Below are 72,089 nucleotides of genomic sequence, written 5' to 3'. Positions count from 1 at the left end.
ATGATTCCCGAGAAATGTTCTATACCCGACACGTCAGCAAAATGGCCATACAACCCGAAATCGGAAAACCTTAAAAAATTGAGGTTTTTCTTAATTCTGGGGTTAACGAATTTTTTTACCAAAAATACTCTCCGATAAAAAAAACATGAAAATAAAAAAGAAAAACGTAAAGAAAAAACATAAAAAAAAAAACTTTAAAAAAAAAGATGTAAAAAATAAAAAAAAACATATAAAATTAAAAAAACATATAAAAAAGAAAAAAGATGTAAAAATAAAAAAACACACATAAACGTAAAAAAACATAAAAAAAGAAAAGTAAAAAATTTAAAAAAAAAATTAAAACGAAAAAAAATGAAAAGAACTAAAAAAACGCCTAAAAATTTTTTTAAAAAAAAAAGAAAATGTGAAAAAAAAAAATTTTAAAAAATATAAATATGGTTGGTTTTGTGAGGGTAATACCGTAAAATACTAAACTAGGTTATTCATTAAAATCTTCAAACAAACAAGTTTTTGTTACATTATCTAGGTTGAACCAAACAACATTTGGTTATATTTTATTCCCCATAACCTTAGTTATGTGATTACCTGGTAATTACATAACTAAGGTTATATATATATATGATAACTTGACCAAATACACCCTAAATACCTAAAAAAATAAAAATTACTAAAAATAGTAAACATACCCTGAAAAGGGTCGAAACGGTAAAATTTGGGCTAAAAATTTAACGATTGTGGTTTCACCAATAACAAACGTAGGTTTGAATTCTGCATGCATGATGACAGACAAAGCCTAATTCTGAGTTTCGAGTTAAAAGTTATGTTCATTTAAAGTTTGAAGGCTCATATTGGGATTCAACACAGGTTGGGTCTACATCAGTCTCCCCGACATGGAAAGAACTCACCCTCGAGTTCAGATTAACTTCATTAGCAATCATTGAATAAGGAGTTAGGTGCTTCACATTGAAGACATCAGAAGTCTTTAGATGACTAGCTAGGAAGGCACAACCTATAGACATTGTCATTAATCTTCTATAGTATCTCGCATGGTCTGATTTTTCGATCCTTTAACTTATTATATTCTCCAACAGGTAAATGATCACGAGTCAATATAGCCTAGATAAAATCTTCAATCTCAAAAAGTATCTATCGACGATGACGATCGAACTAAGCCTTATACTTAGTATTACTTTCCATAATTGCCAGTTTCATCTACTCATGTACCTCGAACATACTCTGTCATCTCATCTTCTCTAGGAGTAATTCTCACTACATGTGGAACGGGAGCAAAGTCTATAACTCCTGATGGATTCTAGCCATAGATAATCTCAAAGGACTCAATTATGTGGTTCTATTTTTCGATTGTTGTAAGCAAACTCTGCTTGAGGTAACGCCAAGTCCCACTACTTTGGTTAATTAGTTCCTGTAAGGCATTTCAGAAGATTGTCCAGACTCCGATTTGCCATCTCATTTTGTATATCTATCTGAGGGTGGTAAGCACTGCTAAAGTTTAACTATGTTCCTAATTTCCCCCATAAGCTCTTCTAGAAGTGACTGATGAATTTGGTATCTCAATATGAAGTCATGGATCAAGGAACACCATGTAAACGCATAATCTCCTTAAAGTAAAGATGGGCAATCTGCACAGCATCCATAGTCTTTCTGCAAGCTACAAAATGTGTCATCTTTGAGAACCTGTCAACGACAACAAGAACTGAGTCTAAGGCTCATTGGATGCAAGGTAATCCTAATACAAAATCCATGCTGACATCGAGTAAAGGAGTTTTAGGAACAGGTAGGGGAGTGTACAAGCCTACATTGGTTAAAACCCCCTTAGACCTTTGGTATATAAAACATCGATTAACAAAGTGAGCCACATCGTTGGTCAACTTGGGCTAATAGAAATTGACAGAGATGAGGGTCAACGTGTTATCACGTCCAAAGTGCCCCTCATTATGAAGCTCGCTCATAATCTGTTGCCTTAGAGAGCAGTCTGGAATACATAACTACAACCCATGAAACATATAACCATTATGTTCGATAACCATCATGTACCTCCTGGAATATCCTTCCAAATGATGGGTTAGTTGCATACAGATCTGGAATAACCTTAAAGCCTGCAACTGTAGTACTTATGGTGGTGAGTAATGAAGAACGTCGACTCAGGGAATCTGCGGCACGATTCAGACTTCCAACTTGGTGTCTTAGTGTAAATGTGAACTCTTGCAAGTAAGCCACCCACTTGGCACACTGCCTACTCAGCTTATGTTGACCATTGATATACTTTAATGCTTCATGATCAGTAAAAAGGATGAATTCCTTTTGTACTAGGTAGTGTCACTAATGCTTCAAGACTGCACAATGACCTAGAACTTCAAGTCGTAGGTAGAATAATTTTTCTTGGACCCGTAGAGCTACTCGTTGAAAAAAGCAACTGGTCACCCAGATTGACTCAGAACACCTCTGATACCTATGCTAGATGCATCAAGTTGACCTCGAATAATCTGTTAAAATCAGAAAGGGCCAGAAATGGTGCTTTGGTCATCCTTTGTTTGATCAGTTGAAAGCTAGCCTCTACTTCTTCAAACCACTTGAACTCTCTTCCCTTGAGACACTCAATGATAGGAGCAATCAGAGTGCTAAAATTTGTAATGAACCGGTGGTAGAAAGAAGCTAAGCCATGGAAGCTTCTGACATCGTACAAGGTCCTTGGTTGAGGCCACTCCTGGACTGCATCTATCTTTGTTTGATTTGCATGTACACCATCAGTAGGCACAATAAAGTATAGGAATGTTACCTATATAGTAAAGAAATAGCACTTCTTCTTGTTTACAAATAAGCACTCCATTTTTAGTTTTTTGAAGACAGCACGGAGATGGTCGAATTGTGATGCCCATGTCAGACTGTAAACGAGGATATCATCAAAGTATACCACCACAAACTTTCCCATAAAGGGCCGCAAGATATAATGCATAAACCTCATGAAGGTAATGGGTGCATTGGACTGTCCAAAAGGCATGACCGTCCACTCATATAGCCCATGCTACATCTTGAATATTATCTTCCATTCATCACCAGACCTTATTCTAATCTGGTGGTATCTACTTTTAAGGTCAATTTTTAGAAGACTTTAGAACCGCATAGCTGATCTAACAAGTCATCCAAGCAAGGAATTGAAAATCTGTACTTCACTATAATCTTATTGATGACTCTGCTATCAATACACATACGCCACAAGCCATCCTTCTTCGGTACTAGTAGGACAAGAACTACACAGGGGCTCATGCTCTCTCAGATGTGTCCTTGTCTAGCAACTCCATCACCTGATGTTGTATTTCTTCTGTTTCCTTAGGGTTAAGGCAATAAACTGGCCGATTAGGCAAACTCAAACCCGGAACAAGGTCAATCTAATATTAAATATCTCGTATAGGTGATAGCCTAGAAGGAAGATCCTCTGACATCATCTCATCAAAATCCGCTAGCAGCTGTTGTAATACAATTAGTAACTCAACGTCCATGGTCGGAGCAATGCTTTCACATGGTAGCAAAACATATACAACTCCATGCTCCACTTCATCTAAAAACCTGGATATAGAAGGCAGATTAGTATTTTTAGCTACCGAAATTAGAACAGTTCCTTCCAGTCGTGGCGCCAATATAATTTTTTTCCCTTGACATTAAGGGTAATATTTGTCAATTGAAAGAAAATGAGGCATTGTCAGTCTATTGTTACCTTACTTTCTTTATTCAGCCAAGATAACTTATAGGGTTTAGGATGATGGTTTATCTTCAATTGTAATTTTTGGGCAGCCTCTATGAACATTACATTCTCACAACTACCACTGTCGATAATCATCCTGTAGACTTTATTTGTAATGATGCAGATAGTATGAAAAATATTAGTTCTCAACCAATCGTCCCCCAAATCATCCTTGGGAGTCAGCAGACTCTTACAAATGACCAAAGTTTCATGACTATCACCATAAATCACTTCATCAGATGCTTCATATATCGGATCACCAATTGCTATTGTATCTTCTGTCACTTCTTCCTCGATCAATAAGCTTTTACCCTTCGGATAAGTAGAAGAGGGTTTCCTATATTGGTGCGCCATATGTCCTTGTTCACTAAATCGATAACATCTGATAGGGGCCTTAGAGTAAATATGTGGTGACCGCTACAGTGGTCAATGCGATGGCTACTTTGATGGTTGTTTCTATGAAGGACGAGAATTTTAAGGGCGAACTAGACGATTATTCTGGCCACCTCTCCCCACTAGTTTCCTATTTTGTTGCCTTTCAGCCACCAGTGCACGCTGAAAGGACTTTGATACCATCGAGAGTAAATGAAGACTGAGGGCATCTTGCAAGGTCAAGCGTAGACCCCCTAAGTAACATGTCACCTGTTATTCCTCCATCTCAGATAGGTCATTTCAGACCACCAGCTAGAAAAACTCTTCTATATATTCGTCAACCAATCTTGTACCCCATCTTAATGAGTGAAGTTATTGGAACATAGTTTAGGTGTAGGTGAAGGGAAGGAAGTGTTCCTTCATGTTTTCCTTCATATCTTCTCAAACAGTTATTTGGGATTTACCTTATTTGTCCCAAGAGCTCTGCATCTATTCCCACCATGCTAACTCTCGCCCTTTGAGTCTAATGGCAATAAACTTCACTCTCATCTGATCTAGAACTCGCTTGTAGTCGAAGATATGCTCTACTTCGTTGATCCAGTCGATGAAGTCCTCTACTCACAATGAACTGGAAAATTTTGACATATCCCTCAATCTGAAGTCTCCAACAAGCTCCTCTCGTCGATAGCGTTCCTAAGGTGAGTCTTGTCGATGATATGAGTTCTCGAAGGAAGAATCAGATCCATGATATGAAATCTCATAATCTTCGAGATCTTGCACAGCCATACGCCGGATTAAATCTACAACTTGCCTCCATAAATCCTCAATCATCATTATGTCCTAGACGCTATGACCACGATGCTCAGCTTCCTCCATTGAAGCCTACATGTTGTTGTGACTGCGACTATGACCACGACGACCCGCCATTAGATCTATTGATGACCTTCTTGTGCTATAATATCAACTGAAGCCGGGCAAGATAGAGATTATCCTACGGGCTGACGAGAAAAGGAAAGATTGAGGAGAAGACAAGAAGAGGAACCTTCAAAAAGAAAACTTTTTATTAAAATTTAAGAGTGAATCTCTCAACATCTAAATATATCTCTTATATAGACCACAACTTAAAACTCAGATAAGGGAAAAAATTACAATTAACAGATCTTATTTTTAATTTTGTAAAGAAAGGAAATAGATCTTTACCCAAAAAGAAAAGTAATTAACTTAACAATTTTAACTCAAATCAAGATGTGAATTAAGATAAATCCTTTCTAAAAAATATGAAAAATATCCTAAATACTCAAAAAATAAAAATTAACAAAATAGTAAAAAGACCCTGAAAAGGGTTTAAATGGCAAAATTTGAGGCTGAAAATTTGATAGTTATAGTTTACTAGTAATAAGCGTAGGTTTTTGAATTCTACATGTGTGACAATAGATAGAGCCTGATTCCGAGTCCCAAGTTAAAAGTTATGTTTGTTTAAAGTTTGAAGGCTCATATTGGGCTTCAACACGGGTTGGGCTTGCATCACTTTGTTGGCTCTCGCTTGGGGAGGTTGGGCCCCTTAGAAGGCGTCAGCACTTTGCTAGCTCCTGCTCAAGGAGGTTGAGCCCTTAAGAGGACGTAGCTTTGTTAGCTCCTGCTCGGGGAGGTTGAGCCTCTTAGGGCTTTAGAGCTTTGTTAACTCCCCCTCGGGGAGGTTGAACCCTTAAGAGGGCATAGCTTTGTTAGCTCCCGCTCGGAGAGGTTAAGCCCTTAGGGCATTGCTTTGTTAGCTCCCACTTAGGGAGGTTGAGTCCCTTAGAGGGACTTGGCGCTTTGTTAGCTCCTCCTCAGGGAGGTTGAGCCCCCTAGGGTATTGCTTTATTAGTTCCTGCTCAGAGAGGTTGAGCCCTTAGAACATTGCTTTGTTAGCTCCCACACAGGGAGGTTGAGTCCCTTAGAGGGATGTCAGCGCTCTGTTAGTTCCCGCTCAGGGAGGTTAGTCCTTTAAAAGGGTGTAGCTTTGTTAGCTCCCGCTCGATGAGGTTGAGCTCATTAGGGTGTTGCTTTGTTAGCTCCCGTACAAGGAGGTTGAGTCCCTTAGAGGGACAGCGAAGCTTTTTTCCAAGCTTTCTAACTAGTATTTTATTTGAAAATGCTATCGTAAGATTTAACAAAAAAAATAGCTGAAACTAAGGATACTCATTAGGTCCCGTAGGGCTGCAGATAAGCAACATTCCATGGTCGATCCAACTTCTTCCCATTCCAATTTTCAAGATAATACCTTCCCATTTTTAGCTTGCTATAGATCTGGTAGGGATCTCTCCATTGTGGCTCGAGCTTGTTAACATCTTCGACTGATTTGATCTTTCATCATACGAGATCACCAACTTAGAACAACCAAGGAATCATTTTTCTACTATACACTTGATTCATCTGCTGCCTATACACTACTAGTGAGTGGCAACTTTGTCTCTAACTTCATTCATAAGGTTCAGTTCCAAGAACCATTTTTAAGCGTTATTTTCTTCCTAATAAGTATGCTACCACACGGATTCTTCTCCCACCTATATCGGGACTACAACCCATCCCCCGTATACTAAGTGAAACAAATTTGGCATTCTCGTTTGGGGTTGTCCAATATGCCCATAGGATGGACAAAAGCTCCTCCACCGAGCTACCTAGTACATGATCCAACTTGATTTTGAGGCCACGAATGATCTCACGGTTGACAACTTCAACATATCCATTATTTTGAGGGTAGGCTATTAACAAGAAAGCTTGCTGAATACCTAGTCTTTCACACCATTCTTTGAGTTTGCAACCTTGAAACTGTCTCCCATTATTCAACACCAACTTGTGAGGTATTCCAAACTGAAAAATGATATTTTTCATAAAACTTTCATCACTGCTTCCTCAGTTATCCGAGCTAGAACCTCGGCCTTGACCCACTTGGAGAAGTAATTAACGATCACTAGGAGAAATTTCTTCTGTTGTGGCCCTATTGGGAAGGGACCCACTATATCCATTCTTTATTGATCGAAGGGACAAGAGACAGTGGATGTCTTCAGGAGCTCAGTCGGCTAGTGGGAGAGCTGTTGATGCTTCTAGCAATGCTTACATACGGTTACAAACTTCACCGCATTAGTTTATAGGGTAGACCAAAAATAACCAACCAGCAATACTTTATGAGCAAGTGCTCATCCTCCAATTTGATTAACACAAATGCCCTCATGAATTTCTCTTAGAACATAATTAGTGTCCTCAAGCTGGAGACATTTCAAGAGGGGGTGAGAGAACACCCTATGATACAGGCGATCATTAATAAGGGTAAACCAAGGAGCCCTTCTTTTTAATAGTTGAGCTTGGTCTAGATCAGTAGGTAAAATACTGCTATGGAGAAATGAGATAATGGGAGTCCTCCGTGTTGGAATTCAATCAAAGTCCCATATTAGAAAGATATGAGAAAGATCATGGATTTAAAAGGATGTAGGATATCTCTATTGATATTAAACATTTTGGGGAGAGTCCAAGAGCAAAGTCATGAGGGCCTAAGCCCAAAGTGGATATTATCATGGCATTATGGAGATATGTGGATATCCTTTGGGCACAATAATTGGTATCAGAGCCATAGTCCAGACCTGATACAATGTGGGGTGGCTTGAACGAAGTTGAGGGTAGGCCCGGAGTAGGTCAAGGTGACCGGATACTTACAAGGTGGGCGAGTAGGTCAAGGTGACCTGATACTTACAGGGAAGGCTCGGAGTAGGTCAAGAGTGACCAGAAACGAATGCTCACGGGGATGACCCGGAGTGAGTCAAGATTACTGGATGCTTGCGGGGAGGTCCAGAGCGGGTCAGGGTAACTGGATGCTCACGAGGAGGCCCGAAGCAGGTCAAAAGTGATTGGATTGTCATAGGGAGGCCTAGACTATGAGAGTAATGGTGGTCCTTCATTTGAAGGGATGATTGTTGAGATTCAATCAAACTCGTACATTGAAAAGATATGGGAAAGATCATGAGTTTAAAAGGATATAGGATATCTCCATTGGCATGAGGCCTTTTGGGGAGAGCCTGAGAGCAAAGTCGTGAGGACCTAGGCACAAAGTGGACAATATCATGTCATTGTGGAGATATGTGGACATCCTTTGGGTACAACACTCCGGTCATTTAATTCTCCCCAATTGAGCTCCTGGTCAATACAAACTGTAGACATTACCTAGGACATCGAATCATCTGGAGTCCAAGTGGCTAAAGCACTTCCACTTTGGCAAGCTCATCCACTTTCATGTTGTCTGATTGGGTATCTTCTTGAGCGTTACTTCATGAAAATTAGCTCTTAGTCAGGTGAAGGCTTTTGCATAATGTTGCAGCCACTCATTTTTAATTCAAAGCCCCCTTCTATCTGTGAAAAAGCTAACTGAGAATTTGAGTGGATGATGACCTTGGAAGCACCCACTCGTTTGGCCGCATGTAGACCAGCTAGTAAGACTTCATATTCTGATTCATTATTTGAGACACAGAAATTAAGTTGAATAGATAACTGTATAACATCTTCTCTAGGTGAGATCAATAATTCTCCGACATTGCTAGCATGTTTGGTGAAAGAACTATCCACATATATTTTCCATAGGTCTTTGGAGTCAAGTTTGATGGCTTTTGTCACAAAATCTTCCAGGCTTGAGCTTTTTAGTCATTCAGAGATGATATTGAATATCATACTCACTAAGCTCTATTGTTCACTTAACCAGCCTCCCTAAAGCTTTTGGATTGGTTAGTACTCACCCCAAAGACTATTGGTGAAAACTATAATCAGATGAGATAAAAAAAGAAGGTCTCAATTGCCAGACGGTTAAAACTAGTTCGAGGGCTAGCTTTTCCAAAGTGGAGTATCGACTTTCTATATCTTTTAGTAAATGACTAGAAAAATAGATTGGGTGTTGGGTGTTACCATCTTCTAGTAATAGGGCAGAGCCAACTGCTTGTTCAGCGGTCGATAAATATAATAATAACTTTTTTGCATCACTGGCTTGAAGAGGATGGTAGTCCAGATAGATACTTTTTAAGTTCCACAAAGGCTTGATTGTAGTTTTCATCCCATTCAAATTTAGAAGCCTTTCGGAATACTTTAAAGAATGGAAGATTTTGATCAACCAACTTGGAGATGAACCTGGATAGTGTTGTGATACGGTCGACCAGTCCTTGTGCTTCCTGGAGACACGAGGACGGGACATCTATTGAATCATTTGGACCTTGTCCGAGTTGGCTTCTATTTCCCATTCAATTACCAAATACCTAAGAAAATGTCTGATTTTCACACTGAATAAACATTTGTTCGAGTTTAGTTTGAGCTCATGCTTTCTCAGGGTGTCAAAAGTTTCTTCAATATCAGTTATTAGGTCTTTTGCTTCTCCGGTCTTGATGAGAATGTCACCAACATAGACTTTGACATTTCCCCCGATCTGGTATCTGAATATTTGATCCACTATTCACTAATAAATAGCTCTTGTATTTTTTAGACCAAAGGGTATAACATTATAACAAAAAGTCCCGTCATAGGTGACGAAACTAACCTTTTCTTAATCTTCTGAAGCCAAAAGGACTTGGTGATAACCTTGGTAAGTATCTAGTATGCAGATGAATTTACACCCCGAGGTAGAATCGACCATTTGGTCAATCCTAGGGAGGGGTAACAATCTTTTATGCAAGCTTGGTTAAGATTCCTGTAATCGACACAGACCCGTTATACCCCCCCCCCCCCCAAATTCTTTGGCTTAAAAACCAAGACAATGTTGGCGAGCTAGGTTGGGAATTACACCTCTCGAATGTTGTCAGCCTCCATAAACTTAGTGACTTCTGTTTGGATTATCTGATTTTGCTCCGCCTCAAAGTGTCTCTATCTTTGTTTGATCGACCAGGGATCTAGATTGACATTGAGTCGATATATCATCTAGGCTGGAGAGACCCCATTGATCTCTTTAGTCAACCAAGTAAAGACGTCATGGTTAGTGGAAAGAAAAGCCACCAGCCTTTGTTTCAAGTCTGACTAAAGATCTGTAGCTATCCATGTGGTTCCATTTTCTCAACCGAGATGGATATAGACTTCCCCCTGCTTTTCTTCCTCTCAGTAAAATGTCTCCTATTTCCCTGTTCGAGAGAGGGTAGCCTCAGAGCAAAACTTTTCAATTTTTATGAGAGTCTAGTCGGACAAAATCCACGTAGCACTTGTGGGACATCAGCTAATCTCCTTGACTTCCTTGATCTGATTATCCACTGGAAACTTGATCTTTTGATAAAATGTGGAAACCACTACTTGGAAGGCATTCAACATTGGTCTTCCCAATATATCATTGTAGGAGGAAGAAACATCCACTACCATAAAAGGCATCATTTTAGTTCTTTCACGAGGTTCTTCTCCAAGTGAGAGAGAGAGAGAGAGAGAGAGAGAGAGAGAGAGATCTGCCAGAGCGACTGTAATTGATGACATGTGAAGCCGAATAATGGAGTGACCATGGGGCATAGGTCTTCTTCTCCTATTTGTATCCGATCGAGGGTTGCCTTGAATATAATGTTGACCGAGCTGCTTGTATCTATGAAAACTTTTTTTACATTATAATTAATGATTAAGGCTTGAATTACCAGGGTCTCCTCATGGGGGCTTCAATTTCTTCCAAGTCTTCTAGACCGAAGATTATAGAAGGGCCTGCTTTCCACTCTCGACCAGTTCCCATGGAGTAGTTTTCCAGTCGGTGACCGTGGGTTTTCCGGACTCGATTCGAATCTCCATCGATGGGGCCTCCCGAAATCATATGTATGGTTCCTTTTGATGTGCTCCTCACTTTCTCCTTGTCCTTGTCTCAGTCGATCCCTCTGGGAGTGTCAACTCTTGGCCCCTGGTCTCACCGGTCAAGTCGATGAGCCTCCTTGTCACGATGGTCTGATCGGGAAGTGGAAGTATAATAAGGTTAGGGATAATGCTATAGGATCGAAAAGAATATAGATATCTCCACAATGGTATGATATTGTCCACTTTGGGCATAAGCTCTCATGGCTTTGCTCTTAGGCTCTCTCCAAAAGGCCTCATACCAATGGAAATATCTTTCTCTTTATAAACCCATGATCTTTCCCATGTGTTTTCAATGTGGGATTATGTTTGTAACTTTGTAACACCAACAATCCCCCCCTCAAACAAAGGACCACAGGCTTCCCATGTCCAATCCTCGACCCACCAAGTCTTCTTGCCCCTCGGTCCACCCGACCTACTAGGACTTCCTTACCTAGTCGCAACTAGGACTTCCTGTCTAGTGTATGGTCCTCTTGATCCAAACATAGGAGCCTCCACTTTCTTTGTTCGAGGTTAATATTGTACTCACATGGCTCAATCAGATCATAACACTTGTGCATAGTTGGTGGTTAAACCTTCTAGCAGTCCGGGCTCTGATACCAATTGTAGGATCGAAAAGAATGTAGATGTCTCCACAATGGTATGATATTATCCACTTTGAGCCTAGGCCCTCATGGCTTTGCTCTTGGGCTCTCCTCAAAATGTCTCATACCAATAGAGATATCTTTCTCTTTATAAACGCATGATCTTTCCTATGTATTTTCAATGTGGGATTATGTTTAGAACTTTGTAACACCAACAATCCCCCCCCCCTCTAAAACAAAGGACCACAGGCTTCCCATGTCCGATTCTCGACCCACCAGGTCTTCTTGCCCCTCGGTCCACCTGACCTACTAGGACTTCCTTGCCTAGTCGCAACTAGGACTTCCTGCCTGGTGTCTGGTCCTCTTGATCCAAACATAGGAGCCTCCACTTTCTTTGTTCGAGGTTAATATTGTACCCACATGGCTCAATCAGACCGTAGCTCTTGTGCATAGTCGGCAGTTAAATCTTCTGGTAGTCCGGGCTCTGATACCAATTATAGGATCGAAAAGCATGTAGATATCTCCACAATGGTATGATATTGTCCACTTTGGGCCTAGGCCCTCATGGCTTTGCTCTAGGGCTCTCCCCAAAAGGTCTCATACCAATGGAGATATCTTTCTCTTTATAAACCCATGATCTTTCCCATGTGTTTTCAATGTGGGACTATGTTTGCAACCTTGCAACACCAACAAATGCTTTCCCCTAAATGCACCCTGCTTTGTCATCCTTCGCAAATAGTTGGGATAACCATAGCATTCTTTAGTCGCATGGCTCCATAATTGATGATAGATGCATAATTGTCCTCCCTTCTTAGGGAGCTATTGGTAAGAGCCCTGGTTTGTCTGAGCAACTTCTTCTACCTGCTGGATCATCTTTTCTCCTCAATAATCCCTGGGTAGGTGATAAATTGAATGTGTATCTTTGCTTCTCAAGGGGAAGGGAGGCGCCTTCCGCTCCGAGTAGGAAGGGGAGCACTGGGCATTCCGAGATCCTTTTTTTTTGAGTAAATTGGACCTCTTCTACATTCACATATTTGATCAAACATCCCAATAGATTGTCAAAACTAGTAAGAGGCATTCTTACTAGGGATTAAAGAAGTCTCCCTCTGCCAATCCTTGCGAGAATGCACTCGTCAGTATTTCTGAAGTCGTTGAAGGGATGTCTTGAGTCATCCGATTAAAACATTGAATATTATCTTTCAAAGTTTCCTTAAACTTCTGCTTAAGAGCTAATAAATTCAAAGGTGTTTTGTGATGCCTATGACTACTAGTGAAATGATGCAAACATACTATTCTGAAGTTGCCAAATGATTGAATGGACACCATAGGATGTCGGCTGACCATCTCTGAGTCAAGCCTGAAAGTGTTGTAAAGAACACTCGGCACTTCACGCCATCAAAATATTGGTGTAACAGAGCGGTATTTTCAAATTTGCACATGTGGTATTTCGGATTAGTTGTGCCACTATACTCGCCAATCATAAGTGATCGATAATGACGAGGTAACGGATCTTCCAGAATACTGGTGTAGAATAAAGATTTATCCTAACTCTTTGGCTGATCGGCGGACGATGCTATACCCCGGGCGATGGCGCGGGGCGGCATATTCCCTGCGGAAGATTCAAAATACGCCTCCTAAGCATAGGCTCCAGCAAGATTTCCAGCCGGGGTTTGACATAGGTTGGTTGGCTATGCTAGCGTTGTGGAGGAATAGGAGGGATTCTAGCCGAGGCTGAGGGTCCACGAGAAGCTACCTGTTGTACTTGCTATTGCTCCAGTACACCTTTTACCGTAGCAGCTAATATTCGATCCAAGTCTTCTTGTAACAAGGTGACAATTGTGGTCATTCCGAGGTCATCCATCTAAGTGTCTCGATTCAAGTATTTAGTTCACACGGATAGAGCCAATTTGATCCTGCACCAAGACTCTTAGAGGGAAATTCACCCATGATGTGATAAATATATTGACGCTTAGAACCACCAAAGAAGGAAGAACAAAGGGAGGAACCACTGTCCCTGGAGAACTTGGAGAATGATAGAAACTCAAGACTGTAGGACCGATGCGGCCGGCTAGAAGGGGGGTTGAATAGTCCTGAAAAATCAAATACAACCCTTTCTCGTACGATTAAGCTAACACATAAAAAATAGATTAAACAGAAAATAAAGCATAAAAACGAGGCACCGAATTTGACTTGGTTACAACCGGGGAGGTTGTTAATCCAAGGATGAAGATTGCACTAAGAGCTCCTTCAGGCGGAGAAGCCTCGTTTACAGCAGTGTAAGCACAGAAAGACAAAATCTAATCTAAACAGTGGAAGCACACAAGTGTTGTTTACAATTTCTGAACTTATATTGAGCTTCTGGGCCAATGCTATACTTATAGCCTTGGTCGGGACGCCTGGAAGGGTTCTGGGCGCCCTGGGGGGGATAAAGTTTTATCCCCCAACATTCAGATCGCGTGAATCGCGATCTTGGTCAAAGTCAGGGTCCGAGCGCCCGGATTGGTTCCGGGCGCCCCGGAGCAAAAAGTCAACTGCGATTGACTTTTTGTCCGGGACCACTTCTCCGTTAAGTGCCCGTCTCGGTCCAGGTCTTCTGCTCCGGATCCGCTTGATTGGGTGATCTCTGACATCCGGAATAGGGCTCACCCGAACCCAACTTCCGGTCTTCTCGAGCGTGCTTCCCTCCGGCTTCTCGTCCCTCGGAATTGCTGCGTGTCCCTTCTCGTCTACCAGCGTACTCATCCGCAGACTTCGTCCCTCGATCGCACCCCGTGCCGACCTTCGCGCTAGCTGCGTCTCTTGCTCCCCGAGCAATCTTCCGCTCTAGCTTTCGTACCTCGGAACCATCGCGCGCACTTCCTTCTCGTCCGCCGGTGTACTCTTCCGCAGCGCCTCGTCCCTCAGACGCACCGCTTGCCGTCCTTCTCGCTAGCTGCGTCTTCCGCTCGAGTACCTGTGCTCCTAAACTTCTGCACACTTAGACACAAGGTTAGAAAACAACAGAACCTAACTTAACTTGTTGATCACACCAAAACCAACCTTGGGGTTCCAACAATCTCCCCCTTTTTGGTGTGATCAACCCAAGTTAAGCTAGGGTTAACTAGACAAAAAATAAACTAACTAAATTTACAATTTAGTGCACAAAGATAAAAAATAGTGTTAGGCTACCTCCCCCTAGACTTATACTTATCCTTCTCCCCCTTTGATCACAAGAAAAATGGGGTTCCAAAAAAAATCTAAGGGTTAAAGACTTAGATTCTAAGTTACCAAGCTACCTTGAAAAAATTTCTAAGTCAAAAGATTCTAAGTTAGAAAAAGAATTTTGCAATCAATAAACCTTAATTAAATATTTTGAAAAATATTTTTGAATCAATAAAAGCAGAAAAAATTCTAAGTAAAAATTATTTTTGAAAATAGAATTTAAAAAAAAATTATTAAAAAAAATTAAGTCAAAATTTTGAAACATGTTTGAATAACTTTTTAAAGCATTAAATAATTCTAGTATTAATGCTTTATTAATTAAACATTTATTTCAATATTTGGCTTCCAGGCAGTGGCGAGGCACTAGGCCTTCTTGGTTATTGGAGCAACAACCACTTTCTAGTCAAAGCCCATAAAGAAATTTTTGTTTAATTTTCTCACTTAAAGCGCTAACTTTGATTTTAAAATTTACATTAAGCAAGATTTAGGAACCCAATAAAGGTTCCAACCTACTGGATTAACTAAAAATTTCTTAGGGACACATTTTCTAGAGATATTCTTAATTTGTCCCTGGTGATATCTATAATACCAATTCAGATTATTGAACCTTCTAAAATTGGTTTTAGATGAGCAAGCAGAGTTTTTCAAGTTTTCTACTTGAATTTTTAAATTTTGAATTTCTAATTTTAACTTTTCATTTTCTAAATTTGATTTATCTAGCATTTCTAACGGACAAGATGTAGCTAATATTGCTTTTAAATCTTTATTTTCATTTTCTAATTTGCAGCAATCTTTTGTTAAAATTTTAATGAATTTAAACATTTTATCAGGAGGAAGAGATCGTACCTCACTTACCTTGTCGATCTCGTTGTCGGTTTCTCCCCCTGAACTGCTGCTCTCTTCGGACGTGGCTCCCCCTTCATCGACGCTTTCGATGCTCATTTCGGAAGAGCTTGACTCGCAGTCGTCGTCTTGATGACTCGCCATTAATGCGAGCCCGGAGAACTCCTCGACTTCCGATTCCGACGACGTATCGTCCCATGTCGCTTTTAGGGCCTTGCGCTTTTGGATAGGCTTCTTACCCTTGTCCTTCGCTTTGTTCTACAGTTTAGGGCAATTGTCCTTGACGTGCCCTTCTTCATCGCAATGGTAGCAGCGGATGGTTCTTTTCTTTCTTCCCTGCGGATGGTTAGATTTCCTAGATTTACAAATATTTTTAAATCGTCTTACCATCATTACCATTTCCTTGTCGTCGAGAGAGGATTCTGACTCAGGTTCGTCTCTCGAAGCTTTAAGGGCGACATTATTCTTGGGCTCCTTCGGACCTGCACATCTTGACTCATGCACTTCAAAAGTTGAAAAGAATTCGTCTAATGAAATTTTTTCTAGATCTTTTGAAATGTAAAAGGCATCTACTAGTGATGCCCATTTTGAGTTTCTAGGAAAGGAATTTAGGACATACCTTAGCAAATCTCGGTTACTTACCTCTTCTCCGAGATTCGTAAGTCTAGTGATGAGTTCCTGAATCCTCAAGTGTAGATGTGCAATTGTTTCACCTTCTTCAAATCGGAGGTTTGTAAGCTGGTTACGAAGTAAATCCCGTCTTGCAAGTTTGGCTTCGGATGTTCCTTCGTGTAACTCAAGGAATTTCTCCCAAAGCTCCTTTGCCGAGTTGTAGGTACCGACTCGATTGACTTCTTGTGTTGGAAGTACACTTAGCAGATGGAATTCTGCTTTCTTGTTTGCCACGTGGTCAGCCTGCTCCTTCTTTGATCATTGATTTCTTGCTTTGCCCTCTGGTGCTTCATAGTCAAATTCCATTGTTAGTAATAAATCATAATCTGTTTCAAGAAATACCTCCATTCGCTTTTCCATAGCGACCCTTGAATTTTGTGCGTGGATGTTGGATCCGCCATCTTGTTGCTTCGTTCGGTTAGTCCTCTGCGCCTCACCGATACCACTTGTAGGACGATGCGGTAGGCTAGAAGGGGGTTGAATAGCCCTGAAAATCAAACACAACCCTTTCTCGATTAAGCTAACATATAAAAAATAGATTAAATAGAAAATAAAGCATAAAAGCGAGGCACCGAATTTGACTTGGTTACAACCGGGAGGTTGTTAATCCAAGGATGAAGATCGCACTAAGAGCTCCTTGAAGGGAGAAGCCTCGTTCTGATGTAAGCACGAAAGGCTAATCTAAGCGGTGGAAGCACAAAAGTGTTGTTTACAATTTCTGAACTTATATTGAGTTCGGGCCAAGGCTATATTTATAGCCTTGGTCGGAAGCGCCTGGAAGGTTCCGGCGCCTGGGTGAGATAAAGTTTTATCCCCAACGTTCAGATCGCGTGAATCGCGATCTTGGTCAAAGTCGGTCCGGCGCGGAAGCATTGCGGGCGCCGGACGCGGCGCCGGATTGGTTCGGGCCGAGCAAAAAGTCAACTGCGGTTGACTTTTGTCCGGACCACTTCTCGTTAAGTGCCCGTCTCGGTCCGGGTCTGCTCCGGATCCGCTTGATTGGGTGATCTCGACATCCGGAATAGGGCTCACCGAACCCATCTTCCGGTCTTCTCGGGCGTGCTTCCTCGGCTTCTCGTCCCTCGGAATTGCCGCGTGCTTCCTTCCACCGTACTCATCCGCAGACTTCGTCCCTCGATCGCACCCCGTGCTGACCTTCGCGCTAGCTGCGTCTCTTGCTCCCCGAGCAATCTTCCGCTCTGGCTTTCGTACCTCGGAACCATCGCGCGCACTTCCTTCTCGTCCGCCGGTGTACTCTTCCGCAGCGCCTCGTCCCTCAGACGCACCGCGTGCCATCCTTCTCGCTAGCTGCATCTTCCGCTCGAGTACCTGTGCTCCTAAGCTTCTGCACACTTAGACACAAGGTTAGAAAACAACAGAACCTAACTTAACTTGTTGATCACACCAAAACCAACCTTGGGGTTCCAACAATAAAAGAATTTAGATATCTCCATAATTGCATGATATTGTCCACTTTGGGCCTAAGCCCTCATGGTTTTGCTCTTGGGCTCTCCCCAAAAGGTCTCATACCAATGGAGATATCTTTTCTCTTATAAACCCATGATCTTTCCCATGTGTTTCCAATATGGGACTATGTTTGCAACCTTGCAACCCCAACAATCCCCCCTCAAACAAAGGACCATAGGCTTCCCACGTCCGATCCTCGACCCACCAGGTCTTCCTGCCCCTCGGTCCACCCGACCTACTAGGACTTCCTTGCCTAGTCGCAACTAGGACTTCCTGCCTGGTGTCTGGTCCTCTTGATCCGAACATAGGAGCCCCCACTTTCTTTGTTCGAGGTCAATATTGTACTCACATGGCTCAATCAGACCATAGCTCTTGTGCACAGTCGGCGGTTAAACCTTCTGACAATCCGGGCTCTGATACCAATTGTAGGATCGAAAAGAATTTAGATATCTCCACAATTGCATGATATTGTCCACTTTGGGTCTAAGCCCTCATGGTTTTGCTCTTGGACTCTCCCCAAAAGGCCTCATACCAATGGAGATATCTTTTCTCTTATAAACCCATGATCTTTCCCATGTATTTCCAATATGGGACTATGTTTGCAACCTTGCAACCCCAACAAAGACAAGGGTTAGAATGGCGTCGGAATGTCCTAGCATTGCCACTCTGATGCCCAAGTAAGAATCAGTCTAGAGATGGGGAGCAAAGTGAGCTAATGAATAGTTTAGAATGACTTAATCTGTAAAAGAGAAGAACCTGGTTGTTTCCCGCTTGCTCCCTTTTTTATGCTATCTTTCATGACTGATGGTCCCGTGTAGGTTTGCTAGAGGGATGAATAGTCTGTAATATAAATTTAAAACTAATTTTTTGCTACTTACTTAGCAAGGTCAAACACATATTAATTAGACAGATATAACATGCAAAAAAAAAAAAAGTAAGAGATAACAAAATTTACTTGGTTATAATTAGGAATGTTGTTAATCTAAGGCAAATAATAGTTCACTAAGATTCTCTTTCGTTGTGTGCGGAGGAGTCTCTTATACGGATTAAAGCATGAATAAAATAAAAAGGAATTTTGAATATAGTGTGTGCTGCATTGAACTATGAGGGGCAGGGTATTATTTATAGCCCACTGATTGAAATAACCATTGCTGATGTGATAGCTCCCGGGCCCCTAGACCCGATCTGGGCGCCTGGACGTGGCCACCTTGATTTACTCTACAACGGATTCCTATAACCATTTATCGGTTCCCAGGTGCCTAGATGTGGTTAGGGCACTTGGATTTTGTTGACGTAGGCTCCGCGCTAATTCTCTTCACCGCAATAGCTATTTGATGTGGCCTGAAGGGATCTAGGTGCTTGAACCTGGTCTAGGGGTATGGACATGGTCAACTCAGTAATTGACTTTTATCCGATCGCTTGGGTGATATTCCGACCGTCCAAAATTGAGCTCACTTTAACCCAACTCCGGCCTTCTTCTTGAGCAGTGCTTCTCCCCGGCTTCTCGTCTCTCGAAACGCTGCGCGCGTGCTTCTCGTCCGTTGGTTTACTTTTCCGCAGCACATCATCTCTCAAATGCACTGAGCCTGTCGATTTGTTTCCTATGTTAATATTCTCGCTAACTGCGTCTTCTGCTCGACTTCTTATGTTCCTAAGTCCCTGTACACTTAGACAGACACAATACATCAAAAATATAAAAGCTAACTTAACTCAATTAATCATATAAAAATCAACTCAGAGTACTTACAATAACTTATCATCTTCCGTGCATTAGTGAATATTTATTTCTCTTATCAATTTTTATACCTTCTGAGTGCTTTAATGGTTATTAATGATTTATTATTAATGCCTAATGATGATTATCATTAACGCCTAAAAATCATTAATGCCTTCAACCTTTCATCTTCACCCTATTGAATACTATCGCATACTGATAAATTATTAGCCTGATGGGACCATTCACATGAAAGGCCTATCCACTCGAGAGAACTTGGACATCGTCGGTCGGGGACCCGAGTTATAGCCACTCAGAAGTAGTCACGAATGTGTATTCAAGACACGATCCTCGCCATCATTCATCCCGGTTGACTGAGCTATTCTTGTCCCTATCAACTGAGTTATCATCGTCCTAGTCGGCTGAGCTGTTCTCCTCCCGGTTGGCTGAGCTATCCTCTCAATCAGTCGAGCTATCCTCATCCCAATCGGCTCAGCGATCCTCGTCCCGATCAATAGGTTTTGAGCTGATTTATATCTAACTTCTCCATTATATAGAGAGATATCTTGACTTGTGAAAAATATATGAAAGCTTTACCATTCCCCATATGAGAGGGATTAAGGTGGTTTCCGTATTATACGCTTCTTACATCGTTCATTGGTCTACACAATTATTAAAAATATATATAATATAAAAATAAAGATTAGTGGATTTATTCACAGTTCATTAATTTAATTATTCATTGATGGATCAAACTAGCTTATGGTAAGATCAAATTAAATTTATAAAATTACGGATTAGATTATGCCGTGTTAAATTCTGTCATCTCTAATTGGAACTGCTTCAATTTATAGATAAAAGAATGAAACTCAAAATTTAGAGCATTTTCGACAAAGTAATTAACGGGAGTAAACTGAACTTTGTGCTAAGCTTACCCTTCACCGAAAGAGAAACGCGGGGAACTTCAATGTCAAGTATCTTCGAACGGTTCAAATGAAGAGGTAACGTGTCCGTCTCAGAAATCGATCGACGACACAGCAGCTCATCTACCACGGGAACCATAGCGAAAGGCTCACTCTTAATTACTATCTACTAAAGCGCGACGATAAAGGGCGGCCTACATCCAGCTCCTCAGATCGGGCGGATCCGGTTCGATGGCAGCGGACAAACTGGTGTTCGCCATCAACGGGGAGCGCTTCGAGGTCGCCAAGGTGGATCCTTCCGCCACCTTACTGGAGTTCTTGAGGACCCGCTCCCGATTTACTGGTCCTAAGCTTGGGTGCGGAGAGGGTATGCCTTCTATTTCTATATATTCTCAGGTTCTCCTTGCATGCACGCGTGTAAAATATGTTGATTTGTCTCCGGGACTATGTGTCATAGTAAGATATTCAGATTGTCATATAGATATTTATAGTTTGATTTCTATTTACAATATATTTCTAAAATAAAATTTTTCAAATGAAGCGTATAATTAAAGGATATTGGACTTCTAAGTTGATCACTCTATCCATTTTTTTATTTATCCTGATGATTAATAAAAAAATTTCATGAAATCGAATTGATCATCCTAAGAAAAATCAATAAAACTAATTGGCTGTTTTTTTCGTAATGCATGCTGCTTGGTTCGTAAAGCTCTCTTTCTCTTGGATAAAGCTATGTGGTTGCCTCTAAAGGCTTACAGAGTTAATATTTACATATGATATTACTATAATAAACTATGAGATTAATTTTGAATGAGTGTGAAATATATCGTGAATTATCTGATCATAAAGGGTTACTATACTAATGAATCTCCCGTGCATGATTTACCTCTTCGATAGGTCATCATTTTTTACTATGATAAAATCAAATGGTTTGCAAAACTTTCTCATTTGGTATTTCTAGAAAGAGACCTTTTTTTCCCACTTACTTAAGGTGTTTTTTTTGTTTTGTTTTTTTTTTTACATGTTTATCTTCCCGTATACAGATACTAGATATGAATTATGCTATATATATATATATATATATATATATATATATATATATATATATATATAATATCAAATAACTCATTCGTTAACCACCAACTCCTTAATATTAATTTTACGCTATTAATTCCTCATCCATTATTTATTAATTTTTTATTTAAAAAATATTAATCCACCAAAATATATATATATATATATATCAAATAACACATTCATTAACCCACCAATTCCTTAATATTAATTTTACGCTATTAATTCCTCATCCATTATTTATTAATTTTTTATTTAAAAAATATTAATCCACCAAATATATATATATATATATATATATATATATATATATATATATATATCGAATAACTCATTCATTAACCCACCAACTCCTTAATATTAATTTTACGCTATTAATTCCTCATCCATTAATTATATTAATTTTTTATTTAAAAAATATTAATCCACCAACTCCAAATATCAATTCCTACTAATTTCATAACAAAGTCAACATCAATCATTAATATGAATCTTGTTATTTTATTACAAATATGGACTTTTACTAAGTAATTAATTTTGATGAACCTGAAAATAAAATTATGCTAATATTTTTTCCCACTAAAAATAATTTTAATTTTTATTATTATTTTTTATATAAAAAATATGTATTGTTATTCATCATGAACGGAGAAACTTCTATAAATATTTTGGATTGACTATATTAGAAACCATATCTTTGTTGAATCGTAAGTGTTCGCGGAATAAGAAATTCGAAAAAGAAATGACACAAGTAATTTTTTTTACTTGGTTCGGAGCCTGTATCGATTCCTACTCCAAGGCCAGAGAGCGAATCGTGAGTTGTGTTTTGAGCTTCAGCCTAGACCCTCCTTATATAGGAGGTTCAGGGTGCCTGGAACCTCCAAGGCGCCATGAATATGACGTAGTCGAGCCAACCAGGGCGCTCCGAGTGTCGAGATGACGTTGTGGATAAAAGTTCACCTCTGGGCGCCCGGGTCCCTCCCGGGCGCCCGGACCTTTGGGCGTCCAGATCCATCCCGAGCGCCCGGATCCATCTCGGGCGCCCGGACCCCAGTTTTCCAGCAGCTTCCTTCCTACAAGAAAACGTTAGTCCGGAGGCAAACATATGATATATATATCCTACAAAACAAAGTGTTAGCACAGTTTAAGTTTAAACAGAATATTAATTAGATTCCGTCTCCTCGAGACCGGAATCTAGTCACGATCTCGACTTAGATATCGGAAATGGGTCTAAGTCGGATTGACGCCTAATGTTCTCTTCCCAGGAACGCGTCCTCACAGTCACTCCCCTCCAGTGACTTACCTCTACCTACCTGTCAGACGTTCGGTCAGCCCTTCGACTCGTCTGGGCTTTATGCCAGCTATCCGGTCAGTACGTCAACTTAGCTGGACTTCGTGCCAAACGTCCGGTCAGCCTGTCGACCCGTTTGGACTTCGTGCCAGATATCCTATCAGCCCGTCGACCTGTCTGGGCTTCTCTTGTACACTCGATCAGAGTGTTAGATAACAACGAAACTAACTTAACCTATTTTGTTATTAATCAAAACTTGAGTTAGACCGTTAGTGCTAACCGCACCAACAATCTCCCCTTTTTTTATGCAATGACAACCTGGTTAAGTTAGTAATAAATATACAAGTAAAAACAAACATAAGGTTGTTAAGTTAGCTTTTAAATTTTATTCTATTTGTTTAACTAACTTAAACCACCTAACCCTCCCCCTTTGGCATTCATCAAAAGGATTATTATAGAACAACTTGTAATTGAAAAATACAAAGTAAAAACAATCTAAAAATGTAAGTCAAATTATCTTGGGGGAGTATGACATAGAAAAATAGCTTAAGTTTTTTACTTTTATCTTTTTCAAAACGTAGCTACATTTAACTTTTAGAAAGATAATTGTCAACTTAATCTTTTGAAAAGAGTTTTGCAATTTAGAAATATAATTTGCAAAGATAAAGAATATTAGGGTTAAGTTCACTTTACAAGTCAAGTAAATTTAAGTTTGAGTTTGTAAAACTTAACTAAGTAAAATTCATTTTTAAATCTGACTTTGTAACATTTTAGATAAATTTTCAAAAATATGTTTTGAAACCCATATATAATTTTCAAAAATGAAGAATCCAATTTTTAAAGCCTTTGTAAACTAATTTTGGAAGGTTTAAATCGAAAACTAAGTTTAGAAGGTGTCATTTTCAAAATTAAATTTGAAAAGTTTAAAATTTGAAAATAAAGTTAACTTTCAAAACTAATTTTAACTTTCAAAACTAATTTTAAAAAATCCAAAAAAAAATTAAAATACTTAGTTTTGACTTGATTTAAAAAGAGGTATTTTGCAAAAATTAATTTTAAACTAAGTATAAAAATAATTAACCTCCCCCTGAATCTGACATTACAAAATCTGTCTAACCAATTAGCTACTTACTGACTATTAGAGGATAGCAACTTTCACTTGGTTAGTCAGGCTAAGTCTAAGCATCAGATAGTGTTTGACTAACTGAATGACTTAACTTGATTAATATCTGTTTGGTATTTAACGTTCAGACTTATATCGATGCACTAACATAAGCATCTTAAGTCCAGGCAATTTATCTATGCATCTCACCCCTTTCTATGTTTGACAATCACAAACAAAGGAATCCTAGGGTGTTGGTGAGATGCTCAAGTACTAGCTCTAGGGGAATATCCTTTCTAAGGGATTATTCTAGTCTAAGGCCAAAACTGATTTTGAAATTCTAAAAATAGGAAATTTTGAAAATATAAAAGCATTTTACCTTAGAATTTGAAAAATACCCTTTTTTGAAAATAATTTTAAAATTCCTAATCTATTATAAACATCCCTAATTTTCTACGTAGATTGCTAAACTCACTTTCAGGGAGGGGTTTAGTAAATATGTTAGCTAAATTAGATTTTGACTCAATGTACTTGAGTTCAATGTTTCCTTTAGTGACATGATCCCTGATAAAGTGATACCTAATTTCAATATGTTTGATTCTAGAATGATGCACTGGATTTTTTGTTAAATTAATTGAACTAATATTGTCAATTAATACTTTTACTTTTGTAAGGTTTAAGTTAAAATCTTTTAAAGTGTGCATCATCCATAATAGTTATGCAACGCATTCTCCTTTAGCTATATATTCTGACTCAGTTGTAGATAGAGTAACACAATGTTGCTTTCTACTAAACCAGCTAACAAGTGATGGGCCTAGTAGTTGACATCCACTACTTGTGCTTTTGCGGTCTAATTTGCACCCAGCATAATCTGAGTCAGAATATCCTATTAATTCAAAATTATTAGTTCTAGAATATCAAATACCTACATTTGTTGTTCCTTTAAGGTATCTAAAGATTCTTTTGACTTGAGTAAATGTGATTCTTTAGCACATGTTTGGTATCTAGCACATATACTCACTGTAAATAAAATATCGAGTCGACTTGCAGTTAAGTACAGTAGGCTACCTATGACACTCCTATAGTATTTTAAGTCAACTGGTTTTCCATTGTCATCGTCATCTAGGATTGTGTTTACTGCCATAAGTGTTTTTATTTCTTTATTATTTTCCATTCCAAATTTTTTAAATAATTCTTTAGTGTATTTTTGTTGATGAATATAATTACCTTCATTTGTTTGTTTGATTTGTAATCATAAAAAGTAAGTTAACTTGCCTACTAGACTCATTTCAAATTCTTGCTCCAATAGATTTGTAAATTCATCTAAAAATTCTGTGTTAGTTGAACCAAAAATTATATCATCTACATAGATTTGGGCTATAAAAATATCCTCTTTTATTAACTTAACGAATAGGGTTGGGTAAATTTGACCTTGGTTGAACCCTTTAGATATTAGGTAAGAAGTTAGCCTTTCATATCATGCCCTAGGTGCTTGCTTAAGTCCATATAAAGCTTTCTTTAATTTAAATACATAGTCAGGATATTCTAGACTTTCAAACCCAGGTGGTTGTCCTATATAGACTTCTTCTTTTATTAATCCATTTAGAAAGACAGATTTAACGTCCATTTGATACAATTTGAACCCTTTATGGGTTGCATAACTGAGTAACATTCTAATAGACTCTAATCTAGCTACTAGGGCATAAGTTTCATCATAGCCAAGTCCTTCAACTTAACTAAACCCCTTAGCAACTAGCCTAGCCTTATTTCTAGTAATTTCCTCAGTTTCACTTAGTTTATTTCTAAATACACATTTTGTTTCTATTACTTTTTTATTTTTGGGTGGTGGTACTAAGTCCCAAACTTCATTTCGCTCAAATTGGGCTAGTTCCTCCTGCATAGCTATAACCCAGTCTAGGTCACGTAAGGATTCAACTATGGTTTTATGTTTGATTTTTGAAATTAAAGAAATTTGACTTAGGTTTCTAAAGGATGACCTAGTCTGAACCCTTAGGTCTGGATTACCAATTATCTGGTCAGTTGGATGATTTGGGTTGACTCTTATGGTTCTGAAAGGTTGATTTTCTTGAGTTCTTTCTTCCTCTTTATGATTTAAGTCTTGATTGGTTCCTTCTTGATTACTACTGCTTTGAATAAACTCAATTGGTTGAAGTTGGGTTTGATCTAAGTTTGGTTTGGATTCCTCAAATTTTACATTAGTAGCTTCTTCAATTTATAATGTAACCTTATTATATATTCTATATCCCCTATTGTTGAGTGAATATCCCACAAAAATTCTATTTTCTACTTTAGAAGTAAATTTTCCCAAATGTTCCCTTGTGTTTAAGATGAAGGCTGGGCACCCAAATACTTTAAAATATTTTATATTGGGTTGTTTTTTATAATAAACTTTGAAAAAGATTTTATTATGTATTTTATTTAGGGTTGTTCTATTTTGCATGTAGCAAGTTGTACTAACAGCTTCTGTCCAAAAATATTTGGGAAGATTATATTCATTTAATATAGTTCTAGAGGCTTCAAGTAAAGTTCTATTTTTTCTTTCTACAATCCCATTTTGTTGAGGAGTTTTAGGGCACGAAAATTCGTGATGATAGCCATTTTCAAAATAAAATTTATTAAAGTTATGATTTTTAAATTCTCCCCCATTATCATTTCTAATTCTTTTTCGTTTTCAACTTGTTTACAGAAATTTATAAAAATTTCAAAGATTTCATCCTTATTTTTTAAGAATTTTACCCAAGTGAACCTATAGTAGTCATTTATTATTACTAGACAATATAAACTACCATTTATTGATTTGACCCCATGGGAGTCAAACAGGTCTAGATGTAAAAGTTCTAGTATTGAATTAGTTTGAGATTGATTAATTGGTTTGTGGGTAGATTTTGTTTGTTTGCCTTGTTGACAAGCATTACATATGGTTGAGTCTAAGTTAGGTAATTTTGGTAAGTCTCTAACTAATCCATTTAATTTGCTTATATTTTTGAAATTTGTGTGTGACATTCGTCTCTGTCATAACCAAATGTCTTCTTTTTGTGTTAAATAACACTTAATTGAAGAAGTGATTAAGTTAATTGCATAGATGTTATCTTTTCTAAACCCTTTTAGACTTATAGTAGGATTATCTAGGTGTTTGATTAAGCATTTCGTAGATAAGAACCTAACCTTATACCTACTGTCACACAATTGACTAATACTTAGGAGATTATACTTGAAATTTTCAACAAGTAAAACATTTGTAATAATAAAGTCAAATTTTAGCTCAATGTTACCTATATCAATTACCTTGAGTTTGTCATTGTTTCCAAAGGTACAACTGTTCCTAAGCTTTTGTAAGTAAGTTGGGTGAATTTGGTGTGATCTCCAGTCATATATTTGGAGCAACCACTGCCCAAAATCTACTTGGTTTTCTACAATAGGTATAAACTAGAATTAGTCTAAGTTCAGGCTGATAAAATTTTAGGTTAGTTTTAAAATAAATCATAACATAATTTTAAAAAAAATTAAGTTAATTGTAAAATAAATATTAAATTAATTTAAAAGCTTTTAAAAGTATTTTTAAAATACCTTTAAAAGAATTTTTAAAAGTTTTTTAAAGACATTTTAAAATAATTTTTAAAGAGTTTTTAAAAGTTTTAAAGAATTTTTAAAATAATTTTTAAAGAATTTTTAAAATAATTTTTAAAGAATTTTTAAAAGTTTTTAAAGAATTTATAAAATAATTTTTAAAGAGTTTCAAAAAGTTTTTAAAGAATTTTAAAAATAATTTTTAAATAATTTTTAAAAGTTTTTAAAGAATTTCTAAAATAATTTTTTTTAATAAATTTTAAAAGTTTTTAAAGGATTTTTAAAATAATTTTTAAAGAGTTTTTAAAAAATTTTAAAGAATTTTTAAAAATATTTTTAAAAGTTTTTAAAGAATTTTTAAAATAAATTTTAAAGAATTTTTTAAAAGTTTTTAAAGAATTTTTAAAATAATTTTTAAAAGTTTTTAAAGAATTTTTAAAATAATTTTTAAAGAATTTCTTAAAAGTTTTTAAAGAATTTTTAAAATAAGTTTTAAAGAGTTTTTAAAAGTTTTTACAGAATTTTTAAAATAATTTATAAAGAATTTTTTAAAAGTTTTTAAAGAATTTTTAAAATAATTTTTAAAAAGTTTTTAAAGAATTTTTTAAAGAATTTTTAAAATAATTTTGAAAAGTTTTTTTAAAGAAATTTTAAAAGAATTTTTAAAGTAATTTTAAAATAATTTTTAAACAGTTTTTAAAGAATTTTTAAAATAATTTTTAAAGAATTTTTAAAATAATTTTTAAAGAATTTTTAAAATATTTTTTAAATAATTTTTAAAAGTTTTTTTAAAGAAATTTTAAAAGAATTTTTAATGAGTTTTAAAAAGTTTTTAAAGAAATTTTAAAGAGTTTTTAAAAGTTTTTAACGAATTTATAAAATAATTTTTTAAAGAGTTTTTAAAAGTTTTTAAAGAATTTTAAAAGAATTTTTAAAGAATTTTTTAAATAATTTTTTAAAGAATTTTTAAAAGTTTTTAAAGAAATTTTAAAATAATTTTTAACGAGTTTTTAAAAGTTTTTAAAAATTAATTTTAATTTAATTTGATTTAATTTATTTTTATTTTTATTTTTATTTTAATTTTAATTTTAATTTTAATTTGATTTGATTTGATTTGATTTGATGTAGTCCTTAGTCATCTCACCCGATCTACGTTTTCAATCAGGGAATCCTATAATTTTGTGAGATGAATTAGGTTTAGTTTTAGGGTTTGGTTTAACTTTGTGTTAAATTTAAGTTTAGTTTTGGGCTCAACAAATAGTCATTCTTTGAATAAATTTCTAGGTCATGGTGAGTCACTTGGACATCATTAGAGTAATCATGCCTTCGAAGTTTTCCAAATGGTTTTATCCACTGAACTTAATACAAAATCTTGGTTTAACTGGTTAGAATCCATAAAAGGTAGCTTCGGTCAGTTCCACTCAGCCAAATACACCAGGTCGAAGCTATATCTTTCTAGACATGCATAAACTAAGCTTTCCTAACGTACTATCATTCAAAACTTCACCAGTACCATAGGTCAAGTTAAACTTAGTCTCTTTCTAATTAGTCCTAATTATCCTGGCGGGTAAGCTAGTTTGGGTTACCCTGTCGAGTAGGTTAGTTTTGGAGGTGACAGCTATTCTGGAGCCTCCCCTGAATTATTTGCCTTTATTTTTAATTTTTAGTTTTTGGTTTATGTTTGTTCTTTTTATAGTTATAATTGACTTGGTGATATTCTAAGTCTTGGTGGGGTTTAAAATATTTAGATTTTGAATTTGTTAGTCTGGATTTGTATTTTGGTTTTTGAGTTGATTCATTTGATTTTACATAATATATTTTTTGTTTGGGTATGTAGTATTGGTTAAGTCCTACTTGCGTGGTTAAACATGCTTTCGGAACCCAAGCTTTACTTGATTGTTTGTGTTGAGTTATTAATGATTTAAATGTTTTATTCGAACTTGACTTGTAGCCAAGTCCGGTTTTGTTGTAAATTATTTTTTAATTATTTAATATTAGATCTAAATTCTTAAATCTAGTTGTAAATTTTTCTAACATTTCTTTTAATTTGTTAATTTCTATTTTTAGTGATAAATTCTCCTCCTCAAGTGTTAGATCTTGAGTTGGATTTGAATTTTTGATTTGTTCCTTGAGGTTTTGATTTTTCTCAAAGAGCAATTTATTTTCTTTTTCTAGTTTAACTAATTTACTATTCAAGCACGAAATAATTTTTAAAAAATTTCTATTTAAATTAAAATCTACCTCGTTGGGACCTTCGGAAACGAGTACGGACTCGTGGCTCGACTTAGGTTCGGACCCGTCTTCTGATTCTTCTTCGAGGGCCATCAGTGCGAGGTGGCTCTGGTGCTTCTGATCTTCAGCCTCCGATTCATCCGAAAAGGAGTCGTCCCAAGTCGCTTTGAGAGCCTTCTTCTTGGATGCTTTTGTCTTGTCACTCTTCAGTTTCGGGCACTCGTTCTTGTAGTGACCCTTTTTGTTGCATCCGAAGCAGGTCACGTTCCTCGGTCCGTTTGGAGAGTTGATCTTTTGCAGGTCCTTCTTGCTAAAGCTCTTCTTTCTCCTGGTGAACATTTTCCTTACTAGGTTCACCAGGTACTCTTCATCTTCGGTCTCCTGATCAGACTCCTCTTCGGGTGCAGGCTTATTTTTAGACCTCTCCTTGGAGGAACCTGCAAATAAGGCAACACCTTTCTCGGATCCAGCATTAGTCTGCTCATGTAACTCTAACTCATAAAATAATTCATCTAATTTTAGTTTGGATAAATTTTTTGAAATTTTGTAGGCATCCACGATAGATGCCCATAAAGTGTTGCGAGGAAAAGCATTTAACGCGTACCTTATTAAATCTCGGTTTTCCATCTGGTGTCCTATCGCGTGGAGTCCGTTGAGGATATCTTTAATTCTCACGTGAAGCTAACTCTCCGTTTCTCCTTCCTGTATTTTAATACTAAATAATCTATTTAATAATAGATCGCGCTTCGTTACCTTGGCGTCGTTTGTCCCTTCGTGTAGTTCGATCAGTTTGTCTCACAATTCCTTTGCGTTCTGGTGCAGACCTACCCGGTTCAATTCTTCCTTCGTCAGTCCGCACTAGAGCGTGTTGAGTGCTTTGAATTCCGTTGAAGCTTTCTTTTTCATATTCGGGGTCCACTATTCTGGGTCCAGTGGGATTCTGGAGTTGTCGACCGGCATCTTGTAGCCTCTTGTGATGCTGAACCATTGGTCGAAGTCCGTCTTCAGGTAAACTTCCATCCGCTTCTTCAGTACGGGAAATCATCCCCGTTGAATAGGGGAGGACGTACTATGCTGAAACCTTCAATTTGGGACATCTTGCACACAAATAAAGAAAAAGACAAAGAAAAAGTCCCAAGACTAGGTCTTGGATTAGTAGTGCAGGATAAAATAGAAATAATTTAAAAACTAAATTAGTGTTGCACCAATTCAGTTCGTTGACGAAAAAAGTTTCCAAAAAGGTAATTGTACCAGTTTGGAAAATTATGAAAATTTGAAAACCGAAGAAAGAAATAAAAAGGGAAAAAAATTTTCACCCCCTATATAATTGGTGGTTGCACCAAATCAGAGCGGTACATGCTCTGATACCACTTGTTGGATCGTAAGCGTTCATAGAGGGGGTGAATATCGATTAAAAAAAACAAGATACGTAGCGGAATAAGAAATTCGAAAAAGAAATGACACAAGTAATTTTTTACTTGGTTCGGAGCCTGTGTCGACTCCTACTCCAAGGTCCGCACATAAGGGTGTTTTCGATGGACAATTCACTAGCAATTCGGAATTGTTTACAACTTAAAGTACACGAAAGCTAATGAAAAAAAATACTGACAAGAAAAAGAAGAATGGAAAAAGAATAGTGTTGTTAGACTGTCTTCGCAGTGTTGCAGGAGCACCAGAGAACGAATCGTGAGTTGTGTTTTGAGGTTCAGCCTTGACCCTCCTTATATAGGAGGTTCGGGGCGCTTGGAACCTCCAGGGCGCCCTGAATATGATGTAGCGGAGCCAACCAGGGCGCTCTGCGTGGCGAGATGACGTTGTGGATAAAAGTTCGCCTCCGGACGCTCGGACCTCCGGGCGCCCGGATCCATCCCGAGCGCCCGGACCCCAGTTTTCCAACAGCTTCATTCCTATAAGAAAACGTTAGTCCGGAGGCAAACATATGATATATATATCCTGCAAAACAAAGTGTTAGCATAGTTTAGGTTTAAACAGAATATTAATTAGATTCCATCTCCTCGAGACCGAAATCTAGTCACGATCGCGACTTAGATATCCGAAATGGGTCTAAGTCGAATCGACGCCTAATGTTCTCTTCCCGGGAATGCGTCCTCACAGTCATTCCCCTCCAGTGACTTACCTTCACCTACCTGTCAAACGTTCGGTCAGCCCTTCAACCCGTCTTGGCTTCGTGTCAGCTATCCGGTCAGCCCATCGACCTAGTTGGACTTCGTGTCAAACGTCCGGTCAGCCTGTCGACCCGTTTGGACTTCGTGCCAAACATCCGGTCAGCCCGTCGACCTGTCTGGGCTTCTTCTGTACACTTAATAAGAGTGTTAGATAACAACGAAACTAACTTAACATATTTTGTCATTCATCAAAACTTGAGTTAGACCGTTAGTGCTAACCGCACCAACAATCTTTACTTAGCATTTTAGTTAAGATCAAGCATAATATTTGGTTTTATCAATTTAATATCTGATATAAAAAGTTAAATGTGATGCCCTTGCATTGCATGGGTGCATCCTTACTAAGTACAATTTATAAATTTAAGGTACTAATTTACACAGATTCATATATTATATTATACATACAATGTGTGTCCGCGATGACTAATGTTTATTAAATTTTATTAACAAAGTTTATTTTCTTTTAAACCATGCATATTACCTCGACCTAGTGACAGTAAATGAGCTAAGTCCAATTCGAGTTAGCTTAGGCTCGAGCTCAACTCAACTTAATTTATGCTGGCTCAAGTTCAAGTTCGAGCTCACTCGAGCCTATAAAATTGAGCTTGAGTTGGAGCTCGATATTTAATTATGGACTCTGACTCAAATTTGAATTTGAATTTTCTTTTTTACTTTTTAATAAATAAATTTATATATTATATACTATAAAAATATATATTATTATTGAATTGTTTAGCTGAATAAATCATCGAGCTAGTAATAAATAAGTTCAACCTTGGCTCGATTTCTAATCATGCCGGTTCAAACTTGATTAGAGCTCGATTAACTTTAAGCTCGAGTTAAATTTTGATGGAGTTGTTCCCGAGCGGCTCATGAACTATTTGACTCGTTTGTACCCTTCCTTAGCCTCATACGGTCACAAATAAAATAATGACTAGTTCCATCTTCGGTCTTATCACTTGTTTAGTTTTGTTTTAGGGTTTAGGGTTAAAAAAAAGTGAGATTCCGTCCGCTAATTAAAATAAGAAAAAAGGGTTCGGAAATCGGAATTCGTTTTTCTTTGTTTTGTTCGTCAACGTTTCTATTTGGAAAAGGTGCAATTTTTTCTGCTCCTGGTTTCAAGTTCTCATCATTTGAATGTTTCAAGTATTAATTTTGATATATAATCATTTCTTTTTATATGTTTTGATGTTGAACGATAGTTGTTGGAAGTAATTCTGTTTCGATGTGAATAATTAGTTCTCTATTAAAGCCCTGTTTAATTTCTTTTATGACACACCCGCAGCCTCTCGCAAAACTTGAGGATCCTGAGCTCTAATTCACCTTCATCACACAGGTGGGGTATATCTGTTCATCCTAAAATGCTTTTGTTTGAACTACTATACTTCGTTTATGAAAACATTTTAGCAAACATGATGTTGTGTCTCTGTTGTGGGGTTAGGTGTGACGTTTCGCTTAGTTGTCAGCATAGTTACACAATGCATTATGTTTGGGATTGTCATCTATATTTTGATTTGAATAATTATTGAATTATTTATAAAAAATATTTAAGTTTTAAAGATCATATGCTATTATTAATATACTTATGTGAAATAATAGAATAGCAATATAGAATTAAAATATGCACAAGTGTCATTATTAGCGTTCTTCTAGACATGCAAATGAGAAATGCATCAACCCCTAGTCTATGTCGGCTTCTATGTGTGATATGTTTATTGTGATCCATTGATTACATGTTTGTCAGATAATATCTTTATGTTTCTCTATGAAACTTAGGTTTAACAAATCCCTTGTTTAATATAAATTTCGTCTTCATGGATCAGGTGGATGCGGTGCTTGTGTTGTTTTTCTTTCTAAATATGATCCAGTTAGTGGCCAAGTGAATGGATCCAGTGTTAGTTCATGCCTTACCTTACTTTGCAACATAAATTTATGCTCTGTTACCACCACTGAGGGGCTTGGGAATAGCAAGGATGGTTTCCATTCGATTCATCAAAGATTCGCAGGATTCCATGCATCCCAATGTGGCTTTTGCACTCCTGGAATGTGTATGTCACTCTTTTCTGCCCTCAACAATGCAGACAACACCAATAGGCCTGAGCCTCCCAGAGGGTTCTCAAAGATCAAAAAATATGAGGCTGAGAAGGCTATTTCTGGCAATCTTTGTCGATGTACTGGATTTAGGCCAATTGCAGATGTCTGCAAGAGCTTTGCAGCCGATGTTGATTTGGAGGATTTGGGTTTTAATATATTCTGGGAAAAGCCAGAAGATGCAAATGTGGAAAGATTGCCTCCTTACAATCAACACAACGTCTGCACTTTTCCTGAATTCTTGAAGTGTGAGATCAATTCTTCCATGAATACCTTGAAGAGTTTCAAGGATAATGGTGCACTAGAGTGCCAGTGGTATCGACCTGCTAGCTTTGAGGAGCTTTATGAACTTCTTAATTCCAGTGAATTCATTGAAAGTCATGTTAAAATGGTTGTGGGTAACACAATGTCTGGCGTTTACAAGGAAATTAACCTATATGATAAGTATATTAGTCTAACAGGAATACCAGAACTCTCGATCATTGAAAGGGATAGCAAAGGGTTTACACTTGGAGCTGCTGTGACAATATCTAAAGCAATTGAAGTGCTGAAAGAAAGAGATGGAAATGTATTGAAGACAGATGGAGAATTGGTCTTTGGTAGAATTGCTGAACATATGGATAAAGTGGCTACACCATTTGTTAGAAATATGGCTAGCTTGGGTGGGAATCTGATTATGGCTCAAAGATACCAGTTTCCTTCAGATATTGCTACAATACTGCTTGCTGCTGGATCAACTGTTTGTCTTCAGATGGCTTCAGAAAGGCTAATTCTTTCACTTGAGGAATTTTTGGAGGGGCCTCCATATGATGATAGAACCATACTTGTAAGCATACATATTCCTTATTGGAGTTCAGCAAGTATCTCATCATCTGGAACTAGTAAATACAATATTATATTTAAAACATACAGAGCAGCTCCACGACCTCTTGGGAATGCTGTGTCTTATCTAAATTCTGCTTTTTTGGCTCATGTTGCTTCTGATAGGTCCTCTGGGGATATTGTTTTACTGAAACTGCACTTGGCTTTTGGTGCTTATGGCACTGAACATGCCATCAGAGCTAGGAATGTTGAAAATTTTTTGGTTGGTAAAATGCTCACGGTCTCTGTGCTAATTGAAGCCATTAAATTATTGAAGGAGATCATCATACCTAAAGAAGGCACTTCTCATCCAAGATACAGAATAAGTTTGGCTGTTGCTTTTTTGTTCAAATTTTTTCAACCACTATCTAAAGACTTGGCTCAGGTTGAGAAGAATAATCTTCACATTCCAGATGTCATATTGTCTTCAAAGCAATTAGTTGAGTTTAGCACAGAATACTTTCCTGTTGGCAAACCAATCAAAAAAGTTGCAGCTGAAATTCAAGCCTCTGGTATGTGCTTTTTGGTTATTTCTTTTAATCATTACATTGATCTTATTTTATCGAAAATTAATATATATCATATAGAGGGAGGATGACCTACAATTCACTTGATAAAAGATACATTAAGTGGATGACTTGCAATCCGCCCCATACAAAATATATCAATATGTCATATCTATATTAAAGGGTAAATGGCCTGTAATCATGTCAGTAAAGAATGCATCTCATATAGGAGGTGAATGACCTACAATTCATTTAATACGAAATGCATCATAATTGAAGGCTTTGATTAAAGGTTGTCAATAAAGTTCAACATCTAATAATGGCATTTTCAGTCTGATTAGAGTGGCTTCTTGTTGGTTAAAATAATAGTTATAGTGTGTGGCTACATGCAGTTTATTAGGCCATTGAACACATGCAATAAATCAAGCCATTGAACTCTATGAACGGGTTTGGCTACATGAAAATTTATTTGTTTGTTGAACTCTACAAAAGGTTAATATCACTTAGTGTTGTTAGTTATGTGGAAAGAATAAAACCAAGTATTCGACACACACAAGCACCTTTGATTAAGTGATGTTTGAAGTTATAATATTTTTTTAAAATTTGTTTTCCCATGTAATGTAATATCGACTTGCTTTTGCTTCCCTTTTTTTTTGGAAAAGTGTGTGCTAGTTCAATTATCACTTAGCCAACCCACTTTGGCAGAAGTTATGTAAATATATTTTATTTTTAATGATTTACAAGAATTTGCAACCATTTTTTGCATTATTACCAATGAAATGTGAATGCTTACGACGGTATCATTCTTCAGGTGCAAGATTTTTCTTCTTAAGACCAAAGGTTATTTATTTATTTATTTTTTTTTTTTTGAGACCATTTTGTGCTATTAATAATCTTATGATCAAACTAGGTGAAGCACTATATGTTGATGACATTCCTTCTTCTAAAGATTGTCTCTATGGAGCATTTATTTATAGCACCAGACCTTTTGCTCGTATAAAGGGAATTACATTCAACCCTACTTTGGTGTCTAGTAAGATTGTTGCTTATATTAGTATCAATGATATCCCAGAAGGAGGCAAAAATGTCGGATCTAGCTTTAGATTTGCTGATGAACCATTATTTGCGGATTCTTTGACTGAATATTCTGGTCAATGTCTTGGAATTGTGGTATACTCCCTTTGTTCCTCTCTCACATTTGCCTGCTATCTATTTTGGTAATGAATATTTAACATCCTGGAGGAGCTAGTTATGATTATTAAAATCAAATCATTCTATATGGTCTTCTAGATTTGGATTGATCTGAATTCCCTCTTGATTACTTTAGGTTGCAAAAACACAGAGATATGCCAACATGGCTGCAAAACAAGCAATTGTACAATATTCCACTAAAGGCTTGGAACCTCCGATTCTCTCTGTTGAAGATGCTGTCAGAAGGTCAAGTTTCTTTGATATCCCTCCATCTCTGTATCCTATAGAAGTTGGAGATCTAGCCAGAGGAATGGATGAAGCCGATCACAAAATTCTCTCAGCTGAGGTGTGAGCTCTCTTTATTGATTTCATCAAGATAAATGATAATCACTTTGTTAGCTTAGCTTGGTACTATTTTTTGGCTAATTGATTATATTGTTCTTGGAGATAATAGTTTAGTCCCACATTATTATGTTAAGCTATTATATATTTTTATAGTTCTAAATCTTTTTCCATGTTACACTATATGGCCAAGACATGCTCTTTTGATAATCTATCGAGATGATACAAGGGTGTCAAAAATGATGATTGAGCAATTTCCATCTACTAATACAAGATAACAATGCTAAGGAGTTCAATATGAGTGATAAATAGCTTGATAGGATAATATGAAGCTTGATACAACACAGCTTTAATAGAAAAATAATAGGAACCAACAATATAATCATAGAATTGTTCCCAAAATGTATGCACAATAAAAGTAGAAAAATAATTATAAGAAAGCTAACACAGAAAGAAATTCTTTTTTTATTCCAAAGTTGATTACTATAACCTATTATTAATTTAGAAAAATTATGGTTCTCAACTTCATGGAGATGATTTGTTCATTCTCAAATTATTTGCTTACATTTAAAACTTACATGAAGCTAAGTAATAGCAAATGAGCATCATGAGATTGTATAAATCCATTTACAGACTTATGAAACACTGCATTGAATCAAAATGTAGTGTGCATCATGAGATTTTAGAAATGCATCTACAGACTTTTAAAACGTCACCTTCTTATCACATTAAAGAAAATTGACATGTTAATCTTTGATGGGTTTTTCGGGTATCACAGATGAGCATGGGCACTAAATATGAAAGAGGGGATACATTTCTTGATCTCCTTTACCTTACCAGATTTTTTTTTTCTGATTTGGGTCCAAGAGCTGAATGCTAGGACCATGACAAAAATTAGATAATATATAAATACTAAATGGCCTTTGCTACATAGGATGGGTTGAAAATCTTCTTGCTTCATGTATGCATGATTTTTTTTCCCCCTTTAATGTTTGCAATCAAGTGAAGGCCCTTCGATTTACCATATGATTAATATTTACTTGTGTTATGAACTTGTTATCTAATGTCCAAGTAACATTCTTTAGTGAATTGGTAATTTGTTATGTCATTGATATATGCAGGTTAAACTTGAATCTGAGCATTACTTCTATATGGAAACACAAACAGCCTTTGCCATACCTGATGAAGATAATTGTATAGTGGTTTACAGTTCTAATCAATACCCTGAGGGTACCCAGGGTGTTATTGCAAAATGTCTTGGAATACCACAACATAATGTTCGTGTGATTACAAGAAGAGCTGGAGGAGGTTTTGGTGGGAAAGCCACTCGATCAAATCCTGTGAGAATGAGAACTTTAAATTTCTTTTTCAAACTTTATGTCATGAGGATATCATTTGGTGATAGATGATCAAACAAAACAATCATCAATATTATTACTTTTTTTAAAAAAAAATAAAGAAGTGCATAATAAGCGTAGAATACAGATTACAACTCTTTGCATAGCACATAAACTAGCATCATTATAGGAGATCCCTTAGAAAAATATTAATGGTAGGAACTTGTTTCATGATGTTCTTAATATTTATTTTTGCTACCAATGTTTGGATTTCTTAACCAGTTCCTTAGTTAACTTTCTCTATTATTTAAACAAAGTTGAGTTATGGAATTCTTTCATGAAATAAAAAATATCGAACTTGGCAGTATGTAATGAAGTTATGCTCAATAAAAGAATTAGTTTATATTGGCTTGGTAAATCATGTTAAAATTTTTAAAGAAGTTTTCCCTTATTGCAGTTACTTGTGATTTTTCTTGTTGATAGATGTAATTTATATTTTTAGCCCATTGTGCATCCAGTCAAAATGTCTCAAAATCTCAAAATTGTTCAATCATATCATTTTGCTACATTTTAGGTAAAATAATAATGTGTGATGTCATTCTCTATCTCTCCCTCTCTGGCTTTGGAATGTTTATGATTTAGCTAATAACCCGTTAGACTATGGTTTTCCCCTGATGCTCACAGATTGCAACAGCATGTGCTCTCACAGCCTTTAAGTTGCGTCGTCCAATAAAGATGTACCTTGATCGTAGCACGGATATGGTAATGGTAGGAGGGAGGCATCCAATGAAAATAACCTATTCTGTGGGTTTTAAATCCGATGGAAAGATTACGGCCTTGTACTTGAATTTGTTGGTAAATGCAGGCATATCAGAGGATTATAGTCCACTTATTCCATATGCCATTATAAGTTGTCTAAAAAAATACAACTGGGGTGCCCTCGCCTTTGATATTAAACTATGCAAGACGAATCTTACAAGTAAATCATCGATGCGAGCACCAGGGCAGGCACAGGGATCTTACATTGCTGAAGCTATTATTGAGCGTGTAGCATCTTTCCTGTCCTTGGATGTCGATGTTGTGAGAAAAAGAAATTTGCATACATATGAAAGCCTGAAGTTTTTTTATGGAAGTAGCAGTGGAGAAGCTCCGGAATATACTTTACCTGCTATAGTTGATGAGTTGTTTACATCTGCAAGCTACTTCAATCGTCTTGAAATGGTATTGCATTTCAATAGTTGCAACAAATGGAAAAAACGAGGGATTTCTTGGGTACCAATTGTATATGAAGTGGAACCAATGCCAACACCAGGGAAAGTATCCATTCTAAATGATGGTTCAATTGTTGTTGAAGTCGGAGGAATTGAAATAGGCCAGGGACTGTGGACAAAGGTGAAGCAAATGGCTGCATTCGGTCTCGAACAGCTATGGGATGAAGAGAAAAAATATCTTTTGGATAGGGTTAGAATCATTCAAGCAGATACTCTGAGTTTGGTTCAGGGAGGTTTAACTATTCGAAGCACCAAATCTGAATCAAGCTGCGAAGCAGTTCGTCTAGCATGCTCTATTCTAGTCAGCAGATTAAAGCCTCTTAAGCAAAGTTTGGAAGAACAAATGGGATCAATTTCATGGGACACCCTTATTACCCAGGTGTGTAATTACGTCATTAATCAAATGTACTAGTGTTTATTTATTCACAAGAACCTAAGCTTATTTCTGTAGTCTGTATGTGTTAGCTAGCTTATGCAAGTGAAGGACAGGATAGCTTATGCATTCACTTTTAGGGATTTCCTGGGCTTTTTTATATTTTGGAAATCAAAGCAGTTACTTCCTTTCATCCATTATGAACTAGTTACCTTACAATATACAGGCAAATTTGCAATATGTGAATTTGTCAGCGAGTACATTTTGGGTTGCTGACGATACTTCATCATATCTAAATTATGGGGCTGCTATAAGCGAGGTAACCTCCTTTGTAGATCATTCATATGATTGACTTGTAATCACATTGCTAGTCTGTTTTCTTGATTTTGAAAATTGTGTGCATTCTAGGTAGAAATTGATGTTCTCACTGGAGCTATTACGATATTGAGAGCAGACCTTACATATGACTGTGGACAGAGCTTGAGTCCTGCCGTGGATCTAGGACAGGTTTTTTTTTTTCACCTGTCCTATTGATTTTATGATCCTAAATCACAATCAGGCATATGTTCATACTTATATCTGAGTGTTTCTGCAGGTTGAAGGGTCTTTTGTTCAAGGAATTGGATTTTTTGTGTATGAGAAGCTCGAGGAAAACTCAGATGGATTGGTGATTTCTGATGGTACTTGGTCATACAAGATCCCTTCTATCGACACCATCCCGAAGCATTTTAATATTAGAGTAATGAACAGTGGGCATCACAAGGACCGAGTCCTCTCCTCGAAGGGTATGCATATGCTTCAGCTATTTTAGAAATTGTCCAGAAGTAATTGGCCTTGATGCTAAAACAAAACAATTACTGAAGCAAGTAGATAAAACAAGATGTCTAACTCCAAGATGCTTAGAATGCAATTGCTCCTTGTTAACAGACCTTATCAAGTTAAATCCTAATGCACCTTTTCTCTTTGCTGCTATTAGCTTTCTAATTTTAAAGCTTCAAGTAGCTGATAAGTTTAATTTCTTGCACGAAGCTTCTGGGGAACCACCTTTGCTTCTAGCTGCTTCAGTTCACTCCGCCATACGGAAAGCAATACGAGCTGCCCGAGCTGATTTCTCCTCAACTGACCCTAACGATAGCTCTGTTTCATCATTCCAGTTTGATCCTCCTGCAACCATGCCACTGGTAAAAGAGCTCTGTGGTCTAAACACTGTGGAGAAATACTTGGAAGCTCATGGAGAAGTATAAGATAGCGTTTGTGCCCATAAATGAATGAATGAATGGATATTTAAATAAGAAATGGTATGCCAGAGGAGATGATTTTCCCGGTACAGTTTATTTGGCATGTGATATTTAAGTAAGAAATGATGTGTTAGTAACTCGTTGCTCGTCTTGTGCACTGAAATAGATGGATGAACATTATGGATGTTCAAATCCTTTTTAGCAGGGTCATTACCATTTTTTTCTCATAATTTAGTAGAAATCATTCCCTTTGAGAAAAAACATTACTAGACCGGAAAAATTGAGAATTAACTTCAATTCTTATATAAAATTTCGTGTAAAGAAAATAAAGCTTATATCATTGAATGAGCTGATAGCGAACGAATGCATCGTACATTATATACAATGACGCTTTTTTTTTTTAACAAAAAGCTAGATTTAATAATTATAATAGTTATTCAAATATTCCGCAACGAATAAAAAAAATATTAAAGATATTTTTAAAAATTAGAAAGCATTTATAGTGTTATTATAGGGGCGCTAATTTAGGTGGATGGAATTTAGATTGGATTGAAAAAATTATAAAAAATCTTAATCAGAATCTGAATATAATCCTAAATCTTAAATCTAAATCCTACCAAAGCTTGACCTGAATAATCCTAATAACCCGATTAAAAATATCTTTTTTTATTATTTTTCTTATAATTTTTTATTTTTATCTTTTATCTTGATACTTCACTATTATAATACTAAGAAGATCCACATTTACTTTTAATTTTTTTAAAAAAAATAACTAATATTCATTTCTTAAATTTTATATTTATGAATGATATTTCTCTAAATTTAGATATTAAATAGGATAAAAAAATAGAGAATATGATATATTATGTAGTGAAAAGTGAATATTTAAATTTAATAAAATAATTTTTTTTATCTTAAATTATATATTTTAGATAAAGAAATTAATATGAATGCTTTAATATGGATGTTGATATTAATATTTAAATTAATGTATATATAAATATTTTAATTTTTAAAAATAAAATTTAGTTTAATTAAAAAAATTAATAAAATCTAAATTCTGATGCAGTCGATCAACACAAATCCAACCCAAAAATATCTAATCCTAAAAAAAAATCTCCAGCCCAAAGGTCGACTCGGATTGGGTCCCAGATAACTGATACTCGTTTTCGGCGTCGTCACCACCGGAATTCATTATCTTTCGTTTACTAACGTGCGGTAGCTGGAGCAGGTGGAGATGGAGGCGAAGCTGGTGTTCGCCATCAACGGAGAGCGATTCGAGCTCGCCAAGGTCCATCCCTCGACCACGTTGCTGGAGTTCTTGCGGACGCAGACTCCGTTCACAGGGGCCAAGCTTGGGTGCGGCGAGGGTGAGATTCTCCCATCCTCTCTCAGTTGAACTGAAGAGTTAATTAGCGCCATAAAAGTTCGCACTTCGTTATGATTTTGTAATCTCGTGGAATAGGTGGGTGTGGAGCTTGCGTTGTTCTTCTCTCTACATATGATCCAGTTAGCGATCAAGTCAAAGAATTCAGTGTCAGCTCGTGCTTGACGCTTCTCTGCAGCATCAATTTCTGCTCGGTTACCACCTCCGAGGGACTTGGGAACAGCAAGGATGGCTTTCATTCGATTCATCAGAGGTTTGCAGGCTTCCATGCGTCCCAGTGCGGCTTCTGCACTCCTGGCATGTGCATGTCGCTCTTTGCGGCCCTCACCAACGCCGACAAGAGCAGCAGGCCTGAACCTCCCAACGGGTTTTCAAAGATTAGAAAATCCGAAGCCGAGAAGGCTGTCGCAGGCAATCTTTGCCGATGCACGGGCTATCGACCCATTGCAGACGCTTGCAAGAGCTTTGCGGTCGATGTGGATTTAGAGGATTTGGGTCTGAACACATTCTGGAAGAAAGGGGTAGAAGACGCCGACATCAATAGACTGCCTCGTTACAGCAGAAGTGCAATCTCTACATTTCCTGATTTTTTGAAATCTGAGATCAAATCTTTACTGGGTAGTTTAGAGAATTCAAAGGATTTTGGCTTTCCAGAGTGCCATTGGTATCGACCTTCTGGAATTGAAGAACTCTATGCGCTTTTGGATTCCAATGAATTCGATGAAAGCCGTGTGAAATTGGTCGTTGGTAACACAGGGTCTGGTGTTTACAAGGAAAAAGACCTGTGTGATAAGTATATTGATCTCAAAGGGATACCAGAACTCTCCGTGATCAAGAGGGATGACAGCGGGATTGTGTTTGGAGCTGCTGTACCAATTTCCAGAGCCATTGAAGAGCTGAATAAGGGAAAAGAAAGAATGTTCCAATCCAAAGAAAGTTTAGTCTTCGCTAAGATTGCTGAACATATGGATAAGGTGGCTACGCCATTTGTTAGAAATATGGCAAGCTTGGGTGGCAACCTTATTATGGCACAAAGAAATCAATTCGCGTCAGATGTTGCTACCATTCTTCTTGCTACTGGATCTACTGTGTGTCTTCAGATGCCTTCGAAAAGGCTTACTCTTTCCCTGGAGGAATTTTTACAAGGACCTCCATGTGATGACAGAACCATACTTTTAAGCATACATATTCCTTGTTGGAGTTCCACAATGGGGTCATGTTCTGAAACAAATCAACACACTATTTCTGCATCTACAAGTGAGCCCAGCATCCTGTTTGAGACTTACCGAGCAGCTCCACGCCCTCTCGGGAATGCTGTTTCTTATCTGAACTCAGCTTTCTTGGCTAATGTTAGCATGGATAAGAACTCTGGGGATTCTGTTATGCTTGATCTAAACTTGGCTTATGGTGCTTATGGCGGTGAACATGCTATCAGGGCAAGGGAAGTTGAGAACTTTCTGATTGGTAAAGTTCTCACGACCTCAGTTTTACTTGAAGCTACAAAAATACTTCGGAAAACTATTATTCCAAAAGAAGACATTCCTCATTCAAACTATAGATCAAGTCTGGCAGTTGGTTTCCTATTCAAGTTTCTAGGACCATTGGCTAAAGAGTTGTGTGTGTCTGAGAAACACTCGCATGCTGATACTTCTGGTGTTTTCGAACTTACTGGACATCCTGATGGCAAAATCAATGGAACTGCTGATACATTAGTTCAGAGGGAATCAAACTGTACACTAACCAGTAGCCTTGATGACATCTTATCTTCAAGGCAGTCAATCCAATTTAGCAAGGACTACTATCCTGTTGGTGAGCCTATCAAGAAAGCTGGAGCTGAAATTCAAGCCTCTGGTATATTCATGTAACTATTTTCTTTTTCGATTGCTGTATATTTATTTACAGTTAAGAAGCATGTACAATCTAAGTATAGATCATCATATCTTGGTTCTAAAGATCACCAATTAAATGTTATCATTCCATTGTCTCATTCACTTGGGCTATATAATCAGGTGAAGCAAGATATGTGGATGATATTCCTTCTCCAAAAGATTGTCTGTATGGAGCATTTGTATACAGCACAAGGGCTTTGGCTTACATAAAAGGAGTCCAATTTAACTCTACGCCGTCATCACAGAAAGTCATTGCATATATCAGTGCCGGGGATATTCCAAAAGGAGGCCAAAACATTGGACTCGATTGTCTGGATTTAACAGAAGTTTTACTTGCCAACTCTCTGACAGAGTATGCTGGTCAGGCACTTGGCATTGTGGTACATTTCTACTCTTCTTGTGTGCAGATTTTTTTATCATATATGGTTTTTCGTTTTCTAGATTGCACAAAATCTCTTTTCTTTTTAGGAAATAATATTGTTTTGACTTTAATATTGGGAGGTGTGTTTCTGCACCTGCCGATGAACTACTGCTAATAGTTAGCTGTTTATTAGATTGCAGAAACACAGAAACTTGCTAATATGGCAGCTAAACAAGCAACAGTGAAGTATAGCACTGAGAACCTGGAACCTCCCATTTTATCAGTTGAAGATGCTGTTAAAAGATCTAGTTTTTTTGAAATTCCTCCCTTTTTTCGTCCTCAGAAGGTTGGCGATTCCTCCAATGGCATGGCAGAAGCTGATCAGAAGATTCATGCAGCTGAGGTAACTTTCATTTATTTTTATCTTGCTGGTCTGAATCTGATCTCAATAATGCAATGTCAATCAGAGGTCTTCCAGGATACTTAGGCATTCATTAGAATCATTTGACTACCTACTGATAAATGTCTTACTGTCAAATATGGCAATCTCTCGAATCATGAAAGAGTTTGTGGAAATTTCGTTGCATTAGGCATTCTTTTGGTAACAATATATGGCAGTAGGAAGCTAATGCAGAAGTGATGGAATGTAGTACACAATATGTTCGACACAACGAAGCTCTCTTTCTACTTCTCACTCAAATGTGACAATGGTTTGCAGGTGAAACTTAGTTCTCAGTATTACTTTTACATGGAAACACAATCAGTTCTTGCCATACCAGAGGAAGATAACTGTATTCTGGTCTACAGTTCAAGCCAGTGTCCTGAGGTTGCACAAAAGACGATTGCCAAATGTCTTGGCATACCATTTCACAATGTCCGTGTGATTACAAAAAGAGTTGGGGGAGGTTTTGGTGGGAAAGCTGTACGGTCAGTGCCGGTGAGCATCTGAATTCGCATACACTTTTTGTGTGTTTTATTATACTCCAATCCTTCTCATGGCTAAAGATTACTCTCCCCCTGATCTTCAGGTTGCAACTGCATGTGCTCTTGCAGCATTCAAATTGCGGCGCCCTGTTAAGATGTATCTTGACCGCCAGACGGACATGGTGATGACGGGCGGCCGACATCCTATGAAGATAAACTACGATGTTGGTTTCAAGTCTGATGGAAAAATTACAGCCTTGCATGTAGATATACTAATCAATGCAGGCATAACAAATGATATTAGTCCAATCATTCCACTTAACACTGTAACAGCACTAAAGAAGTACAACTGGGGTGCTCTTTCTTTTGATATCAAGCTTTGCAAGACTAATGTCTCAACAAAATCAGCCATGCGAGGACCAGGAGAAGTACAGGGATCATATATCGCCGAAGCCATTATCCAAGATGTAGCATCCTTCCTCTCCAAGGATAGTCATTCTGTTAGAAAGAAAAATCTCCACACGTACGACAGTCTCAAGCTATTTTATCCAGTCAGTGCCGGTGATGTGCTGGAATATACTCTACCTTCCATAGTTGATGATTTGACTTCATCTGCAAGATATTTTGAACGACTTGAAAAGGTACAGCTTTTCAATGACTTCAATAAATGGAGAAAACGAGGAATTTCTTGGGTGCCAGTTATATACCAAGTTACGCAAATGCCAACACCAGGGAAAGTATCTATTCTCAATGATGGATCAATTGTCATTGAAGTTGGAGGGATTGAATTAGGTCAGGGGCTGTGGACAAAGGTTAAGCAAATGGCAGCATTTGCCCTTGGACAATTATGGGATGATGGAAGCCAAAATCTTCTGGATAAAGTGAGGGTCGTTCAGGCAGATACACTGAGTTTAATTCAAGGAGGCATAACTTCTGGGAGTACCACATCAGAATCAAGCTGCGCAGCAATTAGTGAGTCCTGCAAAATTCTAGCTGATAGACTGAAGCCTGTTAAGGAAAATTTAGAAGCACAAATGGGCTCAGTTTCATGGGATAATCTGATTGTCCAGGTGAGTCATTTCAAACTAATGACTCAAAGAAAAATCAATTTTGTTGGACTGAACATTTTAAAGTATGGCCATCACTAGAGATACAACCTTGCATTAAGTACAATGGTGGGATAAGACTCATGTACTCAACACTAATCCTTTAAACTTAGCCACAAGGAGAATAAGTTTGTTTGGAAATCCAATTGACCAAAGATTTAAAAGGTTGATTTGAAAGTTTCCAAACTAAATATGTAGATACAAAATTCCATCTTATACTTTTAGTTCGATAGGTTTTTATTTACTTTCATCTTGTGGAGGAACCTACACTTTAAAGAAAAGCAACTCTATCCTAAAACATAGATGGATGGTCTCCAACCTTCAATCTTCTCTCAGTACTACTGTTTTGTTTTATCATTTTTCTTGTGGTTGAAACTCGAATATTTTCTTTGTTATTCGAATAGAATTCCTTAAACTGAACTTGGAAAAAGTTCATATGTTTCTTTTGTGGATTTTATGTTTCAATATCTCATTATTCTTAGAATAAATTGCATCATGCTCATTCTTTCATCTTCATATCTTGTGATTTATCTACCTCCTCTCCTTTATCTGCAGGTTGCTAGGCAATCTGTTAACTTGTCAGCGCATGCTTACTGGGTTCCTGAAAGAACTTCTAGTATTTATCTTAACTATGGAGCTGCCATGAGTGAGGTAACTTAATAATATACGCTGCCATAATCCACTCTTTTATCATTCTATAACACCATTGTGTTCCTCTTGAATGCTTCTTTTATCGTCTTTACACTGAGGTTTGCTCACGGATTTAAAATGCTTTGCACTTTAGGTGGAGATCGATGTTCTTACTGGAGCTACTACAATTATGAGGACAGACCTCATTTATGATTGTGGGCAGAGTTTAAACCCTGCAGTGGATTTGGGACAGGTCCGGTTCACTTCATCTCCTTGTTTTTAGAGTTTTCATTAGTTTCAGCAATCAGCATTCATTTGATGCTGCTCTGAGAACATCCTGTGCAGATTGAAGGTGCTTTTGTTCAAGGAATCGGTTTCTTTATGTGTGAGGAGTATGTTGTAAATGGCGATGGACTAGCAGTTTCAGACGGAACTTGGACATACAAGATCCCGAGTCTTGACATCGTTCCGAAGCAGTTCAATATCAAAGTGTTGAAAAGTGGATTTCATGAGAGGCGTATTCTATCCTCAAAAGGTACTACTCTTGCAGTTTTCACCAATTGCAGTAGACTATCATATGTTTGTTTATGCAAAATTTGGAAAGGGTGATCTATTTCTATGTAGAGGATACTGAAATGGTCACGTAAAATCCATGCTAGATCTATTCATCCTACCTCGATCTTTTTGTCTCAACTTGCAATGCCTCCTCTTATGATTCTGAATTTGATTGATACTCAGATCTGTAGTTTCTTTCATGCAGCTTCTGGGGAGCCACCTTTACTTCTTGCTGCTTCAGTTCATTCTGCAATCAGCGAAGCTATAAAGGCTGCTCGACTCGAGTTCCTTGCTATCAACAAACTTGATGGATCCCCCTCATTCTTTAAGTTGGAGGTACCCGCAATCATGCCGGTGGTGAAGGAGCTTTGTGGACTTGACAACGTGGAGAAGTACTTGGAAAACATAGTGTCTGCTCAACGAGTGGAAGCTTAATTAACAAGGGCAATTCTTGTGTCGATGTAGTATCGAAGATTAAACGAGGTAAAGGAGTTGCTGTGATCTCACAACATGGACTGTATTTCGATAATGCATGGATGCCAAAAACTAAGATGGGTAAAACTAAAACATGCCCCCAAAATAATGTAAACATGTTGATGAGGCCGAAATGCAGCCCCACGTGTCTCATATGGTTAAAAGTTATGTTGAGCTGTAAGTCAAAGTTAAGATAGGATAAACATAACTCACAGGATATAAAACTCAAAACTCAACCTAAAAAAGATTTGAATCTAATCGAACCCGCTCAATACACTCATCCCAACGATTTGAGTTTAACGAAGGACGAGTTAGCTATTATGCCTCGGCTTCATCCGCCGACATTACCCCGAACTCGGTCTCAACCACTAATTTCACCCATGCCTCAGCCTCAGTCGTCATTATCCATGTGTCGACCCCATATCCATGTTAGAGTGTATATTAAAAGTTTAGCTTTTTGTATAAACATATAAGAATCACATTGGTCAAATGCCTACATTTATGCTAAGTGTAGTTATCCATTTAATTTATATTGTAGATAACATGGTGTGAGGAGACACACAGAATATCATGGTGTGAGGAGATACACAGAATATCATGTTATCAGATCCTTATAAATTATAAACAGTTGCTCACAACCAAGATAGAATGGGGCAAGCCATTGGAGTGGTTGTAGTGTAATTAGGTATTATTTTATCTTAACTAATAAATTACACTAGTACACTATGAGTGTATTGAGTAGGACCAATTGAGGTAATATCTTTTTATACTGAATATATAAAAGAATAATACCTCTGTTATTATGTAAATGTGTACTCTTAATCATGATATAATAACAAGCACATATACTTAGTATTTATTTCTTTGATTTATCAAAAGGTGTGATTTAGCTCGTTAAATCAATAGGCCCGATAAGTTGGGAAATGATATTATTTATATGGTGTGTTGTTGATTATAGAATGAAACTATATCCTAGTAATTTAGGTTGATGATGCCCCCTTGAGGAGCTCATAAGGATTGTCATGTAAACCCTGCAGGTTGACTTAGTCTGACATGACGATAAGGTTGAGTGGTACTACTCTTGGAGCTAGATATTAATTAAGTGAGTTGTCAGTAACTCATTTAATTAGTGGGCATTCAATATCTTAAACACAGGGAGACTAACACACTCATGATAAGAAGGAACTCATATAGTAATATGGGATTGGTGCGGTAGTGCAATAATAACTCTTTAGTGGAATGAGATATTATTGATGAACTTGAGTTGGGTATTCGGGGCGAACACGGGAAGCTCAAGCTCTTCGGGAGATCAAAACCAATTCCTCCTCTCAATCTCTATTGTAGCATCTTATTTATAAGTTCTTATATCCACACAAACCCAACTTCTTACCCACCTTAAGGTGGTCGGTCAAGACAAGCTTGGAGCCCAAGCTAGGGTCGGCCAAACCAAGGTAAGATGGGTTCAAGTTGTGGCCAGCCCTAGCTTGGAGCCCAAGCAAGGGTGGCCGACCACATTGAATTCAAAAGGAAGTTTTATTTTGTAAAATATTTCCTTTTATAGAGATCCATTAAAAGGATTTAAAAAGAGGATTTTAATATAAAACTTTGCTTTTTTAGATCGGTCATAAAAGGAAATAAAAGGAAGTTTTTATTTTGTTGAAAACTTTCCTTTTATGTTGATTTTAAAAGAGAGTTTTAAATTTTTAAAATCTTTCCTTTTATAGCTTTCTACAAAGGAATAAAAGAGATATTTAAAATCTTTCTTTATTTGTAGTTATCTATAATGTGAAAGAAAGATTTTAATTTTTTGATAAAACTTTTCTTTCTTGAAATCATATTTTATTTTAAATCTTATCTTTTATATAGATATCCATAAAAGGATTTAAAAGAAAGATATTTTAATTTATAAAGCATTCTTTTTAGAACTATCCACAAAAGGGATTTTTAAAAGAGAGATTTTAATTTTTGTTTAAAATCTTTCCTTGCTTGGAGAACAAGCATGTGGTCGGCCATGACAAGAAGAAAAGGAGGTTTTAATTTTTTGTTTTAAAATTTTCCTTTTTAGTCATTGGCAAGGAATATAAGGAAGTTTTAATTATGTTTAAAACTTTCCTTATTTGCCAAGACCAAGGAATATAAAAGAGAGGGTAGAGGTGCCTCACCTCACAACAATACATCTTCTATTCCTCTCCTCTTTTCCTTGGTGGTGGCCGGCCCTTACTCTTTCTCTCTTCTCCTTTGTTTTCCCTCTTGGTGGCCGGCGGCATATTGGTGTGGAGATCCATTGATGGCCAGTTGCTTGAAGGAGAAGAAGAAGAGAAGGAGGTTCTCTTGTCTAGCATCCCTTGGAGGAAAGTTGGTAGCCGAACTTCATCATCTCTTGGAGAAAGTTGGTGGCCGAAACTTGAAAGGAAGAAGAAGGCTTGGGTGGATTCTCGTCTTAGTAGATCGTCGCCCACACGACGTCCGAGATAAGAAGAGGAATACAATAGAATATCAAGAGGTATAACTAGTTATTAGTTTCCGCATCATAAGTAGTTCATCTTTGTATAGATTTTGAAAACCAAACACAAGATGTTATCAATTTTAATTATCATTTTTGTTATCGATTTTTGTTTCGATTTCATGTTTCGATAAAGTGTTTCTATTGAGGTCTCTATTGTTAAACCTTGTTTACTGTGAGAAGTTTAAATATCTGATTTTTTTGAAAGGCTTTGTCTAGGCAGTGGTGAATGATCTCATACCCAAGAAGACCTAGTGCCTTGCCACATTTGACCTGGAAGTCGATCCTTGAAATAGATATTTGATCAACTTCTGTAATATGGTTTAACTTAGGAAGATCACATCGGTTGAACTTGAAGTAAGAATATTAAGTTTCGTTCTCAATTCAAGTTTAACTTCTAAAGGGAAAATTTGGATTAATAATGTTAAACATCATTTGTAATCCAAATTTAATTTTAGTAGAACACATGGGTAGATAGGATAGTTCTATGCTTGTATAAAATTTTATACAGGGGAACTAGGACGGTATTCCGAGTAGCAACCAACAATTGGTATTAGAGCTAGGTTTTAACCTCTGTGTGTTTGGTTTTAGTTAATTATGTACATGTCATACATATTTTAGGCAGAATAATAGTAGAATGTGCAAATAGATTAACTCTGTGGTTGTAGGCTCCAACTATTATGGCATATTGTGATTGTGTGTGATTGGACCCTCGAACATGTCGAGGACATTTTATGTGTGTGCATGATTGTATTTATTAAATACAGCAGGAGTTGTATTAGTTTTAGAATTTTATATTATTGTTCGATCTAGACTCTATGTGCATTCCTTTGTGGAATATAGGATCGATATATGTAAAATTCTATTTTTGTCGCGGATCGTATCCTTGCGAGGCGTGGTGCTATTTGAGGACCAGAGGCGCAGCGGAAAAAGAAGCAAGATAGATGTGGCGACTAGACTCGATTGCGGTGGCTGAAGATGGCAGCAGCTAGGGTTGGCATCACACGGAGGACAGTGATGGAAGAGGCTATAATAGTTGGAAAATTATTTTTCCATATTTATTTCTTTTAATTGCTATGATGTGTTTGTGCATGATAAAATCCTCATCTTAAAAAAACTAAGTGGGAGAGGGATTAGTAAATAAATTATACGATCTCCATTACTGGTTTGTAAGTGATGCAACAAACTTGCGTGTTGGCTCTGAATGCCTCCCTCCACAACGGATGAGTTTGTTTGTGGATCACTAGATCAAACTTCTTTTATGGATAGTTATAGGAAATTATTTAGGAGCGTGTGACCTTCTCCAACTTAAGGGGGGCAATCCTATTTAATGGACTAAGTATCAAGTAATGGTATACACTTAGGCGCATTTAATAGTATCCTCCCCAACATAGTCACTACTATTATTTGTGTGGCCAAAGGAAAACCAACTATTAATTTGTCATAAAAGCTAGGTAAAACCCCCTCTTACAAATGTTTGAATTTGTATATGTCCACACTAACGTGGCATACAAAATTCATGGTGTTTGAGGTAATTTTATTTGTTATAAAGTTAGGTTGACAAAATAAAATTTATGGGTAAAACCTCCTCTTACAAATAATTGAATTTGTATACGTCTACACTAATGTGGCATACAAAATTCATGGTGTTTGAGGTAATTTAAGGTTGACAAGATAATTAATGGGTAAGACCCTCCTCTTACAAATGTTTGAATTTGTATACATCCATACTAACGTGGCATACAAAATTCACGTTGTTTGAGGTGTTGTGAATTTAAATGATATTGTTTTGAGGAATCAATATTATTTTAAATTCTAAAGTTTTGATCAAATATTTGATCAAAGATAGACCAACTATTAATTTTATTTGCTACAAAGATAGGTTGACAAGATAATAAAATTAATGGATGAAATCTCCTTTTTGAATTTGTATACGTCCACACTAACGTGGCATACAAAATTCACGGGGATTTTGAGATGTTGGTCTTGACCAAATATTTTTGTGATTCTTAGGATTTCAAATGTTTTTCAATTCCCTAGTTGTTATACTATAGAATAGACTTAGTAGTCTCAATTATAATGATTGGAAACAAAAACTTAGACACTAAGGTGAATTGTCCTCTCAGAACTGAGAACAATCAAGGTGTATTTTATTCATTAGTTGTTGAAACATATTTAGTGGTGTTATCTACCGGTACCAGGTGTGTAGATACGGGAGCTACTGATCATGTCTGCAATTCATTGCAGGGGTTCCAGGAAACCCAACAACTATATGAAGGGGAAATCACCGTCTACATGGGCATTGCTGCAAAAGTAGCAGCTGTTGCAGTGGGAGATGTTTATCCTCTGATAGGAATAAAACATGGATTTTGAGAAATTATCTTTACGTACCAAGTTTTAGAAAGAACTTGATTTCAGTTTCTAAACTATTCAAGAACTTGATATTCTGTCTATTTTGATAATAAAGTTGTTATCAAGAAAAATAGGGAAGTTATCTATTCTGGTACGTTGATTGTCAATTTATATATTCTAAATATAAAAACTCCCACGATGTAACAAATGAAAATTAATAACACATCTTCTAACTCTAATAAGAAAAAGAAACATTTGGAAATGAACCAATCATATCTTTGGCATCTAAGGTTAGGTCATATTAACTTGAGTAGGATTCAAAGGATAATAGCTGATGAACTTTTGGATTCATTGGTAGTGGAAAACTTTCCAACCTGTGAGTCTTATTTGGAAGGAAAAATGACCAAGAGGCTTTTTATGACTAAGGGGTATAGAGACAAAGATGTGTTGGAATTATTCTGATTTGTATGGACTTATGACTATCCAGGCAAGAGGTGGTTTTGAATATTTTGTCTCTTTTACAGACGACTATTCGAGATATGAGTACATTTACTTGATGTGCCGCAAGTCTGAGTACTTTAATAAGTTCAAAGAGTACAAGGTTGATGTGGATAAACGTCATGATAAAAGTATCAAGACACTACGGTGAGATCGTAGTGGCGAGTACCTCTTAGGAGAGTTCAAGAGTCACTTATCAGAAGTCGGGATTCAATCCCAACTGACTACACCTGGTACACTCCAACAGAATGGTGTGGTAGAACGAAGGAATAGGACTCTTATGGAAATAGTTAGATCAATGATAAGTTATTCAGAATTACCAAATTCATTTTGAGAATATACTCTGGAAACGAAAGTGAACATAGTACATTCTAAGTCAGAACCCTCTACTCCCATAGAATTTTAAAATGAGTGTAAGCCTAGTCTGAAGCATATTCGGATTTGGTTAGTCCAGCATATATGCTGAAGGGAGACACTGAACAGGAGTTCACTTGTTTGTGGGTTATCCTAGAGAAATGAAAGGAGGTTTATAGTCCTAAAATTCAGAAGGTCATTGTTAGCACCAATGTTTAATTTTTAGAAGAGAGTTATGTAATGAACCACAAGACATAAGTAAATTTATTCTTAAGGAAATAATAAAGGGCACGTCTAATCTAGTAGCAACAGTACAAGATGAGATACCACAAGAAACTACAACACGTGTCACAAATGATACACAACTACAGACAGTGCCTCGTCGTAGTGGGAGGGTTGTTAGGCAACCTGAAAGATTCATGTTTTTGGAAGAGTCATCGGACTTGATCCCAGGTAAACATGAACCTGATCCTCATACATATGACGAAGCACTCAAGATAAAGATGTAGCATCTTGGCAAACAACAATGAATTCAGAAAAAGAATCTATGTATTCTAACAAAGTCTGGGAGCTAGTAGAACCTTCAAGTAGTGTAAAAGCTATTGGATGTAAATGGATCTACAAAAGGAAAAGAGGGGCAGACGAAAAGGTGGAAACCTTCAAAGCAAGGCTTATTGCGAAGGGGTATACTCAGAAAGAGAGAATTGATTATGAGAAAACCTTTTCGCCAGTAGTTATGCTTAAGTCTATCCGGATACTTTTATCTATTGCTGCTCATATGGATTATAAGGTTTGGCAAATGGATGTCAAGACAGCTTTCCTTAACGGAAGTCTTGAAGAAAACATCCATATGTAGTAACCAAAGAGGTTTATTGCAAAAGGCAAAGAGCATCTAGTATGTAAGCTCAATCGATTTATTTATGGACTAAAGCAAGCTTCAAGGTCTTAGAACATCCGGTTTAATGAAGTAATCCAGTCGTATGGATTTATTCAGTGTCCGGATGAGTCTTGCGTAAAAGAAGAAATGTGATGGAAACGTGGTGGTATTTCTTGTACTATACGTAGATGACATTTTGTTAGTTGGAAACAATATCAAAGTGTTGTCGGAAGTAAGGGTATGGTTGTCCAAGCAATTCGATATGAAGGACTTGGGAGAATGCACACATATTTTCGGGATCAAGGTAATAAGGGATCGCAAGAAAAGAATATTATACTTATCCCAAGCTTTATATATCGATACAATTCTAGCTCGTTTTAGCATGCAAGACTCCAAGAAAGATTTTCTACCTTTTAGGCATGGAGTATCTTTATCTAAAGAAATGTCTCCGAAGACATCAAAAGAGATAGAAGATATGAAGGCAGTTCCTTATGCTTCAGCTGTAGGAAGCCTAATGTATGCTATGTTATGCACGAGACCGGATATCTATTTTGTCGTGGGCATGGTTAGCAGATATCAAAGTAATCCAAGACAGGGGCATTGGACTGCCGTAAAGCATAGAGATTATATGCTGGTTTACCAAGCAGATGATTTGATCCCGTGGATTACACGGATTTTGATTTCCAATCAGATAGGGACAATTGTAAGTCGACCTCGGGGTTTTGTGTTTACTTTAGAAGGTAAAGCCATAACAATGGAGGACTGATAAGCATAGATGCTATTCGGACTCCACCATGGAAGCTGAGTATGTGGCAGCCTCTGAGGCAGTCATAGAAGTTGTATGGCTCAGAAACTTCATGATGGACTTAGATGTGATTCCTGGTTTGCTCAAAAATTATTACAATGTATTGTGATAATAAGTGGTGCAGTAGCAAACTCGAAGGAACCACGAGCCCATAAGGCAAGTAAACACATAGAGCGCAAGTACCACCCAATACGAGACATCGTATAACAAGGAGAAGTTGTTGTCGCCTAGATTGCATCAGATGATAACCTGAGAGATCATTTCACTAAGACCCTTAAGGCAAGAGCTTTTGATGGGCATGTTGAAGGGTTGGGAATCAGATGTATGGCAGGGTATATGGAAGCATAATCTTTTAGTATAAGTGGGAGATTGTTAGAGTGTATACTAAAAGTCTAACTTTTTGTATAAACATATAAGAATCACATTAGTCAAATGCCTACATTTATGCTAAGTGTAGTTGTCCATTTAATTTATATTGTAGATAACATGGTGTGAGGAGACACACAGAATATCATGTTATCAGATCCTTATAAATTATAAACAGTTGCTCACAACCAAGATAGAATGAGGCAAGCCATTGGAGTGGTTGTAGTGTAATTAGGTATTATTTTATCTTGACTAATAAATTACACTAGTACACTATGAGTGTATTGAGTAGGACCAATTGAGGTAATATCTTTTTATACTGAATATATAAAAGAACAATACCTCTGTTATTATGTAAATGTGTACTCTTAATCATGATATAATAACAAGCACATATACTTAGTATTTATTTCTTTGATTTATCAAAAGGTGTGATTTAGCTCGTTAAATCAATAGGCCCGATAAGTTGGGAAATGATATTATTTATATGGTGTGTTGTTGATTATAGAATGAAATTATATCCTAGTAATTTAGGTTGATGATGCCCCCTTGAGGAGCTCATAAGGATTGTCATGTAAACCCTGCAGGTTGACTTAGTCTGACATGACGATAAGGTTGAGTGGTACTACTCTTGGAGCTAGATATTAATTAAGTGAGTTGTCAGTAACTCATTTAATTAGTGAACATTCAATATCTTAAACACAGGGAGACTAACACACTCATGATAAGAAGGAACTCATATAGTAATATGGGATTGGTGCGGTAGTGCAATAATAACTCTTTAGTGGAATGAGATATTATTGATGAACTTGAGTTGGGTGTTCGGGGCGAACACGGGAAGCTCAAGCTCTTCAGGAGATCAAAACCAATTCCTCCTCTCAATCTCTATTGTAGCATCTTATTTATAAGTTCTTATATCCATACAAACCCAACTTCTTACCCACCTTAAGGTGGTCGGTCAAGACAAGCTTGGAGCCCAAGCTAGGGTCGGCCAAACCAAGGTAAGATGGGTTCAAGTTGTGGCCAGCCCTAGCTTGGAGCCCAAGCAAGGGTGGCCGACCACATTGAATTCAAAAGGAAGTTTTATTTTGTAAAATCTTTTCTTTTATAGAGATCCATTAAAAGGATTTAAAAGGAGGATTTTAATATAAAATTTTCTTTTTTTAGATCGGTCATAAAAGAAAATAAAAGGATGTTTTTATTTTGTTGAAAAATTTCCTTTTATGTTGGTTTTAAAAGAGAGTTTTAAATTTTTAAAATCTTTCCTTTTATAGCTTTCTACAAAGGAATAAAAGAGATATTTGAAATCTTTCCTTATTTGTAGTTATCTATAATGTGAAAGAAAGATTTTAATTTTTTGATAAAACTTTCTTTTCTTGAAATCATATTTTATTTTAAATCTTATCTTTTATATAGATATCCATAAAAGGATTTAAAAGAAAGAAATTTTAATTTATAAAACATTCTTTTTAGAACTATCCACAAAAGGGATTTTTAAAAGAGATATTTTAATTTTTGTTTAAAATCTTTCCTTTCTTGGAGAACAAGCATGTGGTCGGCCATCACAAGAAGAAAAGGAGGTTTTAATTTTTTGTTTTAAAACTTTCGTTTTTAGTCATTGGAAAATAATATAAGGAAGTTTTAATTATGTTTAAAACTTTCCTTATTTGCCAAGACCAAGGAATATAAAAGAGAGGGTAGAGGTGCCTCACCTCACAACAATACATCTTCTATTCCTCTCCTCTTTTCCTTAGTGGTGGCCGACCCTTACTCTTTCTCTCTTCTCCTTTGTTTTCTTGGCCTTAGCTGTCGACATTGTCCTAGTCTCGGCCTCAGTCGCTGACATCCACCCGGTCTCAGTCTCAATCGCTGACATCGTCCCGGTCTCAGCCTTAGTCACCAACATTCACCTTGTCTTAGCCTCTTATCTCGACATCCTCCATGTCGCAATCTAAGTCATCGACATCACCCCTGGCTCGGCCTTAGTCACCGACATCTTCCCGGTCTCGACCTTAGATCTCGACATCCGCCCTGCTTCGACCATGACTTTGTCTATCTTCAAGGTGACTCAACATCGACCTCATTTTCTCATCTTCGAATCAGGCCCACATCCTACGTTGGCTTGCTGAAAACTAGTGTGGATCCTCTAGACCCGCCTTCTCTAGTTCCCCCGGACCACATAACTCATATAAAAGGCAGATCACGTGCAAAACACATGCACATAGAAACACATAGAAGGACCAAAACCCTAACCTCTCGTGATCCGCTACCTCCTGCGACCTCCAGCAACCTCCCGCAACCTTCAGCAACATCTGAACATAATTGTCCAAAGCATCGAGCAGCACACCATTGATGACCCAGTTATCTGACTCTTACGATGACGACAGCTCCGAGGCCTCACCTTGCCCTGGACGACCCAATCTCCGAGCTCCACCCTCATTAGGGCTGATTTTCAAGTACTATGTTACCCTAATTTTGGCTATTGCCCTGATTTTGGCCTCGTCAGATTTGTGGGAAATAGAAAAAGGAGGAAGAAAGGAGCATCTATATTTTATCTTTCTGGAATCTTTATGCTACACACCTGAAAATAAATAGAGACTATGAATTAAAAATTTTTGGTTCCCTTCTACCAAGTCTATACATAATTTATAACTCACATTTTAATTAAAAACGTGATGCTAACATCAATATTACACTCATAAGGTGTTGAGCATTCTCATGAGCAAAACCTAGTGTTTTTCATGCACAAAATTACTTTGCTTTCTAAATTCAATAACCCAATAAACATGCAAACTAAGGTTCAACGTATGCTAAATTTGGTACATTTAATAGATAAAGCTAGGAAAAAGGATGAGATAACCTTTCACATTTAGCTTGTAAAATATGAAAGATAACTATGTAGCTTATTGATTTATTTGGCTATTGCTAAAGAATGCATCTTTGGATGAGTTGTTACTGTTAGCTGAAAAATACACCTGATAATTAATATGATTTTGTTGTATGAAATTGACTTATAATCAATTTATTCTATTATCTGTAGTTCTTCATGTCCATGACACAGGCATAAATATATAGTTCCTTTGTAAAGTTCCAAATGACTAGAATATGTTAGATGCTTCTTTTGTCGTTATTTTTAGAGAAGTTGTATATGCAGACATTTGAATTAAAATTGTTATTTTTAGATGCTTCTTTTGTCGTTGTTTTAGAGAAGTTGTACATGCAGAAATTAAAATTAAAATTATTATTTTTAGACACTTCTTTTGTCACTATTTTTTTAGCCCTAAATTCGTTGTTTTTTTTTTTACAGGATCAAAGTAATTATCATGGAGGGTTAATCTACGAGTTGTCATCATTTGAATTTTGATGGAAATGAAGATGGTCGGAAAGGTGACTTTGATATTATTAATGAATGTAATAAGATTCATATTGAGAATGTATTGAGCTTCAATATATCGAATTTCCCTTTTTAAACATTTTGCTTTGTTTGTATGTTGTTATAGGCTTGAATATTGAAACAAATTTGGATATACCACAAATAGGGCTAGCATTTGAGATAGAAGAAGATACATATCAATTTTATTTGACATATGCTAAAAAGGTTGGATTTGATGTAAGAAGAGGTAAAATCTACAATGATAAATTGGGTAAATTAATTGATAGGGTTTTTTTATTATTGTGCTCAAGGTAAAGAGGAAAAGACAAATGAGATCTTTATATCAAAGTAAGCTGTGATGAAACAAGGTTTGGTTGTGAGGTTAAAATGAATATTAGTAATCGGAAAAAAAAAAAAACAAGCTTACTATGGTGCAATTTGTTAAAGAGCATAATCATTATCTCTCAAGTCCAAACAAAACACATCTCTATAGAAGTTATAGGAATGTATCTTCTTTTGCAATAATACAAATTGAGATGGCAAGTGATGTGGGAATCCTCCTAAAAGTATTTCATGATCTTATAGTGAGGCAAGTAGGTGGGAGAGAGAATTTATGATTTATTCTTGAGGATTACAAAAACTATTTGTAATCCAAAAGAACAATAAATATAAGAGTTAGGGATATAGGGGGTGTATTGGAGTATTTGCAGAAAATGCAGTTTGATGATCCTAATTTTTTTTATACTATTCAAGTTGATGAAAATGATTTGATTACTAATAATTTTTGGTCTGATACTAAAATGAGAGATGATTATACAAATTTTAGAGATATTGTTTGCTTTAACATAACCTACAGAAGGAACAATGAAGGTCAGTCAATTGCGTTTTTTGTAAGTGTTAATCATCATAAACAATCGATACTTTTTGGTATAGTTTTATTATATGATGAAATTAGTTTAATTTTTGAGTAGTTGTTTGATACATTAACTAGAGTTATGGGTGAGAAAAAACCAACTACTATTCTTATAGACCAGTTTAACTTTTGAGTAGTTATTTGATACATTAACTAGAGCTATGAGTGAGAAAAAACCAACTACTATTCTTATAGATCAAAATGCAGCAATAGCAAAGATGTTAGCTTCCAGATGGCCTATAACATATCATCGTTTGTGCATTTGGCACATTTATCAAAATACCGCCATACATTTGCGTGGAGTTTTTCCTCAGTTTAGAGACTTTGTTAAAGATTTTGCCTCATGTCTATAAGATTTTGATGAAGAGGAAGATTTTATTTCAGCATGGTACATGTTGTTAGCCAAGTATGCATATAAAGATAATGATTGGTTGAGGTGCATGTACAACATAAAGGGAAAATGAGCTTTAGTATATGGGCGGCAAATGTTTTGCGCCGATATGACTACAACCCAAAGAAGTGAGAGTATGAATAGTATTGTGAAAAAGTATGTCACTTATAAATATAAGTTTTTAGACTTCTTCAATCACTTCTAAAGACTCATTGATGATTGTCGATATAAGGAATTAAAAGATGCTTTCAAATCAAATACAACTGTTCCATATTTAATATTTCCAATTGAGATTTTAAAGTATGCTAGTGGAATTTATACTCTTGAGGCATACAAGTGTTTTCAACAGGAGTAGTGCTTATCTCATGATTCTAGTTTAGAAATTTGTGAGGATGTTGATACATTTACAAAATATAAAGTTACTCCTCACAAAAAGAGAAACCATCATATAATTACACTTGATAAGAAATGTGAAAAAATTGAGTGTAGTTGTAGAAAATATGAATTTGCCAGAATTTTTTGTTCTCATATTCTGCAAATATTTACGTGAAAAATATCATGAAGATCCCAAGTGAGTATGTATTGAAAAGGTGGGCAAGAAAAGTAAAAATTGGATATTTTGGAGTTAATGATTCAATGGTCAACAATGCTAGCTTAGATCCAAAAGTAATTCAAAACATGCAATACAAAGAGTTATGTGGGTTGAATGTTTAATTGGTTACCAAGGCTATCACGCCCAAAGGGTATACTTGTCCTCTAAAGTGGGTGGTGCCCTCTAGTGATAATATAGTAAACAATCAATATCGAACTCAGATCAAGCAAAATAACACCAATACAATATAAAACCAAATAAATACAAAGAGCAATGCGTGTATGGATGCATGTGCATGTGAACACACTCAAAAATCCAGAACAAAAAGAAACTATAACTGAAAGCAACGGAAACAATAAAATGAAATAACTCAATGGAAACCAACTCGAGCGGGACTAGCAGTCAGGACCTCTGAGCGGCACAACATCTCCTCTATCTACTAACATGAAAGTCAAGTGAAAAGTAAGGAGTAGTGAGTACAACCACTCAGTGGGTAGAAGAAGATAGTGCATGAATAATATACTGACAGGAGATCAAAAGATGCAGCCTCAGGTAAAATACTTACTAATCAACGTAAGTGTCCCAACATAATCACCGAGTAACCAAAAGTATAATCGATAACATTAACTTGCTCAACCAAGTATAACCAACAAATTAAGAGTACATACAGTACATCTAAACCTGCACGAATGAATATGTGACCGATATATAGCAAGTATATAACAAATATTGACTGCGGGAGAACGCTCTACCACGGATGGTCCCGTGGGCAGTTAGGGTAAATGACTAGTCATTGTCTATGGGAGAACGTTCTATCACGGATGGTCTCATGGGTGAGCAAGGTAAATAACTAGTCACTGTCTGCGAGAGAACGCTTTACCACGAATGGTCCTGTGGGCAAACAGGATATATACCAATGCCACTAACGACTCTCTCAACCACGCATGGGAGACAGGATATACTAACGGTTGTTGACGACTCTCTTAACCACGAATGGGAGACAATAGTCGACAAGATATAGTAACCAAGGGTCTAGTAGGATCCTCGAAATCCTACACTATAGTATAATTCTACTAATGTATAGGCATGAACCTATATAACAAGTAAGGGTCTACTAGGATACTCAATACCCTATATTACGATATAATCATACTAATATATGGACAGAAAATAGACAATCATGTCCCCAAGTTACTAGTCACCCGAACATTAATATCTCAACTAGTTCCATAGAATCATCTTAGATATAATAAACAACGGAATCAAGATCAAATAATCCTAGGCGTTGATTCAAAGGGGAAAGCCTAGTGGAATACATTACCCTTCTACTAGGGAGTGATTTCCAACAAGTATAGGTCAGTATAATCTCACTAATATATATGCCCTCGCACCAATATAGAACTATACTACTTATAATATCAATGATCTATAGGGACAAACCTAAGTACATAACCATACTATAACATAAATTCACGAACATAGTTATAGGCCTAAATAACAACAAGGGTCTATTAGGATACCCAATATCCTACACCATAGTATAAACAACAAACACAGGTTTAACAAGATGCTCAATATCCTATACTGTGGTACGATCGTCCTACACTTGGGTTTGGTAATATCATGCATATCCATAAACACTATAATGAATATTAAACATAACTGCATAGTTATTCACAATAGATCAACATATAAGGATAAACAATAAGGTATAAAACTCAGGAGTGATATAGGACATATTTAAAGTAGGTGAGTAACTGTAACCTCATCAAACATAGCAGTAAATAATCATGAACTATGATCAAAACTACCCACCTCAAATGTAGATTGTCCTAGCCATCTTCATGTCAAAGGTATGCCTCAAGCTCAAATCCTACAAGTACAGGATATGTAGGGCCTAAGAATCTATAAATCAATATCAAACCCTATTGATTAATATTAATTTATTCATCCGTTCAATCAAACTCATTAATTAATCCATCTATTAATTACTCCCTTACTATTCGATGAACTACTGATTAATAATTCCATTAACTCCGATATGAATTGATTTATCACTATCAATTAATGAATCATTAACAATTAAATCCTCTATTAACTTTTTAACAATTCAATCATTTATCTAATTTATCAAATAAATGATTTAATCATCCATTAATCAACTAATATGCAAGCTGTCAATTAGGTTTGTTATCAAATTTTAATCGACTTATGATTCAATTAATAAGCTTAATCAATCAGATAATGTTTTGGACTATTGGGGCTAATAAACAGAATTCTAAGTAAACTACATTAACCACGTTAATTAATCACCCAAACTCTAATTAATGTTGGATCGAAAAGCACTAGAGGGGGTTGAATAGTGCTCGTGGCTTTCACTTTCATTTCGGAAAACTTAACAGGTAAATGCAGCGGAAATAAGAACAAACAACGTAAAAACCAAGATTTACTTGGCTCGGAACCTTGGGCGACTCCTACTCTAAGGCCCACGCTCGTTGAGCGTTTACTTTGGGCAATCACTATAAGCTCGCAAAGTATTACAAAGAAGGTACAATAATTCAAGTGCAGTAAGAAAATATACCAACAACTTTAAGAACAGTAAAATCGAAGCTTCAGGTCATCGGTATCTTGCTACAACTTTATCGGATGGTCCTTTGAGTAGTGCATGAAAGATGGATCACGTTTTCGTTGTTGTCCCAAGCTGCTGGTCGAATCCCACTTACATAGCCTGTGGAGGGCGCCTCCAACACCATGGAGGGTGCCCTTATTTCCACCAAATTTGCAGCGTGGATGAGCTCTGACCACTTTGCAGCTTATCCGCCTGAGGGAGCCCTCATGGAGGGCACCCTCGCGCCAATGTCCAGGGCGCCCTCGCGCTCCATGAGGGTGCCCTCACGCCTTGCTCCGAGAGGGTTTCTTCCTGCAAAATAGGTTAGTCCAGAATACAAAAACATATCCTGCAAAACAGAGTTAACATAATCAAACACAATAAATATGATTATTTGACAGTCACCGACTGTCCGATTCTGACTTCGGATTCCCAACCGAAAATCGTAGGTCAAACCGACGCCTACTGTTCCCTCACCGGGAAATGTGTCCTCACCTAATCCACTCAGGAGAGTTTATCTATTGTCAGTTGATCCTCCAGACCAACTAGACTTTTGCTCAACGCCCGAAGCTCCAGGACTTTTGCTTAGTGATTTCTGGTGCATTTCTGAAGTTGACCTGAAAAGGCTGATTTTTGCAGAAATAGGATGCCAGTCGACTGGTGCAGATACCAGTCGACTGGTAACAGTGTTTTTGAGCACAGAATGTCTCTGTAAGCTCATTTTTCGACAGCAGTCGACTGGTGATGATACCAGTCGACCAGTAACAGTAGATTTCAACCACAGAATGCTTCTGTAAGGTTCTGTCGAAGGGGGCAGTCGACTGGTACCTAGTTCAGTCGACTGATACCAGCCTAAAAATGTTTTTTAACGTTGTTCTTGACCGTGTCAACTCGTTTAAATGTATGAGATCCATAGGGGATAAATACATGAGTTTAGGGTCAATTTGGATGACATGTTTTCAACAATTGGGATATTGTCGGAGCTCTTTTTGATGTATGGCAAAGGGGGAGAAGTCTAGGTTTAAGTGGGAAACCTATACACCTTTGCAAGAAATCCTAACTCGAGGGAGAGCTTAGGTGAAGGGGGAGCGATTGTTTAGGCAAAGGGGGAGAAGTTTACCTTTGAGGGAAATCCTAGCTCAAGGGGGAGCTTAGGTGAAGGGGGAGCCTAGAGATTTAGGTTCCATTATTTATGCATGAGTTGATTTGCATATTTATTTGCATATGTATTGCATTTATGTTTCCCTAACTTAAACAGGTTGCCAAACATCAAAAAGGGGGAGATTGTTGGAGCAATCTAGGTGCCCTAAGTTTTGATGTTTGGGCAAAGGTTTAAGTTAGGTTTATTGTTGTATTTGATATGCATTGTGAGTGTGCAGGATACAGGTACAACAAGGAAAGTCCAAGGGTGAGTCTTGGCGGTGTAAGTCCAAGCATGTAGTCTTGGCAACGTAAGTCCAAGTGTGATCTTGGCAAAGGAGGAAAGTCCAAGGATGAGTCTTGGCGGTGTAAGTCCAAGCATGTAGTCTTGGCAACGTAAGTCCAAGTGTGACTTGGCAATGGATGAAGTCCCGGAGGCGCGATCTCTTGGCAAAGGAAGACCCGACAACAATGACAAGGCCGATGGAAGCTCCAGAAGGCAAGACGTGAAGGATGGGGAGGCATCCGAGGGACGCAAGGCTGATGGAGGAGGCTAGAAGGCTAGGTCTAGGTTGGTCGGGCGAGAACGAGTGTTGAGTGAATGTACTCGAGGCAAAATCCTAGAATTAGGGTTTACTGTAGCGTTACTGTAGCAGTACTGTAGCAGTCGACTGGTGACTGTAGCAGTCGACTGGTGCACTGTAGATAGCCGTTGAGAGAGCCGTTGGGCTGACACCAGTCGACTGGTGCAAGGACCAGTCGACTGGTAACGGGCAAATCAGCTTACTGATTTGTTCCAAGCTCTATAAGAAGGAGCTTGGGATGGCCGGCCAAGGTGACGAAATTAAACTTGGTTAAAGCCTAATTAGTAGTCACCAAAGTGCTCAAGGATCTCTTGTGTCCAAGTGATCTTGGTTGGAGTTGTGGTGAGGTTTCTCCACCCACAAGGAGGTTGAGCTAGCCGGAGTTTGCCGGGGACTAATCCACCGACGGATTGAGGGATCGTCCACCTTACGGACACGCCGTGGAGTAGGAGCAAGTTATCTCCGAACCACGTAAACACCTTGTGTTATGGTTTGTTGTCTTATTCTTTCTTGTTTTAGGTTAACTTTCGTATTTGTTAGTTTGTTTTTGTATTCCGCTGTGCACTAACATTATAGGAAGTAAAGTTTTGGGTGAGACGCTATTCACCCCCCTCTAGCGGACGTCAAGGTCCCAACACAAATATTCTAGTTTTTTGCTAAAATTTACTTTTACTTTCACTTTCCTCTCCCCCTTTGCCATATATCAAAAATATATATAAAGTATAGAAAGAGATGGAAAAATGAATAATCTGCTCCCTCTGAAAGATAGCTTGGATAAGTATTCACTTAGACTTAGCAAATAATTTCTAGCCAAATAATAGGGTTTAAAACTAAATTAAAATATTAATTTAACCAAGCTAATTTTCATAAAACTTTGAAACTTGAATGCAGTTAAAAGCTTTGAAGAAAAAATACTAGGTTTTAGTTCAAAATAATATAATCCAGGATAATAAGTCAAAAATCTTTTATATGTCAAGGTCGAGTGTAAAATTGATTATATTTCCAAGTCAAAAAATAATTTTGTTTTAAAACCAAGTAAAAGATAATTTTAAATTAAAAATAAAATTTTCAAGTTATAAAATAATTTTGTTTTAAAAATAGGTAAAAATAATTAAAACAAGAAATAACTTTTTAAAAAAATTTCCTTTCGCTCCCCCTTGATACAAGCCCGCTAAAAAATTAAAGTCTCATAGTCCAAGCATGAGTAACCAAATTATTTACTTATTTTTTTTCTTGAAATTAATTTAGATAATTATAATGATTTGAAAATAATTATCATTTTGAAAAAAATAATTTTGAAAATATTTATGGAATTAAGTAAGAATTTGAAAATGAATTTAAAATTAATTATAAAATTAAGTGAGATTTTGAAATTAATTATTGAGTAATTAGCATTTTGAAATTGATTATGATTTGAAATTATAACTTTGTAAATAATGATTTTAATTATGATAATTAACATTTCGAAATTAAAATTAAGTTAACTTAATTGAATTGATTAACTATTTTAATTCTAGGTCCATTTCACCCTTTTCTATATTATTAATTAGGGAACCTTAATAATTTTGTGAGATGGTTAATTTTAATCTTCAATTTAAATTCCATCTAAGGATTGATTTAATTTGGGTTAAACTTAGGTTTTAAAATAAGTTAATTAAATATTTATTTTGAAGATCGGCTTCCAGGCTGTGGCGAGACACTAGGCTTCTTGGGTATGAGATCATCCGCCACTTCTAGACAAAGCCTTTCAAAGAAATTGAATATTTAATTTTTCTTATTTTAACTCCTAGGTTTAACTAGTTGAGTGTAAATCACGCCTAGGTCTTTAACTACCCTAGTCTAAGCATGTATAATCAAAAACAGTAAAAATCAAGCATCAAACAATTCTATTTTATGACAAAAATGGTCTTTCTATTGGCTCCCGCTGAATCATAGCCTCGATAGGGTCTATCAAGGTAGTGGATTTGATCCTTAGGGACCCAATATAGTCTATGTCCAACTTGATTAACCAAGTTCGACTTAGGAACCCATGCTTGGACTATTTTTCTATTTGATCAATTTATAATTGACAAATATGATTTGAATTTATGTTTACGCTTAAATCCAAGTCCGGATCTATTGTAAACAACTCTTTATTTTCTAAGAATTAGTTTAAGATTCTTGGAACCCAACGTGAACCATTCAATTGTGTCCTTAAGTTCTTTAACTTGAGTTTTCAAATTGAAATTTTCTTCCTCAAGTTGTTGGACTTGGGTTGAACTTCCAATTTGAACTGGCTCAGTCAAAAGACTCGAGTTAGTCACTTCCTTAAGGGATGTTACCTCCCTTTGAAGTGACTTAACCAGGACGTTAGATTTGGCTAGTTTCTTTAATAAATAAGAAACTAAAATTTCTAAATTATCTACATTAGTACTAAAAATTAGAGAGCTTACAGTGGGGTTAGGCTCTTTGAAAACGGATACAGATTCGTGGCTTCGCTCGGACTAAGTTTCTGATTCGCTCTCAGTTTCTGAATCAGACTCGATTTCGACAACATACGCTAGTACTGGTAGAGCGAGGATGCTTGCTTGTTCTTCTTCTTCGTCGGACTCGTCTGATGATTCGGACCACGTTACCTTCAGTGCTTTCTTCTTTCCAGCCTCCTTTGTCTTGCTTGTATCTGTAACCAACACAATACCTTTCTCGGTCGGAGTAGTATTAGTCTACTCATGTAACTCAAATAATTCGTCTATTAAATCATGCTTACTTACTTTCGTATCGGAAGTACCTTCGTGTAGCTCAGTCAGCTTCTCCTATAACTCTTTCACGCTTGAGAATGGGCCGACTCGGTTCAGCTCCTCCTTTGTTAAACCATATTGAAGAGTATACGTCGCTTTGGCATTGGTCTCAACCTTCTTTATTGTATTTGCGTCCCAATTCTCGCACGAAAGTGGTTTTCCCAAGCCATCGAGTGGAAATGAGATCCCAGTCTTGATGATCATCCACATCTCAAACTAGGTTTGGAGGTAGGACTCCATTTGTCCCTTCCAGTAGTCGAAATACTCACCGATGAAGAGCGGAAGGCAAGCTATGCTGTAAACTTCTTGATGGGCCATTGATCAAAGCAAATATCTCGCACACATACAAAAACAAACAAAACGATTCCAAGACCTGGTCTTGGATTTAGTAGTGTGGGATCAAGAGAATAAATATACGAACTCGAGTGGTTCACCAACTTCGAGGAAGAAATTCGATTATGAAGAAAAACAAGATCGAAAGGTGGCAATCTTATCGATTCCGATCGATTCTGAAAAAAATCACCACGAAAAATATGTTTGATTGGTGGTTGCACCAAATCGAAGCGGCCCCGCTCTGATACCAATTATTGAATCGAAAATTGCTAGAGGGGGAGGGGGGATGAATAGTGCTCGTGGCTTTTACTTTCGCTTCGGAAAACTTAACGAGTAAACGTAGCAGAAATAAGAACAAACAACACAAACACAAAGATTTACTTGGTTCAGAATCTTAGGCGACTCCTACTCCAAGGCCCACGCTCGTTGAGCGTTTACTTTGGGCAATTACTATAAGCTCGTAAAGTATTACAAAGAAGGTACAATAATTCAAGTGCAGTAAGAAAATATACCAACAACTTTAAGAACAGTAAAATCGAAGCTTTGGGTCATCAATGTCTTGCTATAACTTTATCGGATGGTCCTTTGAGCAATGCACGGTAGATGGATCACGTTTTCGCTGTTGTCCCAAGCTGCTGGTCGAATCCCATTTAAATAGCCTGTGGAAGGTGCCCTCATTTATACTGAATCTGCAGCGTGGATGAGCTCTGACCACTTCGCAGCTTATTCGCTTGAGGGTGCCCTCAACCTCCATGAGGGCGCCCTTGCACCAGTGTCCAGTGTAACACCCGCGGAATTTTTAGCTATACATATGGGGTATTCTCTTCTAGAATAAAAGGAAAAGGGAAATAGAACAAAAAAAGAAAAAAAAATAAAAAGAGAGATAAGTTAAGGCTTGAACCTTGAATCCCTCATAATAGATAAAGCTAAATTGGTGTATGATAACCAATAGAGTCATGAATGATATATGATTAGTAAGGAATGGAAATTGTAGTTAAAAGTAAGAGTATGATTAAGTAAGGAAGCAAGAAAATGTCAAGTAGTTTTCCTCCTCTTTCTCTTGGTTAAGAGAAGAAGCAAGCAAAAGACAAAGACAAGTTGTTTTCTTTCTTCTTTCTATTTTTCGTGAGAATGAATGAGGGTGAGGGAATAGAGGAATCAAGGGGATGAATTGGGACATGTTTCCTTTTCTTTTCCTCATTGAGAATAAATAGGAATGAGAGAAGAGAAGGGAAAGAAAGGTTGGCTACTTCTTCCTCCTTCTTCTTCCTCCTCCTTCTTTCTCCTTTTTCCTCCTCCACCGAGACCTAAAACTCTCCCCTCTCCCATTTCCGAATCCAAGCTAAGGTTTTCTCCCTAAGAAAACCAATTCACAAGAAGGAGTCCTCAAGATCTACTCCTTACAAGCAAGAGAAGCAAAAGGGAAAATTAGAAGGAGAAGCTTCCATCTTCCTCTTCACAAGGGTACCTTCTTTTAAGAAAAACCAAGCAAGAGGAAGTAAGTATCCCCTCACCTGTGGTACAAGTAGTTCATGTGTTTTTCCATGAGTTTAGATTGCTTAAAAATCTAGGGTTGCTTCTTGAAACTTTTGGCCACCAAAGTACAAAAAAAACTTAAGGAAGCTTAAGACCTAAACTAAACATGTTCACTATGTTTCTTATGAAATATACTCTATGATAGGAGATTAGTTTAGTGCTCTTATGCTTGTAAGTTTATTAGAACTTAGATTTATGTTCTTTAAACTTTCGGCCAAGGCGTGAAAAGAAGACCTAGGAAAGCTTAAGACCTAACTAAACATGCTCACGATGTCCCTTATGATATGTAACTTAGGATATGAGTTCTGTTTAGAATTCTAATGTTTTTTTTCCTTCTTTATGTTGCTTGTAACCTAGATCTATGCCTAGTAGGTTTTGGCCATGATAGAAATGAAGGCCTAGGAGAGTTTAAAATTTAATCTATCATGCTCATGACTTTCTTTATGATATGGTATGAAGATTTTCTTAGTGTTTTCATACTTGTATGTTGCTTGGAACCTAAATCCATGCCACTTTAGGGTTTTAGGGTTTCGGCCATGATAGAAATGAAGGCCTATGAGAGTTTAAAATTTAATCTATCATGCTCATGACTTTCTTTATGATATGGTATGAAGATTTCTTAGTGTTTTCATACTTGTATGTTGCTTGGAACCTAAATCCATGCCACTTTAGGGTTTTAGGGTTTCAGCCATGATAGAAATGAAGGCCTAGGAGAGTGTAAAATTTAATCTATCATGCTCATGACTTTCCTTATGATATGGTATGAAGATTTCTTAGTGTTTTCATGCTTGCATGTTGCTTGGAACCTAGATGCATCCCACTTTAGGGTTTCGGCCATGATGAGATTAAGGGTCTAAGAAAGCTTAAAAATTAAATCTAACATGCTCATGGTTTTCCTTATGATATGATATGAAGTTAGCTTGATATTCTTATGCTTGTATGTTGCTTAGACTTAGTTTCATGCTCCTTAAACATTCGGCCATAACATGATTAAAATACCTAGGAAGCATAGAACCTAAACTAAACATGCTCATAATGTTCCTTATGATATATGATATGAAATTGGTTTAGGGTTCACATGTTTTTATGTTGTTTGTAACCTAGATTCGTGCTTGGCAAGTTTCAGCCATAACAAGATTAAAAGACCTAGGAAGCTTAGAACCTAAACTAAACATGTTCATGATGTTCTTTATGATAAGTGTTATGAAGTTGGTTTAGGGTTCATATGCTTTCATGTTGTTTGTAACCTAGATTTATGCTTGGCAAGTTTCGGCCATAACAAGATTAAAGGACCTAGGAACCTTAGAACCTAAACTAAACATGCTCATGATGTTCCTTATGATAAGTGTTATGAAGTTGGTTTAGGGTTCAAATGCTTTTATGTTACTTGTAACCTAGGACAATACCTTGCATGTTTCGGCCACTCCATGGAATTAGGGTTAGAGACCCAATTATGATTTACTATATGTCTCACATGCTATGATATGAATTAGGAGATGATAGTTAATGTTTTCCATGCATGATTATGTTTCCCTATGACATGTTATATGCTCATTTATGTATGCTTATGAATCATGCATGATAATGACTCTTATGATGGACTATATGCTCAAGTATGCATGCTTTATGATATGATAAGAAAATGCCTAAGAGATGCTTCCCTATTAATTGGGATTAAGAGCACTCTTTATGATATGACAAGTAAAGGCCTAAGAGTTGC

At 36.9% G+C, this 72,089-nt stretch overlaps 2 protein-coding genes across 2 annotated transcripts; both read left to right on the top strand.

Annotated features, from left to right (window-relative positions):
- The first annotated feature begins 18,313 nt into the window (after positions 1-18,313).
- Positions 18,314-41,132, top strand: LOC122001230 (indole-3-acetaldehyde oxidase-like). The gene is made up of 10 exons (XM_042555874.1): positions 18,314-20,725; positions 33,655-35,295; positions 36,200-36,459; positions 36,617-36,826; positions 37,944-38,162; positions 38,844-39,809; positions 40,030-40,122; positions 40,212-40,310; positions 40,399-40,588; positions 40,833-41,132. The coding sequence occupies exons 1-10, from the start codon at positions 20,590-20,592 to the stop codon at positions 41,045-41,047; spliced, it is 4,029 nt and encodes a 1,342-aa protein (XP_042411808.1). The 5' UTR covers positions 18,314-20,589; the 3' UTR covers positions 41,048-41,132.
- Positions 41,133-42,170: 1,038 nt separating this feature from the next.
- On the top strand, positions 42,171-48,535 carry LOC122001229 (indole-3-acetaldehyde oxidase-like). Its single transcript, XM_042555873.1, has 10 exons — positions 42,171-42,411; positions 42,507-44,279; positions 44,438-44,697; positions 44,872-45,081; positions 45,397-45,615; positions 45,707-46,672; positions 47,264-47,359; positions 47,493-47,591; positions 47,684-47,873; positions 48,099-48,535. The coding sequence occupies exons 1-10, from the start codon at positions 42,279-42,281 to the stop codon at positions 48,326-48,328; spliced, it is 4,176 nt and encodes a 1,391-aa protein (XP_042411807.1). The 5' UTR covers positions 42,171-42,278; the 3' UTR covers positions 48,329-48,535.
- Positions 48,536-72,089: the final 23,554 nt, after the last annotated feature.

This window comes from Zingiber officinale, chromosome 7A, assembly GCF_018446385.1.
Source record: "Zingiber officinale cultivar Zhangliang chromosome 7A, Zo_v1.1, whole genome shotgun sequence".
Classification (NCBI taxonomy): Eukaryota; Viridiplantae; Streptophyta; class Magnoliopsida; order Zingiberales; family Zingiberaceae; genus Zingiber; species Zingiber officinale.
The sequence above is the reverse complement of the archived record's forward strand: the minus strand, read 5'-3'. Positions and strand labels throughout refer to the sequence as shown.

Bases quoted from the DNA above. Each gene is read 5' to 3' on its own strand.
- LOC122001229 (XM_042555873.1), top strand. From the start codon at position 42,279: ATGGAGGCGAAGCTGGTGTTCGCCATCAACGGAGAGCGATTCGAGCTC. The intron at 45,616-45,706 runs GTGAGCATCTGA...CCTGATCTTCAG, and splicing joins AAGCTGTACGGTCAGTGCCG to GTTGCAACTGCATGTGCTCT. The intron at 47,360-47,492 runs GTAACTTAATAA...TTTGCACTTTAG, and splicing joins ATGGAGCTGCCATGAGTGAG to GTGGAGATCGATGTTCTTAC.
- LOC122001230 (XM_042555874.1), top strand. From the start codon at position 20,590: ATGGCAGCGGACAAACTGGTGTTCGCCATCAACGGGGAGCGCTTCGAG. The intron at 36,460-36,616 runs GTATACTCCCTT...TGATTACTTTAG, and splicing joins GTCAATGTCTTGGAATTGTG to GTTGCAAAAACACAGAGATA. The intron at 40,589-40,832 runs GTATGCATATGC...TCTTGCACGAAG, and splicing joins CCGAGTCCTCTCCTCGAAGG to CTTCTGGGGAACCACCTTTG.